General features: G+C 39.1%; 1 protein-coding gene and 2 long non-coding RNA genes across 3 annotated transcripts; 1 reads left to right on the top strand and 2 right to left on the bottom strand.

Annotated features, from left to right (window-relative positions):
- Positions 1 to 28,678: 28,678 nt before the first annotated feature.
- On the bottom strand, positions 28,679 to 40,848 carry LOC120540511. Its single transcript, XM_039771352.1, is given in 5 exon segments — positions 28,679 to 29,606; positions 29,608 to 31,391; positions 33,369 to 33,583; positions 35,715 to 35,772; positions 40,813 to 40,848. Coding segments are annotated over 5 exon segments (3,021 nt in total).
- Positions 40,849 to 49,688: 8,840 nt separating this feature from the next.
- LOC120541546 lies at positions 49,689 to 57,032 on the bottom strand. The gene is made up of 3 exons (XR_005636028.1): positions 56,089 to 57,032; positions 54,512 to 54,595; positions 49,689 to 50,229 (listed from the first exon to the last, which is right to left on the bottom strand). It is a non-coding gene; the product is annotated as an uncharacterized LOC120541546 (long non-coding RNA).
- Positions 57,033 to 57,154: 122 nt separating this feature from the next.
- On the top strand, positions 57,155 to 69,679 carry LOC120541547. The gene is made up of 3 exons (XR_005636029.1): positions 57,155 to 57,439; positions 69,207 to 69,286; positions 69,592 to 69,679. It is a non-coding gene; the product is annotated as an uncharacterized LOC120541547 (long non-coding RNA).
- The last annotated feature ends 2,410 nt before the right edge of the window (positions 69,680 to 72,089 follow it).

Here is a 72,089-nt window from a genome sequence, read left to right as displayed (position 1 = left end):
CAAAAAGTTCAACTTTTGTCTCATCAGTCCACAAGGTATTTTCCCAAATGTCTTGGCAATCATTGAGATGTTTCTTGGCAAAATTGAGACGAGCCCTAATGTTCTTTTTGCTTAACAGTGCTTTGCGTCTTGGAAATCTTCCATGCAGGCCGTTTTTGCCCAGTCTCTTTCTTATGGTGGAGTCGTGAACACTGACCTTAATTGAGGCAAGTGAGGCCTGCAGTTCTTTAGACGTTGTCCTGGGGTCTTTTGTGACCTCTCGGATGAGTCGTCTCTGCGCTCTTGGGGTAATTTTGGTTGGCCGGCCACTCCTGGGAAGGTTGACCACTGTTCCATGTTTTTGCCATTTGTGGATAATGGCTCTCACTGTGGTTCGCTGGACCCAAAGCTTTAGAAATGGCTTTATAACCTTTACCAGACTGATAGATCTCAATTACTTCTGTTCTCATTTGTTCCTGAATTTCTTTGGATCTTGGCATGATGTCTAGCTTTTGAGGTGCTTTTGGTCTACTTCTCTGTGTCAGGCAGCTCCTATTGAAGTGATTTCTTGATTGAAACAGGTGTGGCAGTAATCAGGCCTGGGGGTGGCTACGGAAATTGAACTCAGGTGTGATACACCACAGTTAGGTTAGTTTTTAACAAGGGGGCAATTACTTTTTCACACAGGGCCATGTAGGTTTGGATTTTTTTTCTTCCTAAATAATAAAAACCATCATTTAAAAACTGCATTTTGTGTTTACTTGTGTTATATTTGACTAATGGTTAAATGTGTTTGATGATCAGAAACATTTTGTGTGACAAACATGCAAAAGAATAAGAAATCAGGAAGGGGGCAAATAGTTTTTCACACCACTGTATATATGGAAGCAAAGGTCTGTGATACAGTTTGCATATTTGTAGCTAGTAATCCACAAAGGGAGAAAATAGCGTTTTATTCCTATGCTTTGGACAACCTACCAGGTATCATTGTCAGAGATAAATGAATAGACATACAGGAATCAAAGCAATATATAGCAAATGAGGGGGTGGGGTGCATAGGGTGGTGGATGAATAAGGTGGGGCTCGGAAGTTGTTTGTCATAAAGTCCCCTTTATTATTTAGATGTTCTTCCTTTTAAGACTGCATATGCTAGGTTCAAGTCCAAGTTACTGGCAATTCAGCCAGCTCTCTGGCACTTTTAGTATTAGCCCTGAATTTTACTTGCACCATATACAGATAAATGTATGTCAGGTTGAACTTGTGTGTGCGTATATCAGATATTGTGAGTCCTTCCTTCTGACAGCTTTGCAATGTTTTTGTATGCATGTAGTGAGTATATATATTATATATATATACTGTAGTTACATAGTTTACTGTCAAATAATGCAAAGAGTATGCAACACGTGTTTTGCCCTTATTTAGGCTCATCAGGCTTACACACTCCATTGCAGGGATTGAACCTCAGATGTCAGCGGCGAAGCCTCTTTACGCTGTGCCACAGCGTGTGGTTCATTTATTTGACAGCCTGGAGATGGGAGTAATTACATTTATAGCATTCGTAGTCTGAGTCCCAATCTGACTGTATGGGTGGTTGCCTCCCAGGTAACGCATGTGGTTGGATCTCCAGACTGTCAAATAAACAAACCACACGCCATGGTGCAGCAAGGGGTGCAGTGGAGTGTGTACGCCTGATGAGCCCAAATAAGTGTTGCATACTCTTTGCATTATTTGACAGTAAACTATGTAACATTCTATGATCTGCTTCTCGCAACTGAGAGGGCCTGTGGCGGATGTGTGCCAACTGGCAGACCAACCACATTCGTTACCTGATAGGTAAACCACCCATAAAATCAGATCGGGTCTCAGACTACAAATGCTATGAATATATATATATATATATATATATATATATATATATATATATATATATATATATATATATATATATATATATATATATATATATATATATATATATATAGATAGATAGATAGATAGATAGATAGATAGATAGATAGATAGATAGATAGATAGATAGATAGATAGATAGATAGATAGATAGATAGATAGATAGATAGATACTAGCTGTCCCCTGCGGCTCCACCCATGCAGCAGTGAAACAGGACAAACTTTAAAAGTCAATTAAAAAAAATGTAATTCTGGTCAAGCAGAAGGTAGGTATGCTCCAACATCAAATGTTGGCACTGTATTTGATTGTCCTCAGCTCTGATGGGAAAGCGTCCCCCACATGGGGAGAAAAGCACGTGGCCATGATATCTCTGGCAGTGAGGAGGTACCCTCGAAAACACACATAGCTCTGATCTCTCATTCAAAAACGTCAAGCATTACACCTTAACAAACTTTAGATGATAATGTCTGTTGAACAAACAGGTATAGCTAGCTAAGCGGAGGCAAGGTACGCTCCAACACATGGTGAGTGGTAGACTAACACCGCCCCCCTCCCCTCATCCTGCAGCCTCTCTCTCGGATTTGTGCAAATAAATCAGTACTGCAAGCGGACTATGATACTTACCATGATGAGAGAAGTCGCAAAATCAACTGGAATGTTCAAGCAAATTATACAAAAAACCTGATCTAAATCTGTTAAGTAGTTCTGTAGTTCTCTCATGAAAAGTGGACAGACATACAGACAGATGTTGGATTTTAAATATATATATATATATATAATACAATTTATACAATCTATAGCAAGATAAGCCCACCTCTTCAAGCGCTTGATGATCCACAGGTACTAATGCCCTTTTTTCCTTTCACTGAAAGACTGAAGGATGAGTCCCTAGACAAACTGTGGTGCCAGTTCTCTAGGGGTTCTGCCTCTTCTTCCCCAGGAGCTATTTAAAGAACATCAGAAGACAACATTCAATAAATAATCCATCCATCTATTAACCGACCCGATATATCCTAACTGTAGGATCACGGGGGTCTGCTGGAGCTAATCCCAGCCAACACAGGGTACAAGGCAGGAAACAAACCCCAGATAAAGCGCCAGCCCACCACACACCCACACACCAAGAACAATTTAGAATTGCCAATGCACTTAACCTGCATGTCTTTGGACTGTGGGAGGAAACTGGAGCACCCGGAGAAAACCCACGCAGACATGGGGAGAACATGCAAGCTCCAAACAGGGAGGACCCGGGAAGAAAACCCAAGTCTCCTTACTGCGAGGCAGCAGTGCTACCCACTGCCCCACTGTGCCACCCTTCAATCAATAATCCACATCCAATAAGAATGGAAAACAATTATGTACAATACATATTTTTAAGTATTTGTTTAAATCATTTGTTTACAAAACCACTGAATTTAATTTAATAAATTTATGTAAAAGATGGATGAAAAATATTGAAAACATTCCTGCAATTGAAATACAAGGGAAGAAAAAGAAATCTGCCCAACTGCAGGGGATCCTGACATGCATTGCTGTAAAAGCCAGTACAGGACACAAGACCTTTTGTGTTAGTCTTGTTTTGTTTCCCCATAGACTTTTTGAAACTGCAGAAACTTCTTTCAATGAAATTAGCTAAAATACTAATATAAACTGACTAAAACCTCCTTAAATGTATTTACCCTTCTTTTTTAAGTGATTTAAAGAGAAGAACTCAGAACAGTCAGACATTGTTCTTTCTTAAAAGAGTTTTGTACAATTGGTGACTTGTGGTCATCCTTTATAGCTCTAGTATCATTGCAGAAATAAAATACGTGAGTTTGGGAAATTTAGTGCTCATTTAGATTATTTTATAAAATATATTGAAAATATTAAGGGAACATGTTCTCACAGAAGTGACCGCAGAAGTATTTGGGGCTTAAACGTTGCAGGAGGCCATTGAACTTAGAGATGCCAGAGAGCTGGACAAGAGTTCAAATGGTGGGAGTCAGAGATGCCAGCTGGTGCTGGAGGGGAGCAACAGGAATGTGCTGCTATTGGGTTCAGAAGGGTGCTGCTGGCACCTTGTCAGTTAGTCTGGGCCTGGAAGGCCAGTGGGTTTAAGGGTGTGCACCTTTACTTTGAGTTCTCCCTTTCATTATCCATTCTTATGCTTGCTATTTTTCTAATAAGCCACCTTATTTTAGTAACTTAGTTTATTGCCTGTTTTGTTTTGCCATTTCAAGGGCATATCACAAGAGCCTGCTGATGCTATTCACCCATTTTTCTTTTGGCTTAGGTGGACCATCCGGGGTTCCCATTAATCCCATTTTGCCTTTCTATTAGATTCCTTCATAAGCATCTATCCTTATTATTAAGAGCATGCAATAGGTATGAACGGCCTTTGGATGACATGGTCCAATATTTTCATGTCTACAATTTTGACCTTTTTTATCACAGATTTTGTTTTTTTAGCTTTCCTTTTTTTATGCTTACATTTTAGTATTTTTCAGAATGCACCCAAATGTCTACATCATAGCTGACTACTGAGCATGAGGACTACAGATCATTGACATGCTTGGTTAAAACACATGGAAACACTCATAAGAAGGTGAAATATAAACAATGTTTTATGTAAATAAGCAGTATATGTCCTAATAAGATTACATTTATTTCCTTATACTAAATTTAAAATTAAAATCTAAAATCTGAACCTAGTCAGACTAATTTTTTGCTATTTTTCATTAATCAGATCTAAACTAATAGTTTGATCTTATTTAAATAATATGAAAGAAAATGTCTACCCTGCTCTGGTTTTGTTCCTTTTTCTTTTTAAGGGTTGCATGTTGCAGAAGGGACCACTTTTGCAGCACAATTGAACAGAAAGCCTTCAGCCATGTGTATCAAAAGATTACCAAAAAAAAAAGAAAGAAAAAAGCTGAAAGCTTCTGATCACGGTGTCCATTCCCTTATTAAAAAAGAAAAAAAAAACAGCCTCAGAAGCTCATTTTCAAACTGGACTAAATATAAGTTTTTAATATCTTCCTCTAGAAATAACAAAGAGAAAATAGACCACCACCACTTTGTGGGCATAATATAATACCCTACTTTCATTGAAAAAGAAGCACGGATCAGAAACAACATTTCCCACCATCTACAGAATACTAAGCTACACAGTTTGCTTTGCCTTTTCTGATATAATGAACCCTAGCTTTGGTAAAAACTGTAATTCTTATAAAACATGTCACTAAACATGCAGCAGTTTTAATGACACTTCATATTTATTTGCACATATGCACAACACGTATAAATAATAATAAGACACAATATTCTTAGACTCTAGGATTTCAGGGGGTCTGTAGCCTAATCGGGCAGCGCTGGGAGCAATTCATGAAACAGCCCAGGATGCCAGCCATGGCAGGGCTCACTCCATACACACGCTCACAGGGCAATTTGATCAACCAATCAGTCTAACCAGCACATCTTTGGGGAAGTGCAGTGAAAAGGGTCTACCCCAAGGAATGCCCATGGACACATGCAAGGAACATATAAATGCTATGCAGACACTGATCAAGCATGGGATTTGACCTCAGGACATTAGATTAGTGAGGCAGCGGTGTTACCCACTGTGCCAAAATGTGCGCTCTGGCAACTGCTGTGAGAGGTTTTACAGTCGAGACAACAAACTTTGCTCCACAGTGACTTACAAGGACAGGATTCAGCTCATGTGTACCTACAATGCTTCCTGAGTTTCTAAGTACATTCTTAAAAAAAAGGAGCCAGAGTGGTTCTTCAGAGCAATTCCAAAGGGGAACCATTTTTGGTTCCAAAAAGACCCATCCATATGAAGGTTCCAGAAAGAACCTTTATTTATTTATTTAGGTCAATAACGGGCTCCATAAAGTAAATAACTATGAACAGATGGTAGCAGAGTTGTGAAGTAGCATTGGGTCCTGATTTTAAAAGGACTCTCAATGCATACTTATAGTGATGCAGGCTAATTTTGGGTTTTCTTAATTTGTTAATGTCCTGCTATGAGGCCTTCCGTACATTAAAGATTTCAGGTTTCTTTCCACAAATTAAGAAGCACAAAGAACCAACTTCATATTCAAAGTACCCTCCCCTGAATGAAATGGTATTTTCTTCAATGAGGAACCACACAACCCAGTAAAAAAAACCATTAAGTGCCAAAGATCCATTCTTTTTAAGAGTGTATACTGCAATTTTTCTCCAGGTTTTGTTCCACAAGGTTTCAGAACCTGGGAGCCTAACTAAGGTCAGGACACATCAGGTGAGCTGCCATGTGTTTTATAAAAAGCTACGCGAAGTTATGAATTTCCATACATTCTGGTTTCTCGTGGTGTTGGGGTTGTACAATATGTTTGTTAGACAAGTTAGAATGTCAGTACTCCTGACAAGCTGGTGTGCTGATTTGCTCAGAATTACACAGCAAACCAACGGTGGGGAATGAACTGGGAGCCTTAAAACCTTTAAAGCTTCTGTGCCACCCACATATATATGCCAGGATCATTATTAAGCATGCAATAAAAGAAATTGAAGCTGTCAACAGAGTTGAATTGCTTAGTGTTATAAATATTTATCAATATCACATTTATTACGTTTAATATTGCATGATGCAAATAATGTAACCTTTTAGACTGCATTGTTTTCAATGTTCATTATGTATTAAAATTCATTTAGTTTACAAATTCATCAGATTTTAAGGTACAGTTTTTGGATATTAGGTAGAATTAACTGCGTATATAGTGTTAACTAAGTAAATGTTAGCAACAGCTACACATGTCTATCAATCTGATAAAGCTCAAAAAAGAAAAGAAAATCAGCATCCGTTTCTTAAATTCCAGGGTATTCTCTACGTGATTTATGTTTTCACTGAACTGCATTTTTTACCGGCTGATGCCCTGCATCCAGTGTTAATTACTGCTTTCTGCATAAAAGCGGACTCCGTTAATAGGTGGATTAATTTGATCAAAGTAAGACTCTTTGCGATGATGATGAAGATGATGATGATGACGATGATTATTTCTTTCTGCCTAAATAAACACATAAGTGTTGTTTGAGTGACTCCTTCCAAGTGTAAAGTCCCGGCGCATTTCCTAATATTTGCAAACGCCGTTCAAAGAAATGTCTCAGTGAGTAAATATTTGGGAAGATTTGCGGTGGTTCTGGCAGGCTGGGCAGCATTTGTGGCAGATTCTGGACTCTTTGTTTCCATCTTGTGAAGCGGCATATCTCCCGATCTCTTCCAGCTCGCTGTCTTTTTCTTTTCTTTAACTTTATATTCGCCAACAGCGCCGGGTTAGACGGCGCTTACCTAGGTTAACAGTTCACGGAGTACACTACAGCGACAGATATATATATAGTTGCAGACTTGTACAGCGAACACATTTCCAGTTACCTATTTTGTATTATGTTATAACCAAAAGAATAAGGATTATTTCTTTGTAATCACTAGTTACAAAAAGCTCGTTTGACTTTTATCTCACGAGCTGTGCTATTTTGAAGTAATGGACTACCCTTCCGGGGTAGGCTCCGGCCATGTGCTCAGCGCTACCAGAGGAGGCTCTGGCACTAACTAACCTGAACATCAATCACTGCGTACAGAGAACGCTTTCGTGTCATAGCCTACGATAACCGAACACGCATGTATTTTTGACAGTGGGAATGGATGTAATCGGTCAAAAAATGGATGGAAAAGTCAACGCTGATACTTTAAGACAAAAAGATTAACGACTGCGGCACAGCGTCTGCAAAAGAGAGACCAGTTCTTTAAAGGTTTCTTTAATATATATTTAAATTACCTGTACAAAGGCAACCTTTTGAGAAGCAATGAACTCAAATATACAAGTCTGCACCTATCACTTTTACCGTGTCAGCGTAAAGTTGGAGTGGGGAGTGGGGGCAAAGGCTCAGACGGACGCTCGCACCTCAGCGCTGCACTCAGAAATGAGACAGCAGGTGAGAATATTAAAGCGGAGCCGCCAAACCTGTCGTCGTCTTTAGACGAGTTACGGATTCAAAATCTCCATGCAAACATATACGGTCGTTAAAGAATCCCCTTAAACACTCACATATGCCCAGATGAAATAAATGCGCGTTTTCTTCCCTTCTAGCAGATCACCGATAAGTCGCGTTATTCTCTTCGCACACAGCCAAGTTTACTTTTCTTCAAGTGAAACGGGTAATGATATTTAGATAAAATATTTACTTCGATTATTTAACCCGTGTAAACAGATTCTTTGTGATCCTGTACAAAAGCTTTTGATTTGATGGAGTCCTTTGCCATTTGATCATTAAACTCTTGACATTCGCTGCTATTTCTGAGTTAGCGTAAGCTGCACTTATTTGGGGTGTTCATAAGAAATATGATTTACTTCATGAGGAATAAGAACATGATAACAGTTGCGTCAGATACTTAAAATGAAAAGGGCTGGCGCTCTGCCCGGGGTTTGTTTCCTGCCTTGCGCCCTGTGTTGGCTGGGATTGGCTCCAGCAGACCCCCGTGACCCTGTAATTAGGATATAGCGGGTTGGATAACGGATGGATGGATATGTTCTTCAATTGAAATGCTTCAAGTTTAAATATTCTCGATTATAATATACATTTGTCATTTTTCACACTCTGATAGCGGTCCATAGCTATCAGAGCTAGCCGTGTTAGTTCTCTCTCCGTGACTATGATTTCCACCCACGTTACCAAGATGGGACGCTAGATGCCTAGTAAAGGATCAAAAATCAAAAATTACATTATATTAGTAATCACTGACTTGAAATAGTCTGAAACAATACCCCACATACCTAGGTTTGAATTCTGTCTTTTTTAATCTTCTGGGAGTGGCTCTTAGAGGGATTGGACCACCGGTAAATAATCAAATATGAAAAATATTAGCGTATTTTTGATCAGCAACCTCAAAATACCATTAAACTACATTTCTATATTACCATTCCCTAGTTTTTGCAAAGTTTTTTGAAAAGGAGTAACCTTGATTCCTCGTATCCCATTATGGGGCGAGCCCCTGGCGTCATGTGGTGTGCAGGACTTTAAGTCCTCCTGATCATTATTGCTGAAGGTTCCTATTGGTTTTCTCTTTATCATAAGCCTGTAAGTTCTTGTACAAACTGTGGGTAAAACGTGATCTAAAAACGAGAGTGACATAAATAGGTGAAAACCCCAAAAAGCGTGACGTCCTGCATAACTAGACATGAAGGTAAATCAAGTAGCATATCATATGTAGGTGTTTTTTTTTTTGGTATCAGTGATGTCTGGAGGTGCCACACAAAATAATGTATGATTTCAAAGCATTCATAAGTAATTCTTATGAACACAAAATAAATAAATTTGTAAGTATGTTAAAGGATTACAACTTGCCCGAAGAAGGGGCCTGAGTTGCCTTGAAAGCTTGCATATTGTAATCTTTTTAGTTAGCCAATAAAAGGTGTCATTTTCCTTGACTTTTCACTACAGTCATAATGGGTAACATGGTACAACATCCTAGTACTATAAGTATGTTAAACTAATTCAATTCAATTTATTCTTGTTAAATACACTTCCATTTACCTTACCTTTGTTTCTTCAATCTAATATTTGGAAATACTTTAAGACAGATTGGTAAATATTAGTGAATGTCTCCCTAAGTCACAGCAGCTTGTTCTGATCCTTTATTCAGGTCAAATTAACAGTCACATGGCTGGCATTGTAATAAAAAATATGAACGACACCACTAGAATGGACAAAGCTGCCCCCTCAAGCAGTGTAGTGTAGTGGTTAAGGCTTTGGACCTCCAACTCTGAGGTTGTGGGTTCAAATCTCACCACTGACACTGTATGACAATGCACAAGTCACATGACCTGCCTGTCCACCAACTGGAAATACAAAAGAAATAAAACCAGTTCTATTCTAAATAATGTAAGTCAATTTGGATAAAAGTGTTAGTCACATAAATAAATCAGGCCATTGGCCTACATGACCCTGTGATGGATAAATGATGGACAGCTGGATTTCTGCAGTTGGAGGTCTAGCACAAATCTAGGCTAATTAATAGTCATACAGTATATTAACATAGCATACTGTACCACATTTTGGAACATGGAAGAAAATCACAGTGGCTGGAAGCTAAGTGGAATCACAATGGCCCAACAGGCTAATGGCTATTATTTTTGTTTTTAATTTTTTCCTTTTCCTTAATTGTTATTCTTATATTTATAAGTGCTCTCCATTTCTCACATTGGATCATTGTTGCCATTTTTCATTCTAGATTGTGTGCTAGTCATCACAGGCCATGCTAATGCACAATACCAATAAAGAGTCACCATTCACATTACCCTTTACATTCTGAGATGTGTGCACAGAAGTTATTGCAATTCTTGTCTTTTCTTAGCCTGCCTTTTATATTAAGACTTCACCTCACCTTGAGTTTGTTCCTTCCTTGTATATAGTACTGCTGTCATGGGTTTTGACTCCCTGGACCTTAATCGACAGACAGATAGATAGATAGATAGATAGATAGATAGATAGATAGATAGATAGATAGATAGATAGATAGATAGATAGATAGATAGATAGATAGATAGATAGATAGATAGATAGATAGATAGATAGATAGATAGATAGATAGATAGATAAACTTTGTTTTTGTTTGTACAGAACCTCATTAAATAAATACATACATACATAAATACAGTACACTGTGGCCAGAACACACATTACAATGACTAAAAAGAAAGAAAACCTCTGACTTGGCAGTCCTAGTCACAGTGAGGCATTATTCAGGTGTACTGCTGTTGGTATAAAGGAGCCCCCATAGTGTTTCCTGACAATTTCTGCTAAATAATGAATTGGCTGAAAGTCATCAGTGTTTGCGTATTGGAGAGAGGATGTGCAGCATTGTTCATAATGGCTCTCAGCTTTTGTTTCAATTCACTTCTTCATCACTGTCTCCTTGGGTTCTAGAGTGTGTCCAGTAACTGAACCTACCCTTTAATTCGCTTTTTAAATTGCTGATCCTCTCCTGTAGTGATGTTACCAGTCCAGCACCCTAGACGTATGTAAATCACACGGGTAATCACAGTTATAGAAGAGGTGAAGGATGTCAATACCAACATTAAAGGGATGAAGCCCATTTTCAATTGCAGCTAGACCTAATATATAAAGTATATTCAATTTAATGATCAAAAACTGAGTCATTCTATTGGAGTTCCAAATAATGAGCACAAGGTTCTTGAAAGCTATGATTTACATCCAGCACAAAAATGAAAAAAATGCTGGCACCATATGGTTTCAAAAATAGTTTTTTTCTGTATTTTTCAGTACTGGTATACCACACAACCCTAGTACAGAGTGAACAGAAAAGGAGACAGGACTGTTCACATCCACATCAGGGCCACAGTCCTTGAGGCACACAAACTGTGGTCTGGCCGACAGATAGTCCTTTCTCCAGGACACTATAGGCTCATCCACCTGCATATATCTGAGTTTACCCCTAAACCGGGATGGCTGGATGGCACTGAAGAAATGAAAAAGCGTAATCATCACTGAGCTGCCAGCTTAGGTTCTATATGAGATGAATGGATTGACAAAGTAAACTTCTCCCATTCCTAGAACTCTTTCTATTGTAACGCTGTAAATTGTGCTTTACATGCAGACAGTAAGAAATAAAAGTCTGGCTTCTGCTCAGCATTTTCATTCAACACTTTTGCTTCTTCAGTGATTTATTTCTACATTTAGCACTAGCTTTCCTCATAGGTATTATGGCTCAATTGTGTGCAAAAGCAGAAATATTTCAATACGTAATTCAAGCTATTCATCAATCTATTCATTTTTTAAACCTTCTTATGCCAACGGAAGGTTCCAGAGGAGCCTAAGCTTTTCTTTGGGCAACCCGGGCTGGGATGCACCTTCATCAGAGGATACATTTATTCATGTTGAGCCAATTCAGAATTGCCAATTAGCCTAACCTGCCATGTACAAGTAGAGAGCCCACCTGAACAATAAAAGAACTCCATATATATCTGTGCCCGGGTTACCGTAGTGCTAGCTACTACACCTTAATGTCACCCCAAACACTTAACACTATTGAAAATAACAAGAAGAATTTTGGTCCAGGATTGTAAACGAAGAAGCACGGATGGCCCAAATTTCCGAGAACACTCAGTTAAGTAAGCTGGAGCGGGGCCGTCAAGCTGAAATAGGACACAAGTGCTTTTTACAGCTGTGGCGCCAAATTGTTAATGCCATTTCTAATTCTATCTGCAATTTACATAAATAACAATTAAGTCTAATGAACAGTATCAATAACTCGGCGCCGCTGCCTGCAATGCCTCAACATTCACATTTTCACAGGCTCCCTCTTTTGCTGTGGATCCCTTTTAATTAATCACAACACAAATTAGCAAGTGTACATAGTTAAAAAAAAAAAAAAGATAAAATGGGATGTCAGCAATCGCTGTTTATTTTTACTACTTCAGCTGCATTAAGCCTGGCAGAGGTCTGCCGTCTGCCTCGCAAATGGGCCTTTCAGGCCTGTAGCCTGCTGACACAATGGCTCATCTCCTGCACCTAAAGATTTGATTCCTCATTGCTAGTGATCAGCTTTACACAACACTTGCCTGTCAGTGTCACTCAATAACAAGCCTCCCCCCGCCTTTGGCTTGAGCAACTTCTTGACCTGCTTTCCCTTTTGAGAGGCAGGGGTCCTGTCTGCCTGGCTGCAGGCAGTGCTACACTGATCTGCAGGATCAAGGCCGCAGAGATAATATGCTTCATGACCAGCGTGAATATCTTGATTCTATTATTTTGGTGTTTAGTGCTTGTTTATGTGCAGCTTGACAGTGCCCCGAAGGTCAGGTATTGAAATAATGCAGTGTGTCTCCTTCGATGTTCTTCAAACATGACCTCTACCAAGCCTCGCTGCTCCTTTGCGTCTCTGTTTCTGCATAACCATTCTTTAAGGCCCATTGGATTCAAGCCAGATTGAATACGAAAGAATGTCTGCCTCTTGAACGGGAAGACTCCATTATAACTCAAATTATACTGAAAAATGGCCAATAGGAAATACAGGTGGCACTTGTATGCTAGTTATGTATGTGGGCTAAGGCTGAGATGTGGTCGGGTTTATCTTAGTCTGGGAGAAAAGAACCCTAACAGGGTTTAGAATTGTCATGGCGAGAAGGCGCCACAGAGTTCCATGCCTTACTAACGTCAAGGAAACCAAGCACAACAGACTTCTAAAGGTTTAGTACTTTAACTTAAGAAAGAAATACACTTCTTGAAGGCCTACAATGACATATTTTTTTCTCTTCCTCATAAGAGTCTGAAGTCTGTGTGTTCTTCTCATTTCCATGTTGATTTTCTTGGAGTATTCAAAGTTCCTCTCAAATCCCAAGAAAAAATGTCTTAGGTTAATCATAAAATCTACATTTTTTTGGTATGAGTTTTTTGTGGACATACATAGAAGAGTTCCCAGCAATAGAGTATCCATCAAATCCCATAATAACATCTGCACTGTGTTCAGTGCTGATTAGATGGGTTTCACTTCATCACCAATCTTGTAAACGTGGGGCTCATAGCATATGCTGAAGAATGGACAAACAGTGAATGTTCAGCAGTACCCTGTCCTTAAACAGGATGATCAGTCCACCAAACAAAACAGAAATGTCATTTTTAATGGTAGATTATGGGGTAGAAATCGCTTAGTGCTCTGCCCCTCTTCATTTTACATCCTCAGACCCTGGGCCTTGGAGCCCGAAAGTACTAGCTTACCCAATTGAGTTAAAGGAAACCCTCTGTTCAGCTGAGCAAGTGGGCTTCTGACTTCTGACTGCATCTGCAACTCTCTCTGTCTCTTTTCAGTCTCATTGCTCCTCACTATCACATATTTAACATTCCACATATTGTGTTCTTAATATAGACACACCAAAAGGACTAACATGACTGTAGCACAATGCCTAAAATCAATGATCTCATCAGTAATAAATCACTAAATCTATTAAAGTTTTTTGGATACCCCACAGCCCAATAGCAACAGGTAGAACCTGCTGAAGGAAAAAATGATATGGGTGAATACATAAGGCACATCTCCATGACTAAGGCATACAAATGTGGAACCAATATATGTCATAGGCAATTTAGACAACTGCCTAGTTTGAGTCTTTCAGCCTGTGGCACCTACAATCTAAAAGAAACCAGTGTCCGTTTTATAATTAAATGTTGACAGAGAATCTAGAAGCTAGTGAAGCATTAGGATGATAGCTGCATTAAGTGAAAGAGGCACGTGCCATGAAGTGGGGCCTTTCGCTTGAAGGAGATGTATGGAGGGTGGAGTGTGACTGTTTTGTCTAAGGAGTCACATAATTCATACCTGAGGAGGTCATTCTCAAAGATACAAAGCGGTCCTCACCCACATCTTGAAGTATGCAGATGTTCTGTTCCTTATGCAACAACTGCAACATGATGCTGAAGAAATAATTCAAGACCATGGCATTGAAACAACACTGATCTTTTGATGTGCTGCAAACATTTCAAAGTATGTCACACCATCAGCGACAACAGGCTTGTGGTGCTGAAAGCTGAAGTGGTGCTCACTCTGTCACACACACACACACACACTAGACTGGCTACAATAGCAGTTGTTGTACAAAAAATGTACAAAGTTTGCTTCGCCAGTCTAATTTAAGGGAGGCAATGAAACTCAATGGATTGTTAGAATTTCTCACAAACCCACACCATCTGAGTAGAGATGACTTCATCACCAGCTATAAAAAAACAAAATGTGAAATTAATACATCAGCCTGCAGAGGATAGTGAGGACAGTTGAGAAGATCATCGGAATCTGTCTTCATTCTGTCATGGACATGTACACCACAAGCTGCATCCACGAAATCACCAGCATTGTGGATGACCAGATGTACCCCTCACATAAACTATTCACTCTCCTACCGTCTGGAAAAAGGTACCGAAGCATTTGGGCCTTTACTACCAGAATGTGTAATAGTTTCTTCCCTCAAGCCATAAGACTCGTAAACACTCAGGGACTAGACTGATAACACATACACACCTTCCCACTCAACTAGACCATGTCTTTATTTTTATTATTATATTTATTATCATACTGTTACTTTCTTCATACTTCTAGTGTCATGTTTACATCTGTTCCTTCTGTTAAGATATTGTCACATTTTGGCATAACCTGGTCATTTTTGTACCTTTAGATATCATAAATGTGTACTTGTTGGCACCACACTGTCTTCATTTGTCCCACTGCCTGTCTTTGCACTGTTCTGCAGTGTTTGCACAAACTTACACACAAGCACTTTATGTTAAATGTTTCTGTAGTTGTGTGTTCTGTGAAGCACCGTGGTCCCAGAGGAAAGTTGTTTTCATTTCACTGTGTGCTGTGCTAACTGTATAGGGTTGACATGACAAATTAAAAGCTACTACTACTACTACTAATCCATCAAACCACAGTTCCTTTTATAAAATTTGTGCTGCTACCTCACAGCTTCGGTGTTCTTGGTTCTAATCCCCAGAAAATGGTTTTCCTCCCACTTCCAAAAGATGCAAGTTTGAGGTTAATTGGCTTTTCAGTGTGCCTTATGAGGCGCTGGCACCTTATCCAAGGTTGGTTCTCATCCATCCTCCTTTGCCGCTGGGATAGGCATTGAACAGGCTGGGCAAGTTAGAAAATATATGAATTCTATTTTGTTAGGTTTTCTCTCTTTTTTGTTCCTGTTTTCTTTTTTATCTTTCTGATGTTTTTTTCTAGTTTGCCTATGAAGTCATTTGTTGATTGTTTGCAATGTTATTTTCTTGATATTAAATTAGTAAAGAAAAGTTTAAAAACATATACAGATATATAAATATGACTAGATGGTTGGAAGGGTATCATTGACATGTTGGATTAAAGAAGCATGGCGGGTGGTAAGCACATTGCCAAAGCTTTTCAGAACCATGTGCTTGTTATGAGAGGTATGCAGTGTGGGGAGTACTGTTTACTGCACAGTGGGTGCACAGCATTGGAATAAGGTCATCTCTAAATAATGTTTAACTACTAGTAGGTCTCGTTTTCTTTTCCATTTCCATTTTTTCAAAGATTCCTGGAGCCAAGCAAAACATTTCATTGTTAGCTGGTTGTTGCTCAGTAATTGGAACTTGTGCCAGTCCGAGAACACCTCAATGGGTGTCCAGCAATGCCACGTCAAATGATTGGTTTGCCACCTTTGTTATCATATAAATGACAAGGATATGGATATGTTATCCAGAATATTTCCAGGGGGTAATTTAGCTGAGCTAACTCTTCCAAATATCTTGTCAAGCCCGCCTACCTATGCTGGTCGGTGTGATGTTACTTGTTGGATTTTTGAACCTCTATCACATCATGTCAACCCACCAGTATTTCAAAAGTCCCCACTTTCCATTTTGGTCTAAAGCAAAGGCTGAACACAAAGCAAATCTAAAAACAGCTGGAAGAGAAAGGCACTTTGCATTACCTAAAACAGTGTCACATAGATATAAACTAAAGTAACAGTATAAAAGGCAACAAAAATAATTAGCACTACAGTAATCCTCCATATCTATTTTATGGGTAAGTAAGTACTGTATGTGTCTCTTGTGCTTTATGTAATCAATGTTCAAGAATGTCCTCCTTTAGTGTTTTTGCATGTAATCAAAAAACTCATACAGCTTGCCCGTCTCTTTCTTTCTGGTCTCTGCTTCTTCTTTCTAGTCTTAGTACATAAGTTGTAAAGCTACTGTGTCTTCAGTGAGCCAACCTTTACCAACCAACAGAATGGCAGCTACCTGCTAGCCTCCCAATCAATGAGTCACAAGTCAAGGATTTTTTGATAATGTATTAAAATCACTAGATTTATGTTTCATTATTATATTTGTATACATACACTGTGGGCCCATTTCTAAGCACTTTAAAATAGTAATTAAAAGAAAGGTCAGAGGATGTGACCAGATCATTGTGTGGCTGATCCACTTGGTTCACCAATAAGCATGACGAGTGATGCACACATTGGCCAGTTTGATTTAAAAAAACATTAAGTGATACTTAACAAAATGAATCAACATAGGAGTGAGGTAGAAATGGGGGTGATCGATTTACAATGCAGTGCCTTTCAAAGGACACTAAATGCCTGTCAGTGCAAATTCAACACATTTCAAAAGCCATCACACTAAGCCAATTTTTTGTTTTAATATTCAGAAGTAAAAATGGTTTCCAACAGGGTTTTTATTGATTTACTTCAGACTCAGGAATATTTAAACTGGCAGTACTGGACAGATGTTTTTACCCCACAGGACAGGGAGAATTGTGAAAGCTGCAGATCTTCCTCCTTATGATGGCATCACTACACTTCCTGAGTGTAGTCCATTGTGCACAGGTAGGTAGTACCACCTTCCAGACACTCACAACTCTCACTTGTGAAGAGTGATACTCATGTAATATGATTTTAGTGCACTGACATTTCAAAATGTTGTAAAACAACTGAAATGGAACAGTAAAAGAAACAAACTTTAGCAATTAAGGTAATGAACTGAAAGCTTTGTTGCATTCACTGATGTCCAAAATCTAATGGAATTATGTTAAGGAAAATGGCAAATATCATCCCATTATATAAAAAGGGTGACAGGGCAGATCCAAGCAACTATAGGCCAGTAAGCTTAACATGCATCACAAGAAACATAATGGAAGGAATTATTAAGGATAAGATTGAGCAACACATGGCAAGGACAGGAGTTATTCTGAACAGTCAGCATGGGTTCAGAAGAGGGAGGTCGTGTTTTACTAACATGTTGGAATTCTATGAGGTTGCAACAAAAGGATATGATCAAAGTGGAGCTTATGATATTATTTATCTGGACTTTCAGAAAGTATTTGATAAGGTGCCACATGAGAAGTTGGGCATCAAGTTAAAAGAAGTGGGAGTTCAGGGTGATGTTTTTAGATGGGTGCATAATTGGCTCAGACACAGGAAGCAGAGGGTGATGGTGCGAGGAACCTCATCAGAACTGGCCGATGTTAAGAGTGGTGTTCCACAGGGGTCAGTGCTAGGGCCGCTGCTATTTTTAATATATATATAAATGATTTAGATAGGAATATAAGTAACAAGCTGGTTAAGTTTGCAGATGATACCAAGATAGGTGGATTAGCAGATAATTTGGAATCCATTATATCATTACAGAAGGACTTGGATAGCATACAGGCTTGGGCAGATTTGTGGCAGATGAAATTTAATGTCAGTAAATGTAAAGTATTACACATAGGAAGTAAAAATATTAGGCATCAACTTCCCAACAGTGTTCAGAAGCCATTAAGAAGGCTAACAGAATGTTAGGTTATATAGCATGATCTGTGGAGTACAAGTCCAAGGAGGTTATGCTCAACCTTTATAATGCACTGGTGAGGCCTCATCTTGAGTACTGTGTGCAGTTTTGGTCTCCAGGCTACAAAAAGGACATAGCAGCGCTAGAAAAGGTCCAGAGAAGAGTGACTAGGCTGATCCCTGGTCTACAGGGGTTGAATTATGAGGAAAGATTAAAAGAGCTGAGCCTTTACAGTTTAAGCAAAAGAAGATTAAGAGGTGACATGACTGAAGTGTTTAAAATTATGAAGGGAATTAGTACAGTGGATCAAGACTGTTATTTTAAAATGAGCTCATCAAGAACACGGGGACACAGTTGGAAACTTGTTAAGGGTAAATTTAGCACAAACATTAGGAAGTTTTTCTTTACACAAAGAACAATAGACACTTGGAATAAGCTACCAAGTAGTGTGGTAGACAGTAAGACATTAGGGACTTTCAAAACTCGACTTGATGTTTTCTTGGAGGAAACAAGTGGATAGGACTGGCGAGCTTTGTTCGGCTGAATGGCTTGTTCTCATCTAGAGTGTTATAATGTTCTAATGTATCTTATCCAGATTAGCCAGCAGTCAGACATTTGTTTTTCATTTAATAGAATTAGCAATCTACATTCGAAACTACTTTGCACTTTCCAGTCATGTCATGGGGACTTTCTAGTAGATGGAAAGCAAGACATAAACCAGGACTAACTATATCACTATAAAGAAAAGGTTTTCACTGCCTTTGTTAGTGCTGCCTGCACAATGGAAGTCTATCACAGGGCAGAGGTGCCCACAGAGTGCATATTTATCGTTATAAGTCAACCTAACAGCTTATCTTTAGACTGGATAAGTAGGCATTAATGAAAACATCAGAAAGTATGCAATCTCCACAAGGAAAGGTCCTCGAGTGCAACATATGAGCTGACAATGATGATGTGCACTTGTGGCAGTTTGCCACCTTGGTAAGTAGTGAATAACATAATGAGTCAGTGCTGTGAGCAGTTGCTAAACTGAAATCAGGACACATTGTCTGTATAAAACCTGAAGCAATTAGAGGGGGGCTCTTAATCACAAACTGATGGATGTCCCTACTCCTGATACAGTATCTCGGCACTTCAAGTTTGACTATCAAGATTGCTGTCTGTGGGAAGAACATGATCCTTGTACAATGAGTACCTGTGAAGCTACCTAAAGGCCCATAATGTGGACAGAGTTTATTGTTAAGTTTATCATTAGCTCTACAATAGATCCAAGATGTTGGTCTGGGATGTGAGGATTACTTTTCCATTATATTGGATCATTTATGGCAATATATACTATGTTGGGGCTGTGGACTGCTAGAGCAGGTGAAGGAGACAGCATGTACTGTATTTGTGTGTGCTTCAGTAAACTGCATATATGTTGCCTTGATACTTGCATGGCTATTTTTAACATGACATGTTTAAAGATGTATTAGGATTCAGAAATCCTGTGCTTTTTAAACTTTACAAATGTAGGTAGATTTTAGTAGGAGAGTAGAGAAACAGAAGCGATTGTTACAACTACTAATTTTTAATGAATAATTAATTATCTGCAGTTAGTGACTCTGAGTTTCACAGATTATTTTGATTTTGTCAGATGTGAGGCAAGTTCTTTCTCATCATGCACTTGTACACCTTTTGCAATATATTGTATATTTGTGTTATAATATCAGCTTTAAAGTCACAATTTTAAAGAGCTTTTGCAATGTCAACAATATTTATTTAGCTACCTCACCCAACATGTGGTTAATATGAATTTTTCATCTTTCATGGCTGCTGGACTGACATAACAATAAAAATTAAGGCCATCTGTATTACATTATAATTATAATTGGGGAAAAAGGGATTCTGAAGTCATTGTTTATGAGTTTGTGTATGTTAACCATTGGCTACTGCCTCCTGCTCACAGCACTCAGCTGGCATCATACTATATGTGGTGATGAATGTAGTCGGGTCGGTCCAAACACATAATGTGTTATCCACTGGCTAGGCTTTTTTTTGACTAATCTCTAATGTTTTTGAGCAATCGTAAGTGATTTTATCTGTGTTCTTTGTTTATAAATTGTGCTTTCTCTTTGATCACGTCATTTTGTGTGCTCAGAGAATACTATTTTTTTCAAGGGCTGAGTTTTCAACTCTCACATTCATTTGAAGGCTGCAGTTACCACTTTCGTATTGTGAGCAGTTGTAAGTTATAAGTTATACAAGTTATATATATATATACAAGTTATAAACATGTAATGCTTTACAGATGCACGGCTTACAAAAATAAATAAATACATACATACATAAATAAATAAAGAGCAATATAAAAAATCACATGTAGAACAAATGTATACACAGCTCCCATAATATTTAGGCTGAGTTTGAATGTCAGTCAGTCATTCATTCTCCAACCCACTATATTCTAACACAGGGTCACGGGGGTCTACTGGAGCCAATCCCAGCCAGCACAGGATGCAAGGCAGGAAGAAATTCCCAGGCAAGGCACAAGCCCACCACAGGGCACACAGACACACCCACACACCAAGAACGCACTAGGGACAATTTAGGATCGCCAGTGCACCTGTATTTGGACTGTGGGAGGTAACCACACGGGGAGAACAAGCGAAGCCAGGTCTCCTTACTGTGAGGCAGTGGCACTACCACTGTGCCACCCTTCAATCAATAATCCACATCCAATAAGAACGGAACACAATTATGTATAATACATATTTTTAAGTATTTGTTTAAATATGTGTTGTTGTTGTTTTGCTAGAAAACCATTGAATTTAATTTAATAAATTTGAATGTATTTGAACGAACACTTGTTATTAGTATGAGCATTCAAATCTTAATTTTTGTCTAATTTTACAACCCTACTGCAGACTCATTTATTCAATATTGAAAGTCAAAACTGAAATTGAAAATTTAAAACAAAATTGAGCATTACCTGCATGATACCTCTCAAATTACATTGCAACACCCCAAGATGTCAGACACCCAATCTGAAAAGCTCTGCTCTAGTTAATAGGGGTAGATATCGGATGGTGAAGGTTCAGTGATCATGATGTGTAGTGATATTAAATTAAAAAGCTATTACGCCACTGGCACTGGAACTCTTACAAGCTGGCAATCGTAAATGCTGTACTTACATAGTACCTATCACTCAGCCTTTATCAAATATACCAATTTTCACAGTGAACCATACAAAAATGAAGTCTGCAATAAAAGTTACTTTATATAGTGTCCAATTGGAACAAATAGCAGCCCAAGGCACTTTAAAGTACATATGCACATTTCTGGTGTTTGTAACTATTTCTTGACAGCTAAAATAAAAGCAGGTCAAGTGGTCTATACAGGATCTACCTTTGAGTCAGGGATGGAGGATACCAGGAAACACTGGGTGCCTTTGAACATTACAAAAATAAAAATGACTCTCCCTGCATCACTTAGCTATTACCTCTTCCTATGTAAAATATCATATTTGAGGTCATGCTTGACCCCAAGTTCATTATTATTTCAGCTGTGTAATACACATGATTTTCCCAACTTAAAGTTTAGGAAGTGTTCCAATCTCTGCAATGTTCCTAAGAAGTGAATTTCTTGTTTATTTTTAAATATACAGAAAGACATTTTCCTAAGAACGTCAACTCCAGTATTTTCTGACAACCATATAACAAAGCTGAACAAGAAGATTTGGAACCTTCTGCAACTGTTGGTACATCACATCTCTTAAGATTCTCTGATATCTTTCTGATTCCAAGCCATTCTATTAAGCCATGAGGGAAAAAGTTTCTATTGCCTTCAAGGGATTTACAAAAAAAAATAGTACATTTCACTCCAACATCAGTTTTATCTCAAGACATGAGAATTAAAAAGAAAAAGAAAGAAAAGACACTTAATCTTTTAATCTCGACAGAAGACAATGGCTAAGGGGAGATTTTAATTGAGTTATACATAAACCTTAAAAGGACTGGACCGAGCCGACCCCATCAAGAACTTCAAAACTTGAATGCCGGATGCCAGACTCTGGGTCACTACTTGATGCTGAGCAAAGGGAGGCTGAAAAAGGGAGTCAGAAGGATGATTCGATCAAAAACAATAAAACAGCAACTGAGCAGCATCCTTATCATTTTATTAATGAATACCAGCCGCATCTTCAAAAAGGCTTTGGGAATTGAACACAAAAGAGAACTGAACTGACCCATTCTGTCTGGTAGTATTTATAAGGAAGATGCATCCACTTTAATCCAGGGTGAGTCGTACACTGTATTGTAAGTCACTGGTATAAAACAAAGCTAAATCCTGGAGAAGATGCTATGTTATCATGTATTGTTCTGTGTTGGCAGAATGATTTTGAATGGCTTGTGAAACCTGAACCTGCTTTATTTCCTCTCAAATAGTGCTTACCTATATTGTATTGCTGTCTAAGGCCACAAGGGGGCAGCAACCTTACAAAAGATTGTTGACTTTATATGGAAGTCTAGCTAAGTAACTCATGAGGCCACTTTATTCCTATAATAGTGGCACTGGTCTGACAGGCAGAAGGCTTGATTTTTTAACACAGTTTAAGTCCATATTTTCCACTTCCCAAAACCAGAATAAGCAAATTAAATAATGAATAAACTGACAACTGATGGCTAAATATTGGCCTGGAGCAAATGTGGATGCATAGATGAGAGTGCCCAGTGGTGGACTTGTATCCCAGCAAGGAATTTTCCTGCCTTGTACATCTCAAGAGTGTTTTGAGTCCTCCCTAACCAGATCATGGAATGAGTAGGAATGAATGACTGGGTGAATGGAGATAATACCACAATTAATTTTTTCGTATTTATTTTAATCATCCAGGTGATTTCATGTCTTAGATCAGAACTTCAGTCTGATGAGTCATTTAAATGTATTTTAATTGGAGAAATTCCATAAATTATTGATTTAAGAAATACTACCTTGTTCACTTGCTCAACTATTTTCTGTTTGCTTATGTTTTAACAAAGCCTGTTTTTGTGGTTCTAGAAAGGACTTTGACATGGACATTGTTCTGTGCAATTATTAAATACTAACTGTCTTACAGATTCATACACAAAAAGCAATTCTTAGATTCTCTCCACATGCCCAAACCACCATAATTTGTTTCTTTTCAGCACAGTATTTTTCACCTCCACACCAAGTCTTTCTCTTTCTAGATGAATTACAGTATGAGCTGGAATTCCTAATTGGTACTTAAGTAGGCCCACTTGTCCTTCACATGTAATGCGACATTCAGTGACTCAGTCACATGACCCCTCACATGCACAGAGTATACAGAAAGTCTTATAGTAAATCCAGCATGAGCAGACAGATTGTGCTCGTCTGCACTTAGGCATTAAAATGGGTTACACTAAAAATTTAAGGAGCTACAAAAACACTTTGCTAGTCAATACCAGAAATTGTCAGGAACAGAAATAATGAACGGATTTTAATTATTCAACAATCAACAATTTCTCCTGTGTACTGAGATTGGACCATTACTCAAAATCAGCATATAGTGGTCCTGTGACCAGAAACTGACCATTTGAAGACTAACGAAATATGTGAAGAATAATAATCATCCAGCCAACCGCCTATTACAAAACGAGGAATATCAGAATACATGGCTTGGCCCTTTCATGGACGGCATATGACAGCTAAAAACCAAAGCAATTCCAGTACTCTGAGTATCAGTACTCTTCAATATATGTGTTTAAAAACAAATATATGTACAGTATATATATATATATATATATATATATATATATATATATATATATATATATATATATATATATATATATAAACACCCTTGATTTTGTAATATTTTGTAACACTTTTTATTAGAACAGTTCTTCATTTCTTTCTCTCTCAACACCCTCCTTCTAACTTCATCTTCTCTCCTCATCTCTTCCTATATGCAGCAAATTCTCATATACACTCACCAGCCACTTTATTAGATACTCCTTGGTACTACTGGATTAGACCCCCTTTTGCCTTCAGAATTGCTGTAATTGTTCATGGCACAGATTCAAGAAGGTGCTAGAAACTTTCCTCAGGAATTTTGGTCCATATTGACATGATAGCATCACTCAGTTGCTGCAGATTTGTCAGCTGCAAATCCATGATGTGAGTCTCCCATTCCATCACATCCAAAAGGTGCTCTATTGGATTGAAATCTGGTGACTATGGAGGGCCTTTGAGAACAGTGAACTCTTTGTCATGTTCAAGAAACAAGTTTGAGATGATCTGAGCTTTGTGAAATTGTGAGTTAATCTGCTGGAACTTGCCATCAGAATATGAGTGCACTGTGGTCATAAAGGGATGGACATGGTCAGCAACAATACTCAGGAAGGCTGTGGCATTTAAAAGATGATCAGTTCATACTAAGGGGCCAAAGTGCAGCAAGAAAATATCCCCCACACCATCACACCCCACCACAAGCTTCAGCTGCATGTTCTCAGCTGACAAGGGTGGCACCTAGTGTGGTCTCCTACTGCTGTACCCCATCTGCTTCAAGGTTTGATGGATTGTGCATTCAGAGTTGCTCTTCTGCCTACCTCGGTTGTAACGAGTGGCTATTCGAGTTACTGTTGCCTTTCTATTAGTTTTAACCAGTCTGGTCATTCTCCTCTGACCTCTGGCATCAACAAGGCATTCTCTCTCAGAGAACCGCCACTCCCTGGGTATTTCCCATTTTTGGATCATTCTCCATAGACCCTAGAGACAGTTGTGCATGAAAATCCCAGTAGATCCCCAGCAGTTTCTGAAATACTCAGACCAGCCTGTCTGGCACCAACAACCATGCCATGTTCAAAATCACTTGTCACCTTTCTTCCTTATTCAGAAGATCATTTTGAAATTCACCAAGTTGACTTGACAGTGTCTACAAGCCAAAATGCATTGAGTGGCTGCCATGTGATTGGCTGATTACATATCTGTGTTAGCAAGAATTTGGACAGGTCTACTTAATAAAGTGATCGGTGAGTGTATATACCCTCATCAAACCGCAGTCAATATCCCTAAATGACAAAGTTTAAACAGGATTTTAGAAATTTTAGCAAATGTATTAAAAAAACAAACAAAAAAAAGAACTAAATATCACACTGACACATTTCATGGATCCATTGTGCTTCAATAGATGAGTGGTTGAAAGTCACAGATTGGATCCACTGAAATAACTGAACAATGTCTGAATGACACCATATAGATGGAAATTGTTACTGGTTGGATGTGCCATTTTATGACAGCTACATGCCCATTAATGAAGTGCTTTTTTAGCAGCCAAGACAAAAGGAAAAGAAAGCTGAGGAATGGCAGTGAATTTGATTTAATGCTTTGGCCTCATAAATCACAAGATCTCGATCTAATCGATTACCTATGGTGTGAGATGGAATGAGCTATATGGTGTACAGATTTATCATAATGTAGTTTGTAGCAATGGTTCATCATTATGAACAATGGGTTCAACATTAGCAGCAATCCTGTGTTATACTGTGTTTATTCCATGATCATGCTAATAGGTAGATTTAACCAGAAAGATGGTCCCTCAGTGTAAATGAAAGGGACTGTCACACTTCTTTAGTAAAATAAACGGTTGATTTTATTAGTAAACCTGTTAGGTAAGCACACGAAAGAAGGATGTGATGGAAAAATCAGGTTGGGCCAGATTAACTTCATTACTGTTTCCAGATGTCTCCAATGGGTCATCCCTCTAGCAGAAGTAAATCCCATACACAAAAAAACAAACAAAAGAAAAACAGAAAACAGTTTCCTGTGGGAGAACATTCAAGAAAAGCAAATTAAATTAACGAAGCAGTACATTCCAAGTGCCTCTGGAGCAGGTGGGAATGCGATCAAACAAAAGGAAGGGCAGGAAACAGGTCGAGTTGAATTACTGAGTTAATGTAGCATCATGGTGGGAGTATGCATGAAGGCTGTGGATGGGAAACATCTATTCTTACTGACATGAGGTTAGTGAGTCAGTGGGGTAGTGCAGATGAGAGGGATTAGAGCCAGCTGGAAAAGGCAGGTGCCTTTAACTTGAGAGACCAGAGAGCTGCCTTTAGCACTTTGACAAGAAGGAGGAACATTTGGAATGTTGTGGTGAGACCCCTGCTCTGCATCCACTCTACTTTCACACTTATAACTACACTGGGAGTGCCAGTGTGAAAGCCTGGCAGCTTTGCTAAACAAACAGAATTTCCGTTTTTTGCAGACTAATCACTTGTCATTTATAAAAAAAATATACACTTAATAAAAAAAAAAGCAATTTCATCACTCAGCCTTCATTTTGCAATCACAAATATATCCAGTGCAAATCTCTGAAGATCATGATCTCCTCAATACAGCAAACTTCAACACTGTCATGGTATTTCTGAACACTTTCACTGCTAATTTCCCACACCAGAGCACTCAGCTTCTGATTTTGCAATGAATGCATAAATTAACTCAATTATGATTTAATATCTAAATTCCCACTGGGAATGTTCTGCACAACTTTGCACGGATTTCCTGTTGACGTATCAATTTTTCCACCATAGTCCAAAAACATTAAATTCTAGAACAATTTACTGTACCCCAAGCGGTCTAATTCAGGGTCATACTGAGATAGAGCCTGTACTGGCAGCATTGACCATATGGCAGGAGCAAACTCTGGACTGAGCACCAGCCCACTACAAAATACAAACATGTATAGGTTAACTTCATGCATATTTCCTGCAATGGTTTCTTTGCTCACTTACAAGTTTTTTTCATATTACTCAAAGGCAGCTTATACACTGATGGTCACACTGCAAGAACAAGACTGGTATTGCCCTGGAAGCCGTGTGTTTTCTGGTCCAATACCTTAACCACTTGGCCATGCTGCCTAATCATTAAAGTTGTATGGAGAGTCAGAGGCAACCCTGGCAAAAACCATACATGGACAGGGCACCAGCCCATTGCGGAGATCAACTATAATAGTTTGAGTTCATTTATGTCAATTCAATGGTAGGTTGCTTCCTTATCAGAAATAACTCTTGCTGCTCCTTACTTTGAATGTGAAAAAGCAGCTTCAGATTACTCACTTTAGCTAGCTAAGAAGATGATATCTACACCAGAAGCATGGAGTACAAGGCAGAAGATCATCTTGAATAAGATGCCAGTCCATAACAGGACACACTCCCACACATGCTCCCATTCATTCACACTGGGCCATTTCAGAGTCCCAACACTAAAATTACATGTTACACTTTGGTATGTGTAGGTACCTGCAGAAAATGGCCACAGGGATAACACACAAATTTCACAAAGCATGATTTAGCTGAAGATCCCCAGCAGATGTGAAGAAGCAGAACAAACAACTGCACCACTACAAGAAACACTTTTCTTGCTACTACTGTACTACTACTGTAATAAATGTACCATTATTATGTAACCCAGAAGTGCTTCAAAATGTGGCATTCTCAATCTAGTTGATGTCTGTGTGGAGTTTGCACATTCTGAACAAGTTCAGGATTTCACCAGTTATTTTCGATTCCTTCTAAATTCTAATGATGTGCATGTTTAAACTGAACTAGTATGTGTGTAGTGAAATGTTCTAGTGTCCCCTCTATCTTATGATTGGTTTCTCACTTTAACCTGAGGCTGACAACCCACAACCTTCTAACGGAAGACATTTGTTTAAAAATTGGTGAATAGATGGATGTGTTAATGAGCTGAAATGGATTTCCACTAATCCATCCATTCATTTCAGCTGGCATAGGAGCTGGATCCCTGTGATACATTAATGTAAGACAAATACACTGACCCCTCAATTATAGTACTGGGCATAGCCCTTCATTCATTCTAACATACTGAACCCTATTAATTCGGGGATTCCTTCCCAAACCATGCTTTTCTTTATTCAAGTCCTTCATTAGCACACAACACAACTGTTCAGTGGGGCCCAGTGGCCAAGACATTGGACTGTAAACGACAAGACTGCTAATTCATTCAGATTCTCTGACTCACTGTTTAACCCTGAACAACCTATAAGTAAGTCACTCAATCTACACCAACTGCATATGCAACTTGGTATTAAAATCTCTTTATTTACAAATCCTTTGCTTTTGGTTGTTTGCTTTGTCAGTTTTGTTTCTAGTTGTAATGCTGGCACACATAATCAACTGCAAGTTATAAGACACCTGCTCAAGTTATCCAAATGTATATAAAACATAGCATTTACTGCACCAAACAATTAGAATGTACTGATCATCTTCAAGATTTAACATGTTAGCCACTAATAATTGCAGCACACATTTATTTACAGCACTTGAAGTGCTGGACTTTGCTTATTCTAGCTTACAGGGTCACCTACATCTTAGTACTTAGATACATCTTTGGATGCGCTGGGACACATCATCAGTGATGTTTCCTGAGATCATCAGGTGTTTCGGGTCTCACAACATCAGACACCCTCTCTCAGGTGACCCAGCCGGGGTTGATCACGCCCCAACATGTGTCCCAGCAGCACTGGCCCACTTTTGCGGACCTCTTGATCAAAATCCACCTCAAGGTTCTTTCTGCGGCTTCTGTGATGGACTTAATGGCTCTCCTCTTTGCAGCTTCTGTGATTCCAAGCCTGGCAAAGATCTTACACAGGGATCGAGCGGCAAAGCCTCTGCACCCTACTTCTATGGGCTCACAGCAAGCCTTCCAGCCCTTCCTTCGGCAGTCCTCAATGAGCTCCTGGTACTTGAGCCGCTTACGCTCATTTGCTTCTTCCATGCGGTCCTCCCATGGGACTGTCAGTTCCAACAAAAGGACTTGCTTGGACGATGCAGATGTTAAAACTATATCGTGTCTCAATGAGGTTGATGTTGCAAATTCCGGGAACTTGAGCTGCCTGCCCAGGTCAACCCGCAGCTCCCAGTCTGCTGAAGATGAAAGGAGGCTGGTTGATTTTTGCTTTGCTTGCGCCTGCTCACCAGCCCTTATGAAGGCAATTCTTCTCTGGCTGCCAACATATTTGCTGTTGGCCACTGCATGTGAAATGGTCTCTGCTATACACTTTAGGACCTGATCGTGTCGAAAACGGTATCGGCCCTCTCCAAGGGCAGATGGGCAGTTACTCAGAATATGCTCCAGGGATCCTCGTCCAGGACAGAGTGGACACGTTGGAACTTCACTCTTGCCCCGAACATGCAGGTTCATTGGGCTGGGGAGCACGTCGTACACAGCTTGGACCAGGAACTTAATACACTGTGGCTCTGCCTTCCAGATGTCGTTCCAGGTGATCTTCCTCTCCAGCGCTCCTTCCCACCTCGTCCATGCCCCTTGCTGTCGCATGCTCACCGCCCTGCTGGTCCTCACCTCCTCAACACCTGCTCGGACTTCCTCTAAGACCAGAACCCTGAGCCTTGTTGTACTGTGGCTTTGGGATTGCTCCCAGTCCTGCTCGCCCCGTTGCCACTGTGCCCGCAAGTGCCTTGTGTCTCAGCCGAGACTCTACCAACTCCAGTCCCTCTTGTGCTCTCCACTTCCTTCCTGTTCGCACTTCAATACCTGCTGCTGTTACTCTAGAATCTCCAGAGCCTTGGTAGACTAGGGCCTCTCTTATACAAGAAACCCTGAACTCCTCCTCCAGGCTGCTGATAGGAAGCTGAAGTTTATTACTCCTGCCATATAGTGCTACACTCGTTAGACTGTGAGGCAGGCCAAGCCATCTTCGAAGATGACAGCTGATCTTCCTCTCCAGGGCCTCTACTGTAGACATCGACACTTCGTACACCAACAGCGGCCAAAGAATCCGTGGCAAGATGCCATGCTGGTATATCCATGCCTTAAATCTGCCAGGTAAACCAGACTTATCTACTGCCGACAACCAAGCTTCCAGCTTCTTGATCGTTGTCTGGACTGACGCAGTATCTCTGAGGCTACAGTTCAAAACCTTACCTAGGCTAGTGACTGGTTTCTCATTAATTGATGGTATTGTTACGCCATCCACTGAGAAGCGAAACTTGTCCACCACTTTCCCTCTCTTCAGTACCATAGACCTGGATTTTGTTGGCTTGAAGCTCATCCTAGCCCAAGAAATGAGCTTAACCAGGCCCTGAAGAATCCACCTGCACGCAGGCACTGAGGTAGTGGTGACTGTCAAGTCATCCATAAAGGCTCTGATCGAGGGCTGCCGGAACTCAGACTTAGACAGGGGGCCTCTGCACTCCGTTTCAGCAGCCTTGACCAACATATTCATCACGAGAGCAAAAAGGATCACAGAAATTGTACAGCCAGTAATTATCCCTTTCTCAAGCCGATGCCAGTTTGATGTAATGCTCCCTGAAGTAACTCTCAGCCTGAAGTTACTGTAATAATCCAGAATGAGATCCTTGATCTTACAGGGTACATGGTGCCGATCTAGAGTCGTCTCAACCAGCTTGTGAGGGATTGACCCATATGCATTGGCAAGGTCCAGCCAAAGCACAGCTAAATCTCCATTTCCCTCACGTGCTTCCCTTATCAATTGTGTGACGACTCCAGTATGTTCCAGGCACCCTGCCACTCCAGGAATGCCGCCCTTTTGTACCGATGTGTCAATATAACCATTCTTCAGTAGGAAGTCTGTCATCCTTCTAGCTAAAATGCTAAAGAAGATTTTGGCCTCCACACTGAGGAGTGAGATGGATCGGAAGTGCTCCAGTGTTGTTGAATTCTCCTCCTTAGGGATCCAGACACCCTCAGCCTCCCTCCACTGCTCTGCGATGATCCCTCTTCGCCAAATCACTCTGAGAATCTTCCAGAGGATTCAAAGGAGTCCTGGGCAGTGCTTGTACACCTTATATGGTACTTGACTGGGACCTGGAGCAGAACTCGCTCTGGCTGCTGTTACCACCTCTTGAACTTCTTGCCAGGTGGGTTCTGAAGTATTGAACTCAACTATTGGTGCTGGTACCTTCAAGAGGGCTGTCTGTGGCCCTAACTCTTGCTCTCTGTCTGGATCACTCAAGGTGTTATGCAGGAAGAGATCTACCTCTTCCTTAGGGCAATCCAAACGTCCACTGCGCTTCTCTCCCAGCAGTCTTTTTGTAAAGCCAAAGGGGTCAGCTACAAATGAGGTTCGCTTCCTGGCTCTTTCAACTTTCCGCCTCCTATGCCATTCTGCTCTACGCATCGTCATGAGCTTCTTCCTAATAATCTGCCAATTACTCACATTTGCTGGCCATTACACATTCTAATATATGGGGTCACCTACATCATGAATTATATTAAATATCCTAACATACAGGATCACTTATGAATTGTAAATATGCAGGTTCTTAGTTATCCTAACATTCTGCATTATTGACATCTTCCAATGTACTGACCACTAGTTATTCTACCATACATGTCAAGTACACCATACACTGTACTGGCCCCTACCTATTTTATAATGTAGGGTTTTCTTGACATTCTTTAGTACAGAATCACTCATTTATTTAGCCCTCACAGTCACTTAACTATTCTAGAATAATGATCTCTGCTCAGACGTTCACTAAAGATCAAGCTCACGAATAAGATATGTAAATGTTTTAAGAGTAAAATGATAAAATGCAGGGACATAGGCTCATTTTGCTTTAGGATGACTCATCTGTACATAGTAACTCATGAATCTTATCTTTATTTGACAGCAGAACTGACACATTGTAAACATTCTGGCATTTTGATGTGCAGATATTTAAGCAATCAGGGCTTTTACTGTATGATAATATCCCAAAAGGGGAAGGTCAAACTTTCAAAAACCCTACCAATTTAATAATTAATCAAATTAATTCATTTTTTTCCAAAATAAAGAATTAAAAAATAAAGGTTAGACAAGTACTAAATAAAATTAATACTAAATACTTTGAAAAATAATTAAAGGATTAAACAGACCAATAATCTCTCTATATATATAAAATCCAATGTCTGTCTGTCTGCTTTTCACGGGAGAACTACTTAACGGATTTAGATCGAGTTTTTTTCTATAATTTGCTTGAACATTCCGGTTGATTTTGCAACTTCTCTCATTGCAGTTTATTTTGTTATTTTTTTGTTGAATACTTTCCTTTGTTCTTCTTTGTTAACATGTTGGTTAAATTCTGTTGTTATTTTACTAAAATGTGTTTAGAATTTTAAACTATGGTATTATTGGTATGTATGTTAGTTCTGTCAGTCACTTTCCTTGTTTTCTTCTATATATTAAACTCAAGGGGGTGGGGATTTAAAGTAATCAAAAAATTTCAGATACCAAAAATACAAGCTGAAGATTAAAAAAAATTCTAAACCTTGTGAAAAATGTTGAGCAAATCAACTGAAAACGTGTTTAACTAATGTGACAGTGGTTTGCTGAGGCATCTATAGTATGGGCCCATTTATTTCTCTAAGATGACTGCAGCTCTACTAGCTACAACTCCTGAGGACAATTGGCCAAATAAACCCCCACACGGCTCTAAATAAAATTGAAAATAATTAAGTAACAACTGGAAGAGTACATTGGGGTAAAACTACGAAGGAGGCAATGGTAGAGTCGGGAATGAGGCCCCAATAAGACCATGAAATTCAGTTGTTACAGAACACCAGAGTTCTGCTGTTGTTCAAACATAGTATATACAATTTCAGGTTGTCCTAATAATTGTAGAAGAAGTAACACATTCCTTAACTCTCTTTTGCGGAAATCACTATACTCTCATAGTTGGGTTTTTGTATAGACCCTTCTAGATCAGTGATGACAACGTAGGGTGAAGCTTCAATATTGATGTATTGTGGAAAAATCAGCCCTAGACACACACAGGCACAGAGACACAAGTGCAAAATACACCCTTTTATTTTCTTTTACCGCACAATGCCCTTAATTACCACTACAGCTCTGTTTCTTTTTCTTCTTATCTTTCTTCATTCTCTCTTCCTTACCACCTACACACAAGCTCTGTCCTCCACCTCCCTGACTCCGGCTCCCGGAATGGAGTGAAGCAGCCTCTTTTATAGTGCACCTGGAAGTGCTACAGGTGCACTCTCATCTTGTTCTGGGAGCACTCCCGAGTGTGGAGGAGGTGCTGTAAGAGTACCTGGAAGTACTCCACATGTTCCCAGATCCTCTTCAGGCACCACTTCCAGGTATGGCGGACGTTCTGAAGTCCAAAGATCTGGGACTGACCTTGGGCCCAAATAGGGTTGAGCTTCCAAGCTCCAAGCCCGTGGCTCCAGTGCAATCCAGGGAGGCTGCCCTCTCGCGTCCTGGGGGAGATATTACTGTGGATATGTCTTCTCCCCAGGTCCTTCCATCATCGAGATGTCCCAGCTGGGCAAGGGTCCCAAGCTGTCCACCACAGTATCTTTCACTAATGCAGTTGTTGTTGCTCAGTAAACACCCTGTCAAAGTTTTCAAATGGTTGTGGATGTTAATTTAGGGTAATTACCAACGATGAGGGAACTCATGGGTATGATGGCTTTATTTAAAAGAGCAGATAGTAATCACCTCAACTCTAATTATCGATAAATGCACTTAATAGCTATAAATTGCTGAATTGTACTATTAAATAAAATACTACTGCAGAGTTAATCTGAACCATTTCCACTAGCATCTAACAATGACCCACTTGTCCCATGTACAAGACATCTTCCAAGTCTTGATCAGGTCACACTCACCACTGGTATCTAAGCTCCAATCAAACTTGTGATACAATGAAAGAAAAAGCCAAGTTTGTGAAATTCGCAGGTGGAATTTGATTTGCATCTCTGGAAATGTAACTTTCTCATGAGAAACTTCAGGTCTAGTTTTTCAGTTGGGCCCTCTGGAAAAGAACAAGTTGATGGATTTGTGTTAATTAAAAAAATGATTTTCCAACCTTGCTTCAAATTATAAAAAAGTGGTCATAACATTACCACAGAAAAAAGATCTCCACTTAGCAGAAACATCATGCTTAAATAATTAAGCAAGTACAAGAAAAACACTGATCACGTTATTCTCAACATTCATAAGCAGGGCATGGCACAGATGTTAGTGGCCTCTCTAAAGACAAAAGGAATTATTGAGTTAAAAATTCTCTGTCAACTTTATATCATTAGTTGAAGTAAGCTTAAGCACCCAGTAGCCTTGCTCCTCACAAGCAAATTGCATGGTGGCAGGTCCTATTCCCGATAAAAAAGAGCAGCAGATGAGTGTGCATCACTGCACACCAGTCCTGAGCAGGTGACAAGCACACAATAGACTTGTCCCTGACATACACCAACATGACCGAGTGTGGAAAAATAAGGTAAAAAAAGTACACAGACATAACTAGATAAACAAGTGCAGGCTTGATGTCTCATGTTTGCATCACTTGTTCAGTATTTAAGGACTCTGCTCATTATGAGCCTGAAATGAAGAAAAACTTTACAAAAATCTTGCAGTCAATCTTTATGCACCATTGAAAGAGTAAGAGAGACTGACAGACAGAGATAGAGCTCTCTATTGCCCTCTTTGAACATCTGAAGTAAATTCATGCTAACAGGCATTGATCACAATTTGCAAATTAAAAAAAGAGAATGAAACCCCATGAGAAAAATCATTAAAACGTCGAACGTTTGCTGCCACCCCCCCTTTTCTTTTCTTTTTCAAGTTATTCATCGGAATCCCACGCTATCCAGGGGGCAGCAGAGCCGCAGCCAAACAGCCCCCCCGGACAAGCACAGAATAACGTATTCCATCGCCTCAGGCTAAGAAGTGAGCGGGTCGCAGGCATGGCATACTGATAGCGGGTTGGAAAAGTTCTAATTGGAGTTCTGGCGAGTGCGGGGTAGAAGAGGGATTGAGCCAGGTGCTTTGTTTTCTGTGTCTCGCTGTCTCTTTCGTTTTCTCTCACACTCACTTGGAAACCAAAATAAAATGCAGCTCCTTGCTAATTGGTCTCTAGCTGCTGAATCCCACTTCTGCATAATCTGCCTCTATGCTTTTATTCATTTTTTTCATCCATGTCTTCATGTTTTAGATATTTTTTAAGTCTTATAGCAAACAAACATTAGCGACCGAAGCCTTCCTGACACCCTTAAGCCTAAGTAACAGCTAAAAACAAAGAACTGCCTATTAATTCTTGTTTTCGTGTTTGCTTCCTTTCTTTCTTTTTACTATTACCACAAGCTTTTAATTAGATGATTCAACAAAGTTATGTAATTGCAGCAGAGTCTAATGCCAGTGACATGGCAGAGTCAAGGCACTTCAGCTTTTCTGTCAACAAACTGCTGCAACAAAATCTCTGTATGTCTTAACTAATATAACAATTTTCATAAAGTCATATGTGAGAATTCTAAGCTCTCCTATATGAGCAGTTCTCAGAAAATGTAGGGAAGAAACACAAGGACAGCCTTATCTGGATGAGGACAGAAATGTGACTGAACCAGGGAGGTGGGGTATGAATTGAAAAGTGCATGGCTGAATACGAGGGAAAATCATAAGTACAAGACAAGCTGTACACAGGAAATGGCTAACTAATTCAGTACAACCTTAAAAACTGACAAAGTGTACGTGATGATTTACTGTTGTCTAAATCATGGCAGTTTGATGGAGGGACATAGACATCACCCTGTAAATCGTTGAAAAGGACACAACAAAATCATAAACAATAATATAGTACAAAATAAGAAAAAAAATGAGAAAACAACCAATCAAGCCAGCCCATGAGATCATTCAAATATTGAGAGATCCACATAATCCCACCCCAATATGGATCTATAAAGCCAAGCCTGTTCTGAAGGAAACACCTATTTTACTTCTTTTAAAGCCACAAGTGAGGGGTTTTGTAATGGGAAGATCCCTTTGGACAATAGCTACCTTGGTGAAAAACCTCACTAATTCAGAAAAAGAAATCAATTAGGGGCTTGAGCACATACAGTATCCCCTTTCACATGTGCATGGAAAGGCATTTCCAGCTCAGGATCTAGAATAACCCCCAGGTTTCTTGGTTAGTATAGTTGTGAACAATGGCAGAAGAACTACTGGGTAAAACACAGTAAATGTCTTGACATTGTAACATTCTATGCAATGATATTATGTTATTTAAGTATAAACTAGCTGTACAACATTCACATCACTAGCTGGATTGTTTCATGGAGACTTACTTGTTTTCTAAGAATAGCTCTTCGTAGAGTTTCTGAAAATTAAACAGATTCTGAAATAACGAATCTTCTCTTTACCCAAACCAAACCACTGAGCCCAGCTACCACCAGATGTAGCCATGCACCATCTGTCAGGCACTTTTTTATACCAGAGAAGGTAGGGACCTCACTCAGATGGCAGTGAAGTAAGTGGTGGTGCAACACTCTCATCTTATATATCTGAGCTTTGTGAAGCTATTGGAAAACTAAAAACACAGTTGTATGTATCTTTGGATTACTATATGCACTTGCTGCTTCTGTAGTTTCGTTTATTGTTTATGTCTCAAAAGTATCTTTGTCATTTGAGACTATTGTAAAAACAAAAGAAAACACAAAAAATGGAGGAAACATTAAGCTTTTGCTCCCTTCTCTGTGTTAACTGAATCTACTTACAAAATTGTAAGATTGCCCTGGTATTTGTGAACAAGCAAATTGCAGTAAACTCCAGTTAGGGCTAACCTGAACTTCCTTTGGTCATATGAGTGAATGGATATTATCAGTAAAGAGAACTGATTAGATTAAATTATAATGGCTAATTAAAAGGGGCAGTGCCTACAGTTAGAGGTTCGAATAAGGAGAGACAAAGAATGTGAATGATTTGAGTTAATTGTACCATTTTTACAATCACTTTGGCACTAGTTTCAGAAGAGAGAGAATGGGGGAAACTACATGGTGGTGAGTTGTGAATGTGACTGAAACTATGCCTACACCACTTGAGCATGGTGGAACCTGATATTGCCCCACACAATAACATAGGTCACGCCAACAGTTCTACATGCCACAGTTAGCTCATCAAGGAATGTTTAAAAAAAACTCTGCATTGTATGAGACAGTACAGGGTCTTCGTCCCACCACACTCTCCTCTGATTTAGCCATACACATGGTGATTTTGACCCCATGTTGTCCGGGTACTTTGAAGGTTGCCTACTGACCAATGAAATTATGACCTCTCCTCCTTGTCCGGGCCGATCTCATTCACAATAATGAATTTATGATGGTTTTTATCAGTATCCAGGCCCATCACCTTCTATGTAAAAAGACATGTTACAGTATAATGATGGGGATTATCTTCAGTTGCTTCACTCTGTCTGCCTTTCTCTCAAAAGGCACACGGTATAACTGTTTTAGTAACATTTAGTGCCTTTTTCAGCAGGCATGCAGCAGTTGGCAAACTTATGGCTTCCATATTGTTGAAGGAGACTTCATTGTCCAGAATGTGCTGTCTGATTTCTGTAAGACAAATGTCATTTCTGGCCCGGATCAAATTGACCACAGCCCAGTCTTGTTTGTCAGTTAGGAATCTGCCTCTCCCTCCAGTATTTGGTTTAGTCTTAATTCTGTAGGAAAAATTATAGGAGAAACATAACTTCATACTGTAAAACACGTTTACATAGTCGCATAACCTACTCTGTGCTACACATTGGCATGCTATACAGTGACAAGAGTGGCCTGTGTTACTTTAATGTTCACTGTGGTGCATGCTGAAGACTTATTGGTTCTCATTGCAGAAGGTTCTGATAATTGAGGCCAGAGTTGATCTTCTGGGGTTTGGCTGAATCATTCTAGCTGCATCAGTCATTGTCATATCCATGGTTATAACATGGTCTCATGGGATACTCTTTGCTGTTTTTGCCATTTTCTAGGTCTGTGGCCTTGTCTTCAACCACGTTCCCTGACACCTCTCAAACGCGGCCCATGGCCACATCTCTGGTGAGCCCTAAGCTCCAAGACGAGGCCCACAACCACCTCTTAGATGTGGTGCTTGTCTCCTGCTATTCCTGTGAACACTGTGTCTTCCTCCCTCTCCTTGACAACCTGCCTGCTCCATGTTAGAATATCGCAATGTTGCTGTGGATTCCATTCATTCTCATACCTCAAGGTGAAATCAATCATCAGCAACAAATTGGTGTCAGTGGATCATATTATCCTGATACTTCCATGATTTGAGCATGGAATAAATGGTTCTTCATTTTCTATTAAACTATGCTTTAAGAGGAATGCAACAGCATTATCATTTAGAGCAGTTGTATCAACTGATATTACTTCACTGAAATGAAATGAACAGTTATCATAAATGCAATGTGTGAATTACATTTTGAAATGGTAATGCTTTGATGTGAGCTTTTGTCATTTTGAATTGGTGATTTCAGTTCAATGAACAGATGATCTTTGTTTTGGGTCTAGAGTTTTGAAAAATTACATCAAGGTTCTGAAACTAGTGCCAAAGCAATTGTAAAAAAAAACTATAAGAATGGGATCTCTGTTGATGTGGGATGGTAAATCTTTAATGGTCTTTAAGAATGAAGGAGTGATTCTCAGGGTAGAAGCCTAGATTGAGAAATGTTACGTGTGGTTAAAAAGGCAGTGTGTGATTTGAGACATAATACGGCTGATGGTGCCTGACTAAAGTCTTTGTCACATTACGTGACTTTTCCATTCATTTTCAGTCGAAACCCTCACTTGCATCGTCTTAGTGATCGGAGGCAGTTGGCTGCATGCTACCGTGAAGCCAATCACGTAATGTAACATGCCTAGAGACTCACTACAAATAGTCTACTTACTTAATAAATAGTCAGATAAATAGTCTGACTTACTCTTTTTGATTTTGTATTTAGTCGTAGGGGTGGGCTTTGTGTACACAAGAGCTAACAATCAATGAAGGCTTGTCTGGAAAAACAATTCATATGATGAGGAATAAGAAACATGGGGTTTGGACCTCACAAACAAAAGAGAAGCTCATCTGCTTGATGTCTTATGTTTTTTACGTACCATGACAGAATGGAAAAAGAAAACCCCATGACATGCAAAGTGACATCAGCTAAGGCAGTGTTTTTAAGAGCTGAACCAATCTTAAAATAAGATCTGATAAACAAGCAAGTCATCAATATATTAGAACAGCTCAATGTAGGATCTAATTTCATTTCTAATGCCTTTTTTTCCTTAAAGATGTTCAAGGAGGGGAAAGAGAGTACCCTAAAATGATCACATATTTTCTCTAATGTTGAAAGGAATATATCTCTGATTCAACCACACTTCCTAATTCACAACATTACAAAACATTTTCAAACCTGCTAGTCCAATTTAAGGTCACTGGGGGCCTGTGGCTAACCTAGCAACACTGGGTGCAAGGCAGGAAACAATCCTGGACAGAACAAATCTACCACAGGGCAATTTGGAGTAGACAATCAACCTAACAAGCATGTCTTTTTGGATGTGCGAGGAAACAATGCCGCCAAGAGGAAAGCCAGTGCAGGCACAAAGAGGAAGATTCTATGCAGACAATGACAGAGTAGAATTTGACCCCGGGATGTGAGAACTGAGTAATGTGTTTGCCCCTCCCCCGGTCAAACCATTTAAGCTCTCACTACACCGCTGAAGGTGTATAGTCATTGACAACAACTTAAAGATCTGAAGAATCTGAGATAACTACTTGTGAATTGTGGTAAAAAGCTAACATCCACATAATAACAAACAGTAATGTGTGTGCATTTATTAGCATAATAGAGTTGAAGTGTGCCCCATTTGTGGAAGATACAATGAGCCAACTGCCCCATAGTCGATGGAGACTGCAGTTTCCTGGACAATGGAAATGTTCCTGTAGCTCAGCTGGCAGGTCAATTGTCTTATTGCTGTATGAGGAGGGCTGGTGCGCCCGTAGCTGTGGGCAACTGTGGACACTGGCAGGAACAGTTCTCCTCTGCTGTAAGGATTCAATAATTAACATCTTGTGTTATTTTTTAACTTTACTTAATTAACTATTTTTATTGTTGACATGACAATGTTCATCATTTTATGTGCTGATTTCTATGACTCTTTGTGCTGTGTGCTGTTTGAAATATTATGTCATGATAGGTGGTTATTTAGGATTGAGCCATGAGTTAAAAAGTATTCACTCTTCATTTAAAAGTAAGGAAAAACTCCAGTTAAGAAATTAGTTTTGAAATCACAAAGTATTTCTAAAAAATAATTTCAGGCATTTGCTTAATCATCATCTATAGTTTTGACTTCAGTTTTATTGCTTGAACAATTTTGCAGGCTTTAGGATTTGTACCCAAATTTGTATCACATTGACTACTGTTTTCATTTTGCTCTTAAACTTCTGGTGCCCATATTTCACTTCTGTTGCAATCATTCAGCTACTGATTGAATAGTCAATATATCTGTAAACTATGATTTCTGCAAGGGAACTCTGCATCAGAGGCAAAATGATGTGACCCACCCCTGAGTCAAAAGTGACAGAAACTTCTTAGGCTGCAGGACATTTCCTTGGCTAAGCAGTCTGGTATTTTCTTTTGGGCTCCACAAAAGAGTGGAGGACTACAGGTTTGTATCTGAAGGGAGGTTCCAAGAGCAGATGATCGATTACAGTGGGCCTGGGGTCGCTACCCCTAACTTGATGAGCAATGGAAGTCAAGATTAGTGGAATGTGCCTTTAGTCCAGCATATGAAGATGCTTTTCATGTCCTCACCTTCATATCCTCATCCTTCATATCCTCGTCCTTCATACCCTCCTCACCCTGTCATTAGACAATTCTTTCTCTCCATTACGTATTGCATGGTTGGGAAGTGTGTATCATGTGGATTACCAAAAGAGCACTTTATGGCATGAGTGAGTGAGCACTTTTTGCTGTGGTGCCTCAACAAGAATGCTAGCAATGTACTCATAAATCAAACATATTGCATTTATTAGGACACAGAAGCCAATCAATATCTTGGTGCAAGTACATGTTGACTCCTTACTATTTTCTTGCTTTTTCTACTTCTCTAAAGGATATGAGAGAAGAAAGCAACATTATGGCAAATTCCTGGAGAGTATGTGGGCTTGTGAGAAAGTGGCCAAGCAAGGCAAGTGTGGGCCGCAGCAAGCTGCTCACGTCTTGTGTCTGCAGGCCCTTCCAGCTTGTCTTTCTCTCATGGCAGAGACGCAGACACATCAGTCACCAGCTAATTGGGCCCTTGTGTGTAATATTATGGCAGGGTAATTAAAACAAACAAAATCCACTGCCTCCCTAACTGGAGGCTGAATTGCTCCCAGTAAAAGACCTGGCTAATTACTGCAAATCTTTTAAGCGCTCGCGTGTGTGTGTCATGTTTTGTGTGTGTGCGGAATCCCTTCTTCTTTAAATTGGAAATGAAAGGTGAGTCTGTCTGCGAGCTGGAGGACTTGTTAGAAGTTAGTAATTAGTACGTCTTGTTAATAGGCCTCCCTGTGATGTTACTGCACCGCGTCCCTGCAGACAGCAACACACACCTGCGTTTTTGAAAGGTGGCCCCTGTCTTGTTTCTCCTGTGGATTGACACATTTAAGTCGCTGAAAGGTCCCTTGCCATAAGCAGAGAATTTGAAATTCAATTTATTTCTTTTCTTTTTTGCCTTTACAAAATAAATAGAACACCAGACAAATTAACATTTCAGAGCAGCTCATTTATTCCATTAAAAGCGGAGAGCCTACTGCATGCAGCTTTGTGCCGAGCAAACTCTTTTGTCTGCTGGCGTGCAGATGTTGAGAATGAAACGGCCAGAGTCAGAGTAGGACTCCATCGATTTGGCAATATGTGTATGCAGGGGCCAGGGAAGGACAGAGCAAATCAGTATGAAGCATAATGGGGGAAACAATTAGGCAGAGATTAAACATAATCTGATAATTTGACATGCACTTAGAGACATACAGTAGACAAAGAAGAAAAGGAACAAGAAATCCTTTAAATAACTGATGAGAAAATCAAATTAAAGATGAAACACAAAGGACAGACAGATAGATAGATAGATAGATAGATAGATAGATAGATAGATAGATAGATAGATAGATATGCTCTGATGCTGTATTGCTAAACCAGATTTAGAATTAATACTAATCTTGGCAAGTCACTAATTCAGGATTGGTTTGTGTTTTGAACTAATGTTACCAGCATAGGTTCTGGCCTCCCATATCCCTGAAAGGGATTAAACAGGTTAAATATTGGATGAATGGCCAAATTCAAGATAAATATGTTAAAGAAAAAATTTTGATGTCTTCACACACCTCTATTTATTAAATAAATAAAACAATATTGTATGAATTTTGACATTTCATAAATGTGGTTTTCTCCTGGGTTTGGAATGTGACAGAGTTGTAGAAATTGTTATAATTCAAAGGAGACCGAGCAGATGGATTTTTTTCTACAACAAGAGAAAATGCATATTCACAGTATGTCATTACTGTATAATATTCGGGTGGCATAGTAATTCAGTGTTTAGCACTTGGTCTAGGAACCTGGACTGAATTTCAAGTCAAGAATCTGTCTGTGTGCAACCTGGACACTCTCCCTCTGCCTTCAAGGTTTTCCATGGTCCTCTGAAAAACTGCCACATTACAATAATCAATTAGTTAGGAAAATTGACAGCTTCACACTGAAGAATAAGAGGGTATGAAATCAGTACATTATGCTATGTAAGCACAGTTCTGTAGAGCTTTACAGTATATTATAACAGAATGAAAGAAATCAAACATTTTGTTGAATATTGTGCATGGCAGTTTAGGTTGCTCCTGATTACAAATCACAATCCATAAATTCTAAGCCTCTTCTCCCCAAAAACTGGTACACCCACCTGATTTAGTCAGTCATTCTTCCAGCAGAACTGTCATGTCTGGTGATCTTCACATTAATAACCTTTTCATAATGTTCCTCATATTCTAGGTTGTACAGATCAAGGGTCCCCAACTCTGGTCCTGAAGGACCACAGTGGCTGCAGGTTTTCATTCTAACCCTTTTCTTACTCAGTGACCTGTTTTTGCTGCTAATTAACTTCTGGTCAGTTATACATAAAATTTTAAAAATACTCTTAGAAAAGAGAAAATCAACAATTTTGGAAATGTATGCGATTGCACAATGAGAGCTGCAACAGGCCATGGAATTAAAGAACAAGTTTAATTAATGACGGTACCTAATTAAGCAACTGGTTGGAGTGAAATTGATTGGAGTTTGAGGCCCTGACTTAGCAGGTCTTCTGTTGGCTCACTCACTTCACATTTCATTTTTGTTTGGGTGTCATTTAAGGAAAGAAATGAAGCAATTCAGAAGAACGATGAAAGTCAGGGGAACAAATCTATTAAAACAAGTCAATTAAATGAATGGAAAAGGAGTTAATTAGCAACAAAAACTGGTCACCGATTAAGAAAAAGGTTAGAATGAAAACCTGAATCCACTGTGGTCATCCATGACTGGAGTTGGGGACCCCTGGTATAGATGATATTTCTTACACCACTTTGGGCATAGTAATCCAGTTGAGGTCATGAGGCAGACTATTTTACAACCCATCTTTCAGGCTTTTCTCTATTTGGGATTAGCAGAACAGATATAAATATAGGAATGATAGTGTAACTGCTGCAAAGCTTTTTTAGGTTAATAAATCTTCTCTGTTTGTCACTAGAAGTTCATAGATCACACTATTCAGCACCTGTCATTACATTCTGTTTGTCACAGGATTTTTTTAGAATTTCAACCAACATTCCCCCATGGGAATGCCTAAGTGTAACATTTTAAGACATATACATTGGCACAAATGCTGCTAAAAAGAGTGCTTGAGTAAGACGGTCAGAATGCACTGGCATTTCTTGAGCATAATTCTACACTTTAATGTACCTCAGGGAAGGCCAAACCTTAGGATTCTAATTGCCAACATCTTTCTTACTCTCTGTTAAAGACTTTGTTGGAGTATGCTTCATCCAAATTCTTTTCTGTGAATCTTCATGGGTGGCATAGCTACATAAAAATTTCTGGATTAAAAGAAGCACACATGCCTTTCTACAAACTCAAGGTAGTGATTCTGACATCTGTCTCATTGAGTATATATTGGAACAACTTCAAATGTTATAGTTAAGCAAATAGAGCACTTAATCAAAAGAGGCAACCATACACTTTGAATGGTATGAACGGATAAAACCCACAATGTAATTTTGACTGCAACAGAAGACAGGTCATCTTTAGCCTGTGCAGCGAGAAGGTCAGATGTAGTGACATTGAAGCAGAGCTTGCTGCTATGCAAAGAGGCACCCTTGCAGTTAGAGTCAAACTGTAACATTCCTCTTTAACTAATCTGTTCTGCAATCAGAAAGGCCGAAGTTCAATTCCTGTAGCTACCATCTCACAGCATGAGCTTTGGATAGGGCAATGTCTTATTACAGACAGTGTTCCAGATTGTACGAGTCACAAAGCTGAATGACAGCTTCACTAAATGTTATGTACAACAGTAAGGTTCTGGAATAGTGAAAATGCTGTAGAGCAGGCATGTCAAACACGTGGCCCGCAACAGAAATCTGTGCGGCCCGCATGAAAGATCCTAGTTAGCACTAAAATTGTACAAAATGATTACTATCGTTTGTGATTGAATCATTCTGCATCTTCGGCATTACTTATTGACTTTTCTTACTTCTGCCTTCTGACAAAAGCACGTTTTTCCATGGCACCGGAAACGTCATCTGCTAGTATAGTTGCAGCCGCGAAGTGGCAACTGAAGTGCTAGGCTGCGGTCTCGGCCCACTACCAAGCCACAAGAGAATTGCCATCCACGGAGACTCACTCAGTGAAGGGCCACAGCAAAAAGGCTGCCTCCTTCACTGAGGACACTTTTCAGAATGCTAGGCGGGCGGGGCCTTGAGAAAGAGGAGAGACCGCAGTGAGACAGTATTACAACAAAGTATTTTTATGTTTCTGAAAGTTACCCCATATGACACGAGTCCACAGAAATCTCGTTGCTACAAAGTACATTCAGCAGCAGATACTTTCATTACAACGAAGTGACCTTGAAATGCTTGAATGAATCATCCACAGAGCAGTTAGTTCTGTGGTCGCAGCTCAGTTGTGGACATTTGCACAACGATCCCCAAACAGAAACAGATGGTTTTTGGTTATAAGTGATACCTTTTCCTTATTGCTCGTCAACATTTGAAAAACATCCATTAGAATTTAACTCATTATCACCCTTCTATAGAAATGGCATACTTGTTATATGCAAAAAAGAAGAAAAATCTCGGGTTGCAAACATATGCGAATTGCTGCATTTGAAGACGCCGAGAAAGTAGTTTTTATGTGGTTGCAGTGATGCTTGTTCAAGAAACATTCATATTAATGCGGCACTCATTCAAGAATATATGAGGTTTTTAAACTCTCTTGGGACCCGGACAGACAATCTCACACGCGGCAATAGCGTTTCAGGACGCACTTTGGCGTGACGCTCCCGTTAGGTGGGGGGGATCCCAGATCCCAAAAGAGTTCAGAAACCTCACAATATGAAGAAGAAAAGGATGATTTGGCATCTGATTCATAACTGTGCTGACCAAAACATGCTTTGATAATATTCACGTTGAATTCCTCCCACCCAATTGCACGGCAGTGCTTCAGCCATTGGATCTGAGCATCATTCGCACCCTGAAAATGTATCATTGCAAGGAAATGCTGAGAAAAATTCTCGTCAGCATAACTTGTAGACAGGAGAAGTTTAAAATAACTCTATTAAAAGACGTTATTGAAGCTGCTTCCATTTCCAACATCCTATCTTTGTGATGCACGTTTTCTGCAGTGACAGCAGCCAAAACGAGATTACGGAGTAGACTGAACATAAGCAACACACTTCGAGTGTCACTGTCTTCCATCGTTCCCAGATGGGATTTTCTGGTTGTAGGAATACAAGCTCAGGGCTCTCACTGATTTTGCATTATGATAAGCTGTGTAATTTCTATTACTAAATTATAACTTAATAATAATAGAAATGTAATGTAAATTGTGTATAAAACTGCCCCACAAACTCCAACCTCCAACAACCCACCGTCGCTGGAAATATTTGCTTCTAGTTGTCAAAGAGGTTGCGGACCACTGGGCTACACTACAGGCTGGGCTGCTGCGACTGGCCACTGGGCAAAACTGACCATCACGAGTAGTAATAGCTTGCATATTTTCAAGTTTTTTTGCTCCAGTTTTATGTAATTTTATGCTAGTATTGTAACGAACAGTTAGCGCAGACTACAGCTGAAGATCTGAAGTGGACGCGAGAAGTTGGTGAATTGTTTATTAACAGATTTTTGTGATTTTGAGTTTGTATAATTAGTGTAGGTCAGGTGGCTTTTTGCATATCGGCTTATTTTACAATATAAACTTGGAAGTAAACTTAGTAAAGTAAAATTTGATTTTTGGAGGATTAGTTTTCCAACTTGTATTACTTAGCAATGAATTCAGTGAGCTTTTTCACGATTTCAGTTCACACGAAGAGGACTTTGTGCTGTTTACTTCACCATACTCTTACAACGTTGAGTGCGCCTGAGAATATACCAATGGAATTTATTGAAGTGCAGTCAGATTCTATTCTGATGGCAAAATACAACGAAGTTGGTGTGCCAGGCTTGTATGCTTACCTGCCACCCTCGTATGTGCAGATCCATAAGTTGGCAACGAGAGTATTGTCTATGTTTGGAAGCACTTACCTTTGTGAGCAGTTGTTTTCGTTAATGAAAGCTACCAAAACCCCACATCACTCAAGACTTACTGCCGAGCACCTTTTATCCCTCATTAAAGTTGCAGCTGCACAAGATTTCAAGCCTGATATTGAACTAGTTACTAACAAGAGATACCAAGTTTTGGGACAAAAGAAATAAATCTCACACTGTAAGACTCCTATATAAGCAATGAATATAATATAATGAATATAATATAATAATATAAGGACCTAGCTAAGAGGCTAAGACTCTAATTGTACTCTGTTCTACAGAGATTAAATGGAAATAAATTGCTTTTCTTTAAACTTTAAGTAATACATTTTTTAAAGTTTTCAATATTGGAAAGAAAGCTACAGCAACTTTGTATAATAGTATAATAGTATTTGTTACAGTGCGGCCCACTGACGCATCGTATGGCAGTCGAAGCGGCCCACCAATGGTAGTGAGTTTGACATGCCTGCTGTAGACAGATACATTTTATAAAATGTCTTAGTCTGACTTTCAATCTCTACCAGAATCTATTTTGAATAATTAGGAACATGTTTAGATCCTGCTATGAACTACATTAAAGAAAATGCTTAAAATGTCTCTCATCATTCAATTGTAAAAACTTCCAAAAAATTAAATTCAGAAACCAGCAACATTTAATGATTTAAATTTACAAAATGTTATCAAACCTTAAATCTTTAAAATTTCAGTATTTTAGGATAATGTCTGCTGCAAGCAATATAAAAGCAAAAAATAAAATTTCAAAAGATACAATTGTTGACATTTTATCTGAAGTCAATTAAAACGTCAAACCATGGTACATTCAAATTTTTAACAAAGTGATATGAGAATTGCATTTTTTAAAGTTTAACAGAAACAAGTGTTGACTTTTACAGGCATGTGATCATTCGCTTGGAATTTTGCAATGTGTTGCATAGAAAAAAAATGTGAAGCTAGGGTGGCTTTATGATTTTATGACTTTTAATATGTTTGTCTGCCATTTTTCAAATGCCTTTTTTGTTTTTTCTTTCCTTTGTTTTGTGTGTGCAAAAGTCATTTACTTAATTATTTTTTCATTTAAATTTATTTTAAGGGTTATAAAAATGTATCAAGTCATAATGTACCTTCCTATTGCTTTTAACTCCATTTTGTGGTTTTATTGCTGTGATTCAGTTGCCAACTGGTGGGGGGCGTTGTCTCATGTGGCATCATTAGTGCAACTCTATAAAAGCTTGCATCTCAGATCTCACCGGCTCCAAGATTCTGTTAGTTGGTTTTATCAACTAACCTGTTGGTTAGATTTGTTCTATTTGGTATTATTAATTTTAGTACCAACCCTTACTTGTATTTATCATTTTCCTGGTTCATGTTTCCTTTCTGCTTCTGCCTAGTTTTATGCCTGGCAGAACATGGAACAATGTTTGTATGCCTTGGTGGTGAAGTGGTTACTACCGCTCCTTCACACTGCTGTATCTCAGGTTCATATCTCATGCCTAGTTGCTAATGATGTGGACATACATGTTTTCTCCAAGTCTTTGTGGATTTTCTCTGTGCATTAACAGCTTTCCTCCCAAATACTGTCATGAATGCTTGGTTAGTTTGTGATCTTAAATATATGCTGAGTGGGTTTGTGTGTGAGTTGGCCCTGCAACGGAATAACACCTCACTTAGCCAATGACTGATTCCTGCCAAATACCTGTAATATTTAATTAATATTTTTTTTTCTGAGCTGAATATATTTTTCTCAGAACTCTGTTTAACTTTCACTGATGTGTTGAATGCCATTGGACCTTATGAAATTATTGTTTTAATGTTGTTTTGAAGAGTTTACATTTGATTCAACATTGCCACAACATCATTTTTTTATATAATGGTCACTACCACTTTGCAGAAACACTGCTATAACATACTGACCTGTTACTATTGGGTGTAGTCACGTGATGATTTCATCTGCATGACCATATAAAGGCTACCACTGTGAACAACACATTGTTCAAGAATGCGGATTTCACTTATAAAGTCTGTTATTGTGTTTTTAGAGATCCTTTGTATAACAAAACTATTGCAATGATTTTTTATTTGCTGTCTTTTGATAATCATTTTGGGTTTGGTGAAAGATAAGCTTTAAACATCTGTACTTCTTCTTTAGCTACCCTTTTGACATTGCTTCTCTATCTCCGAGCCAATATAAATTTTCAACAACTGAAATAGTTTCCAGGAAAGGCAATGGCCTCCCATAATTAATAGGTGGATAACCCAAAAAAATTGGATCCAACACTGTATTTAAATGCAGCACACTTGCATTACTTTGTATCCATTGGGATAAACATATTACTCCACTTTTTCCAGCTACATATTTCATTTTTCTGCTAGCTAACTGGTTGGTTTTGCCTGTATTCCAAATACTCCAATCTATCACAGATTTCTGGTTTTCTGCATTAGATGGTGTCTTTGATTTCCACCATATTCAAGCCCTGATTGAACAGCACTGACAAACATGTCAGCCATACAGAATTAAAAAAGCTTCAGGTTTACATGTTTTAAAATAGAAGAATCAGATGTGCTTTAGACTCTCAATGTGAAGAGACTAATAAAAATCCCAGACCTGATGTTATTATGCCAGTAGTGTTAAGAGAAAAGAAAGATATTTATTTATTAATGTTTATTACACAACATTCCACAGACAGTGCAAACTGGAAAAGTACTGAAGACAGGAAGGTTACAAATGTGAATCCAGTCCACAAGAATACAGACAAAACAGTAATTACAAACCAAAAAGTCTTACTTACAGTATATACCACACAAACTTGAGGAAATTATATTCAGAAATAAGAACAAGAGTACTTGTACAAAAATGTTATACTTCAAAATGAATGTGTTAGAGTTTTGAATGTGAACCTGAAGTAACTGAGAAAAGTAAAATATGCCCAAAAGTGAATTGATTCCTCTATAATATAAACATCTAGGCAATAATAACTGAGAAAGGCACACTTAAAATTGTTTATATTCTGTAACCATAAAGCTTATTTTATTGGCCGCGTTTACCATGCAGCAACACACGCTCCTGCTTCACTCACCGAGGGTCAGAGGCAACCCCTATGCCAGTCTTTCCAGCAACAGGTATGCATCAGAAGCACAATCTCAGTTAGCATTTTTCTACCAAACATGCAAACTGTACTAGTAATCTGTTATGCAAGATACAGGTGTCAGCTTAAGGGCTCAGCAAATGCTGTGTCCGCAGTCTGTGCCCCCAGGCTTGGTTGTCAGCGCTGCCGTCGCCACACATGGAGCTCCTTTTATACCGGCTACTGCAAGTAGCAATGACAACTGTCATTCTTGTCTCACAGCAGTCTGCATGAGTTTTGTATGTTCTCCCCATGTATTTACGGATGCCCTTTTCACCATGCTGCTACTCAGTGTGAATCTTGCTCTGTAGGAAAAGTAAAACAAAAACACAGAATGCAATAAGCAAAAAGTAAGCTCCATTTAGGAAAAAATAATCACATGAGGTGAGAGCACATCTGTCTGTTATTACAAGCCATGGCAGAACATAACTGTTGAAAGAATAGAATTGTAGAGACAAATGTAGAATAATAAGCAGAATATACTTGGTACTGGGAGTTTGTTGGGTTGTCATAAGTCCACCCATGATGACAGCTGTGAGCAGACAAGTGAAAAGGAAAAATGTTCATACATAAAGAAAATAATTCCAATAATCTGTGATAAAATATTTATTGCTAGATTCCTTTCATTATAAAAAGTATGCCTCATAAACATGAAAGGCATATTTTCCTAAACTAAAACCTCTGCTACTTCCTAGTGGACATATTTGATTAGTTTTGTGGCTTTGTCATTTACCTCTAGACCTGTGTATCCATTAGTCCTATTGTAAGCTGCATGAACAGACAACACATTTTTAAAATTAAAAAAAAACACAACACGTTAGAACACAATTCTATGTGGCAATCTACCATGATTGTATACCTAAAAATCAGCAAACTTGTGGAAACAAATCAATTAGTTAATAGAGTACAGAAAAGTGAGAAATACAATACTTGGTTGGGTGAAACTGATAGTAGGTTGGTCACCAGGTGGAAAATATGATAGCCATGCATACTGTCTTCTGGGGCCTCATGCATAACGCCATGCGGAGAATTCACACTATAACATGGTGTACGGACAAAAGCGGAAATGTACGTACGCACAAAAAAATCCAAATGCATAAACCTGTGCGAACGCCAACTTCCATGTTCTTTCACTACATAAATCCCGGTCAGCGTGAAAAGTAACACACGTGCATGTGTCTGCTGTCCTGCCCCATCTCCTCCCAGAATTATGCCTCTTTGAATATGCAAATCAATATAAATAGCCTTTAAGCTCAGCATTCTGTGAAAAGGCAATGGCAAAAGCACAGAGAAAATTTAAGAATTTCAGCGAATACCAAGTGGAGAAAGGAAAAAAACGTACTACTTGTTTGTTTAAACAGTGGTATAAACAACAAAAGAAAGTTGATCGAGTGACATAGAGTGTCGGAGAAACTCGAAAGCTCAAGTTCACAAAGTCGCACAGTGCCCAAAATAAAAAAGTTGTCAGACATCAAAGTCGCCATGAAAAGGCGAGTCGTAGTCCACCGTCTGAGTGTCACATGAAAGCTTATTAAGGTACAGAGAAAAAAAAAAAATAGGCACACAGTAGGGAAAAAAAATCACAAAATGTCAACTTTAATCTCGAAATTTCCACTTTAATCACATAGTTTATTTTGTCATTAAAGTAGAACATCATAAACTTCATCATAAAATCGTTTAATCTACTAGTTTCTCAAATCCCATCGTAACTAAAGTAGCACGTTAAATGCTTTCTTTTGCATTTGATCTTCTGTGTGCTCAATGTGTGTGAATCACTATGTGCTTCTTAAACGGGCTTTCTCTTCCTCTGACAGAACACAGAATCAATTACATTTGTTATATTACAGATCTCTGAATAATTAAAATACTCAGATGTATACTTGATATAATTTTCATGATGATAGGAGTTAAAGCATGTTATTAAACATGGGAACATGGCGTCGCAGTGATTGTTCATGCTTCACGCAAGATACTCGCTGCGCTGTGTGCGACCTTCGATGAAATAATTTATTGCTGCAGTACTGTCTCTTTCAAACATACTAACCTCCAATTCCTGTCCTTCCTTTTCTTTCTCCAAGTATCCAATCGCCACACAATCAGTTCTGTAACAGACGCTAAGCCATCTGTAAGCTTAGAACGCCAATTCTTCAAAACTTTTAAAGAATTTGAAATATCTTCATAGTACATGTTTAATTATTCCATCCATCTATCCTTCCCTTGTCGCGCCAGACCCAGCAAGAATACAACGCGAGGCAGGAACAATCCATGAACGGAGAGCCAGCTCCTCACTAGCGCTGCGGCACCGTGGCCTCATATGTTTAATTATTAACAATATACTGTAGTCTATTTACATTAAGTTATAAAGTTTTATCTGTATAATATAATAAACATAATTTGCTGCATTTCATCTTAAAAATGATATTGTCATCATATGTAAATACGCACTTTATAAAGTGGCTCAGGTTGTGCAATATTATAACTATCACAAGTTTATAGTGAGGTAATTATACTTATAAGTAGAAAGCGTTCTACAAGGAGCAACTGATGTACTAATTGAGTGTGTTATTAGTTCTTGGGATGAAACTCTTTCTGAACCGCGAGGAAAGGCTCTGAAGCATTTGCCGTATGACAGTAGTTCAATAGACAGCATGGCTGAGGCAGCGTGTGCTAGATGCTATATACAAATAATTCACTTTTCAGTCAGCTGCTGCTGTGATTCCCCACTCTGATACAGTGATACAAATACTCCAAGTGGTGCAATGAGAGTAATATGGAAAAGGATGATCCGCTGTGGCAACCCTTAACAGGAGCAGCTGAAAGAAGCAGAAGAAAAAGGTGCAGTGAGAGTAACAACACTAAAGCAGCTATGGTATTTAGAATAGTTTCACCATTCAGTGGACCATAATATTGTTACAGGTTAATTACAATCAGATGCATTAAACTAATAAATAGTATGCGGTTAAATTCAGTGTATTTATAAAGACGCGTCAGGGATGTGGATCTAAAAAAGAAAAGGAAACCACGCTGGAACAGTAGCACTACTTTGACACTGGGTGCCGCCAGTTTGCAAAACCGAGCGGAGAACTTGCATACGCCAGGTTTTGAGCTACCGTGAAAATGTGCATGGCTTTACGCCAAGTTTAGGTTTTATACATCGGGATTTGAACGTGGAAACGTTCGTACGTAACATTTTTGTGCGTACATACCGTTTATACATGAGGCCCCTGGTCCCTGATAATATTCTAAATGTGTTTTTCTTTGACCAACAATGCCCTACATCCAACTTTATTTTGATACCCACATATATATTGTAAGAAAGAGCACCCATATACTGTAATTCAAAGAAAACGTGAGTTATAAAAGCATTAAAAGACTAGAAAAACATTGTTGCAGACATGAGTCTCCGAACAGACAACTCAAGATGGCAGAACTCCCATTGATAAGGACTTCCGGCAGCAGGAAGAGGCGGGTCCAGGGAGGTGGACACCGGAAGTGCCTTCATGGGTGTTCAAGCTGTCAATCTGCTGGTTTGTTGAGGGAGGAAGATATAAAGTGGTTGTCAATACTGCCTTCTTGTGTTCCAGCAGGAAATTACCATTATCTGAGCCTTTAAACTGTTCCCAATGCGTACGCATGTGACAATATCAATAACAGTGTCACCAAGAGTATCGATCATGCTGGTGTTCTGTACACCAAAATATTGTGGATGTTAAGTTGCTTTGCAGTTGACTATGTTAGAGCAAGTAGGGTAATTATTTGATTTTTTTTCCAGGTCTATTATCTTCATATGTAATTACTTCTTGTTTTCTACAATGTGTTTATTTTGATGTTAGTAACTGTCAACCAATCAGTGTCTTGTGTAATGCTTTAGCACTCATGATGGAATTTTATTAAGAAAATGGGATTAGCCTCCAATATCCATTTGCTAACTTCATTATTTTCTTTTCAACATGTTAAGTTTTGTAGGTTGTGTATCATGCTGGCACAGTGATTAGAGCTGATGCCCCCCATCTCTGGTTTCTGGGTTCAGTTCCTTGGATGTCTGTATGCAGCCTCTTGATGCTATACATTTATGCATACTCCCAGCGTGGCACTACAAGCTCCTATGCCCTATATGGCATTAATTCTACCTGCATTTCCTAATTCTTCACTAACTGCTTCAAACCTGTGATTTAACCAAGAAGTAAATCATAATGACCAGCATGGCACCATCATTAGCACTACTGTCACACCATTATGTTAAAATCCCAGCCTGGTCACTGTGCTCTCTGTGTGTTGAAATGGGTCTTCTCCAAATGTTTCTCTCACATTCCAAAGACACACAACTTAAGCAGACGGGTAATTCTAAATTAACTGGATGTGATGGAGTGTTCTTATATTGTAATATGAGGGTCTAAACATATCAGAGATAGATAGATAGATACTGTACTTTGTCCTAACTGAAAATTTAGCGATTTCTTAGGGTGTGCAAAATCTGTGCCATGTTTGCTCTTTCTCTCTGTGCCTAGATGTGTTGTTTCCTCACACATCCCGTGATGTTAGGTGAGTTGCTGTCTCTCTGTTACCTTAGTGCATCTGGATGCTTACCCTGTGGTGGAATGGCATTCTGTCCACGTTTGATTCCTGTTGTATATCTGAAATAGCCAGGGAAGTCTCCAGCTCTACACACCCCTGCAAAGGATAAAACTAGTTTAGAAAATGGATGGCATTTTCTTGATTTCAAAATAAATTTTTGCTCTTGTTTACTGTGTTGTTTTCTGTTACAGTAAGTTTAGAGATGTGTCTTTTTTTAGACTTTATCAATTTTTTTCGGGAATATTATTGTTTCTTTTAACTTACTTATGTATTTTCTGTACAAGGAAGCCACCATATCCATTGTTAGAGATTCCAGTTAAGTCTTGATTATTTGTGAGATGTGAGACTATGGAATCTTTCTAAATAAAAAAATGTAAACATTACCCCATTCTCAGAATGCTAGTCATGTGCAGTAAATTGTATTTTTATATATTATATTTAGTTGTTTACTTTTCATAATTGGGACATGGCAGGTGCTGCCCAGACAAAAGTTGGCATGCACCCTCTGAAGAACTGAAATATCTCTGGGAACAAAAGTTTTCGCTACCAATTCAATACCTTGTTAGGTAAAGTGGTGACCATACATTTCAGTGAGCTAATTTGCTGACTGGTGCTGGTCAGTGTATTGCACTCAGTAATCTTCAGACAGAACTGAACAGAAAAAGGGTGTACGATGAAAGAGTCACTATTTGAGAAATTCCAACTGGGTGAATGTTAGTTAGAAATGATAACCACTGGCAGCCATACATGCCAAAACAGTCTAAATGTGTCTAGATGATGGTATCACAACATAAGCAAATCGCAGTACTGGCTGAAGTGGGAAAAAAAAGAAGAGATGGCAGTACACCTTGTTGGTTCCCCTTGGAGGTTCAACAAAGCACTGACATATTCATGCTGCCATTAGAAATGCAAAAGCTCAGTTAAAGGACAGATGTTTTTCTTAAATACAGTTTAGGATTAGGACAAAGTGCCAGTATGCACCGGTACACATACATTAACTGCAAGGACCCCAGAAAGCATAATGGGGAAGTGCCAGTCACATATATTGAATATCGTCACATAATGTTTCCCAGAAGTGATTTACTTTGAATTTTTTACAATGTGATTGGCTAGTTAGCTGATTTCCTCAAGGTACTATAATGAGTCAGATGCAGGGATTGAACTTGTAGCCTTAAGACTTTAATTCCAGATCCTTAGCCAATCGTCCAGAGTGCCTAATAAAGAGCTAGAAAATCATCAGGGCCATCTTTTCATCAAGATTTTCAGAATGATGTTCTGAATATAATTGTGCCTGGTTCAAGGCCAAATCTCAGCTTGCTTAGCGTAAAAGTTATTCCCTTTTCTGAACAATGGACAATCTTTATTTCTGCTCTCTGAGAACTGCAACAGATGCAATGAATGGACTCTCCCCTTATTTCAAGGCTGAAGAGTCCAATCCTGCATGAATAACATTTAATATAGGGGCTTATTTGCTGTGTATGCTGGAAACTATCCTGGTAGCATCATAATTTAGCCAATAACCAACCCGGAATTGGCACCACTCAATCACTGGACTCACAGACACACCCACACTGGGCCAATTAACTTACCGATATTGACGTTATATTGCTAAGTTAACAGCATGTCAGTACACGGCGATATAGGGAAGAAACAAGATTTCAATATAGTGTCAAGAATATAATGTAGGCTGCGCAGTAAAAAAAAAAAAAACTGCCTCAGTAATAAACATCCACAGCCGCATAACCCAGTGAATTAACAAGTTCTGATTCCACGTCATTAGTCTGAATAACAGCCCGAAATGAGATGGACAACACAGAGCGCGCACCAAACAAGGCTCCGCAGGCTGCCAGGGTCTGACACAACTGAGAGTAAAGTTATTATGGTCTCGGGCGCTTTTTCGTGAGCATCGTCAAGCAGCGGATCAAAACGCAGAAGGCTTCAAATTGTCATGTTGCGGATTTCTTCTTTCCTCTTCGTTGCCCAGTAATTTTACTTTGTAATTCCGCCCTCGTCATACATATTTATTCCTGTACGCTGTGCCGTCGTAAGTGTCCTAATTGTATTCTGCATTAAAAAGAAGGGAAAATAGGACATCAATATTGATAAGTCCGTAATCACCGAAGCCTGGCAGCAGGGATTCATCACTTTCTCCGGAGAACAAAATCGAGCAAACAGGCGGCTCTTTCTGGATGTTCGATTCTCTGGAGTGATCACCCGTCACTCAGACTGATGGCCTGATCACACGTAACGAGCCAGGTGATGGCAACAACATTGGCGTGGTCCCACTCGAATCCCTTCTGTTAGCCGGTCCTTGCTAAAGGTTTTTCACCGATCTGTGACCGAACGAGTCATGTCTATTTATTTAGAGAAGTTTATTATATTTTGTTTCCGTCTATTTGCGGTTTGCCACAGCAATTATTCCTAGCTGCCCATTGCGCCCAGATGTTTGGATAACATTAATTATTCATAAACAGCTATCAAGGATGGCCTAATTGTAAACATTAACAAACGTGTAGTGCCGGTCGTAACCAAATCGAACCGTTTCGAGCCAATGACGCAGCGCGTCCACCGGTACTGCACGCATAGGCTGGCAGGCACGCACGCACGCACGCACACACCAGAGTCGTGTTCAACCCTTAATAGCCGCGGCCGCTCTAGCGCTAATAACCAACAACCAGTATTTCGGTCTTGCCGCTTGTCCCCCGTTAAAACAACAAGTACATACAATCGAAAGGGGGACGTGTAAAAAAAAAAAAAGTTTAAAGCTTCACTGATGAAGGCGGTCTACAGACCTCATCGCGCCAAACTCCTGGTTGCTTTTGCGCGGGCTCCATTTCAGTCGGCGCGTCATGCATGTGGTTTTCTCCCAGGTCCGAAGAATTCATATTTATTCGCCCAGCTTTGAGTTCTTTATTTCAGTCGGCTGGCGCCGTCCAACAGGTAATGTTTGGATTTGTTATACATTATATTATAGTCAAAACGTTTCTCTTTTGCCATTGTGACAACACGCGATCTGTGAAGTAAAACTAACTTGTCTTACCAGGAAGGTCAAGCTCAGTACTGTATGACGCAGTGGCTATAAAATTTTGTTCCTGACACTTTCTCCATTAATAACCAATAATAAAAAAAAACGTTGGCGTGATTTTAATTGTTGCATTTTTTTTAACAACCAGCAAAGCAGTAATCAAATTCAAAGCAAGCCAACAGATGACCAGGCTAATTTAGATCTCATTTGTACCTGTGTCTTTCATACAGTATTTGTTTCAAATAAAATTCCTTAAAAGATAAAAAATGAAGGTCCACAAAGCATTTGGAAGGTGATCTAAGAGAAAAAAATCTATAATTTCTGGAAATGAGACTGATGTGGTGAATGATGCACGTCCTAAAATTAAATAACAGGTTTCATTAACACTTGAATAAAAAATTGTTTGCAGTGAAAATGGTGGCCCTCAAGGACTGTTTTAGTCAGATCTTAGTATGTATCTACTTTAATTAAAGGTCAAGTGTTTGTGTGTCTGTGTGTGTCCATCTGGATGCTATCAAAAACGTTTGCCTTGCTTTTACAAATCCTGTACCAAATGGCATGTGACAGAGACATAGCAAACATACAAACACGCTGCACTGCAAACATTAAGGCCGAGGTCTGTGCTGATTTCTTAGATTTCAGCCTGTCTTAGACTAGTAGCACAGTACCATGACTGACTTTAGGGTTTAGCGCTGTTGCAGTGTGTCCCAGAGCTCTGGACTAGCAACAGTGCAAGTCTAAGTAAAATTGCAAGTGTTTTTCTGGGAGTCAGAGAAGGGGAACAAAGTTCTGTACTAATTTACATCACGTTGTGAGCTGGTTTAAAAGACAGTACAGTAGGTAATGTTAAAAAATTAATTCTGCACTCATCAAACAAACTTTTGATGGACATGGAAAAGCACTGTCATTAAAAATATGGAGACTGTATATTATATCTGGACTTAAGCATAGTGTAATACTGAATCAAATATTTTGAATTCAATACAACAGAAAAAGGCAAGTGATGCATGGAAATAATTACATTGCAGAATATAAGAAATAGAAAAATACAGATCAACCTACATTTAACCAGTTTTGTTCAGTAAAACGAGGCAAAGTCTGTGTCCTTAATTAAAAAACTGCTTGGCAGCCAATTCGGGAAGTGTGTAATGAAAGATGCTGCCGGGTTCTTCCATGCTGTATTCTGTTGGAGTCATGGAGGTATCAAATCTAACTGTATTTTTCATATGCATATAGTGCAACTTGTAGTGAAATGTTTAGTTCTAGAAGCTCAAGAAATATATCTATATAGTGGACCCTTGACTTACAAACTCAATTCGTTCGCAAGGGCTGGATGTAACTCAAGTTGGTTGTAAGTTAAGACTATTTTTCCTATAAGAAATAATGGAAATACCCATAATGCGCTCCGAACCTCCCACAGCAACACTTACTTAACCTTTTCATAATAAAAAAGGGTTGTATAATGTGCATAATTTACCAAAACACCAATAATTTTTCTAATGTACTAACCAAAAAGTTTTAAAAAGTGCCTACCCTACTAGAAACAACAATTTCATACTGTACTCACCATTTAATTTGACATCTTTGGGCTGCAGGAAGGGAGGAGGAGAAAAATGAAATGTAAGGTGGTTATTGTTTAGAAGGAGCCTCCTTATGCAAATCTTTTCTTTGTAAAATTGTCGAGATGGTGGATTTCGACATGCTGTACATATTACTGAGATCGGTCACGAACGCCACTCTCATATTTCCGCACAATTTCCTTCTTCGTTCCGATTGTGATCACTGTTTCTGAAGTTAATAATGACAGTAGTCGAGCACTCAGTTTAAAGCTGGCCGTGTTGCGAACTGCTGTAATAATACACTCCAAAGCAAGCCGGTGCTGACTCAGCCTGATGACATCATCATGTGCCGCTCCAGCCCGCTAGCTAACATCCCTTAACAATCGCTTTCTTTACCTTCATTACCTTCTCCTTCTTCCTTAGCAATTATGCGTCTTGCTTGCCATGGTCTTAGTGAATTATACTGTATATATAGATAAATCACTGCACTGACCGAAATTACGTCCACAAACACATGTATCTGGGCTCCGACTGACACTTATGAACGCTCTCGGCTGTTTGTTTACAATCGCAAAAGCGGATACACGTGACCGCATTTGGGTCGTAACGCAAGATGTTGGTCAAAAATCAAAACAAAAATTTTGGTCGTAAATCAAGTTGTTAGCATGTCAGGCCGGTCGTATGTCAAGGGTCGACTGTACTAATAAAAGGCATAGCCCTCACTCACTCATCACTAATTCTCCAACTTCCCGTGTAGGTGGAAGGCTGAAATTTGGCAGGCTCATTGCTTACAGCTTACTTACAAAAGTTAGGCAAGTTTCATTTCGAAATTCTACGTGTAACGGTCATAATTGGAACCTACTTTCGTCTATATAAACAGCTATAGTCTGCAGATCGGTTGCCGTGTGAGGCGGAGTTGTGCCTGCCCATATAAGGCCTTCCGTCAGCAGCTATCCAATAGACACGCTGCTGCAAAATATTCGCGGGTCAAGGACTGTGCTAACAATTGAGAAGGCAGCAAAAGAAAATGAAGTGAGTGACGCATACAAGCATATTCATAAGTGCAGCTACTGCGGAAACAAAGCAAGTTTAAATTAAGTTCATAGACAGGTTGCCGCTGGCGTTTGTCTTGCCTAAGACGAATACGATATTCGCGAGATACAAGTTTAAAGACAGGACACGGTATAAACGAGACTTTTCATCACTTTTTAACGGAGTTAAAATTGCTAGTGAAGGACTGTGCTTATGCAAACTAAGATGAGATGGTCAGGGATAGAATAGTGTTTGGCACAAACTCAGCAAAAGTGCGACAGAAACTTTTAAGTGGCGGGTATGAGCTGACATTACATAAAGCCGCGGACATTGCGAGATCACATGAGATAGCACAAGCACAGCTGAGAAGCTTTGATGCATGTACTCCAAGCGGCTCACGTGAACTGACTTTGCAGGACTGGGAAAGGTAAACCCATGCATGCAGTGTGTGATGTCTCAGACACACTACTTCTCCGCTGCGAAGCGCAGATATTTTGATAGTATATCATAAAAACAACAACCTCCCTGCCCCCAAAACACACATTAGAAATTTTGTCTTTGCGAGTGTCCTTCAGATCTGATATGAAATCTCTCACAATATGTATTATGTAGAGCTTATACTCTACTGAGATATTTGCACTGTGATGAGATATTCTCTACGAATATTGTCCAGCCTATGTCTAAGCATTTCATACACTTTGCTGATTAATTTGGGTGTTTGAAAAAGCTGTGCGCATAATGAATGATAGGTGTCAACTCTTGTGTTACTGCATTATCAACTGTGATGAATGGTCGGGGCCCTTTACTGGCCGGGACGCCTCCATTATCGAAGAACCAGCAGAGCAAACATGCAGAGGGCACTACCTCCCCTGGAGTGCTAGATGGCAGCCCCTTGGGGCAGTAGTGCCTTGGATTCCCACAGGGGTTCATTTGAGTTGGAGTTCGGCACAGCCCTTTGGGATCCATGGGTGTCGCCAGGAGCTGCGGAGCTCTATTATGTTGGGCTGCTTACACACCCAGGAGTACTTCTGGATCATGCTGATGGACCATCTGGAGTGCCCCCAGGTGTAGCAGTAAAGTATCTGTCTCAGTTCATTCAAAGAGCCAGAGTCTAGAGGAAGAGGGATAAAGCTTGCTGGAGGAGGAGTGGAGGTGGAGAGAAAGAAGAGAAAGCAAAGAAAAGAAGTGCTGTGTGCTGCTTTATTTGTGCAGTGTATTGTGCTCTTTATTGGGAAGAGTTTCCCACAGCTAAATAAAAGCCTGTATTGTGCTGGAACTTGTGCCTGGTGTCTGTCTGTGTTGGGTTTGGGGAGCTGGACGCCCCCTGGTGTCCCCATTACATAATTGGAAAATGAGATACATACAAAATAGTAATGTTTCATATATGTTTCTACTCAAGTGTACCTCTTGTCATCATTACATTCGATATACTTTCCATAGATCTCAGGGCCTTTTCATACACTCAATGTGAATAACATTTACAGTAATGACACCAACACTCACATTGACCTAATATAGCTTAATGACTGCAATTTTTTTATTAAGTTTAGATGAGGGTGATCTTTTTTCCTGTGCTCTGTCCCTTTAAATTAAGAGAAATATGTAGCTGCATGTTGTTAATTGAGATAGGATGAAACATTAATTGACAGGGCTTCACAATTAACAGGCAATCAGACTGACAGCTGAGCAAGCCAAGGAGAAACTTGAGATCAAAACAAGACTAGCTGCAGATTAGTTAAACTTGGGATTGAACTACTTGTGCTATTCAGTGACACAGCACTTAGACATGATGGGCAGCTCCTCTTAGTATCATACTATGTGGTCTAGTCTTGATCTTCTGCAAACATGGTACTTTGCTTGTATGGTTCAGTGTACTATCTCAAATACACTACTACTGACCCTGTTAGACCCTGAGTTAGTTGGTCATCTGTTGGTTTTCTTTGTGTCTTTTTATTGCTTAGTTGCTTGTTAAGGCAAAAAATAATAATAATTAAGCAAGTCAACCATAAGTAAGCCAAAGTCATTTTGATAAATTAGCAGCAGTAATTGGCTACTAATTAAAGAAGTAGCAAGAACACAAATCTGTAGCTACTACAGCCCTCCAGGATCTGAATTTGACACCTCTTGTCTAAACCGAGGAAGTTCAAGTTCAGTCCTGAATGGTAAGTGGCTTTGGGTTTTTGCTCCAAAGCAACTGCCTAATTAGAAGCCAATACCTGACAGTAACAGGATTTATTTAATTGTATGGCTGGTTTCTGTATTATTCTGTTACATTAGATCATTCCTGTATTGAACATTTTCTTTTTCTGGGGGTGTCAACCAAATGATTTGTGAATGGGAGCATGTTAGTAATTCTCTGTCCTTCACTTTTTTACTTCTTTAATTTCTTTTTAAATATTTTTTTAAACAAATACAGTACCTCATGATGAATGCAGAAGGCATGCAAATGAGAGCAAATTTTTATTGTTAACTGCTGCTTTTTTGTTATTTCCTTCTTTTTGTTAATTGCCAACTTGTTAATGAAACATGGAGTAATTCAGAACTGAAACTGGTGCTGTTTAAGGCAAAAAAGCAGAATAATATTTGGGAGTCTTAAAGGAATACTCCACCCAAATATGTATATTTTTATGTTACTTATAACATGTAGTTTGCAGTGTTAGCTTTTAATCTCATGCAGAGCAGGGATATGAAAAGTTAATGATATAATCCAAGCCAACGGTGACCAGTTCTGTATAATAGCAAAAGATGTGAACATGTAAATGTATAAAATCAAAAAAATCTCATATTACTCATGTCGCATAATCCACCTGTAAATTATAGAGTTGTTTCCTCAAACAGTGCAAACCCATGTTTTTTTTTTCAAAAATATTCTTAAAAATGTATTTCCATAAAAAAAACAGTGCACATCATAAACAAGAAATGCAGGTCACATGTGAGAGCCCTTTTGAATTGACTCTTTGGCCAAGACTGTTATCTTCAAGCAAAACAAACTTTGAATCACCAGTTAACCTAAAATCTATTCAGGATACCGGAAGAACTTCGGGTGCCTCATGAAAACCCACATACTATTGACCTTGGGGGTTAGTGTGCCAACTCCATACAGATAGTGGTCAGGCAGGGTCCCTGGAACAGTGAGGCACTATTACTAACCACTGTACCACCCTGATAATTAAGAGTCATTTCTTAATCAAAGCATATGTTTGAGAGCAACCAATTAGTGATGCGGTAACAGATTCAGAGCCAAAAATTTACAGTTTCTGCTCTGTGCAAAAAATGACCTCTGCGTTAGTAGTGCAAGTTAGTGTGTTTTAGTCATCAGAATTTGAAATCAACAATTCAATTTTAGCCAACAATTTTAGGAGGACGAATTCAGTAATTTGCCCAAGCTTTATCACTTCATATCTGAACCTGCTATGCAGTTAGTCGAGAAGTTTTTCTTAGCATAGGAATGGGTCTGTAAGTAATGGAAATAAGCCATAAGACTGAATCCACTGTCAGAGATGAGTGGTGATTGTTTGGATGTTGTTGTCTTCACATCTGAGTCAAGATTTACATGTAAAGGAACTATCCACTTTTAGCAAATTGATATGTAGTATTTTAGCTGCCAAACTCCTGAAATTAGTAAGCCTCACTTTTAAAGGCGATTCATTTCAAATAAAGAGCACTTATTAGGTACAAAATCAATAAGGATGAGTCTACAAAAAAATAAAAGCTGTGTATGTTCTTCATAGTCACAGGGGTTGGGAATGTGGGAGTGCTGTCTTTTCTTGTAGTGCTTTTCCCCACAAATCATTCTGTTAATGTAAATCCTGTTGCTTTGAAAATGATTAGTTTATCCCCGTGTTACCATCAGACTCTAATTTTCCTAAGGATGTTACTCTATGTAGGGCCCTCTTGGTCACTGCTGTGTTCATTTATAGATCAGTATTCCTGCTCAAATGAGAAAATATCATATGCACTCAAAGATAATCCAAGAAGACAAAATGTACAAAAATATGACAGATTTGTGAAAGGGATTGTTGAGCATGAGAGTGTGAACACAAACTATAATTAAAAGGCTAATCCAATAAACATCATATGCCCTAAAAGACCTAGCTGAACATTTAAAAGACCTTACCTTTACCTGGAGTGCATGCTCCCATCTAACAAGCCCAGGTAACAGGTTGTCTTCCCCAATGATTCATGGGAGTTCAATTATGTTTAAGTGGGATTTTACTCTGCCCCCTAGCATTTTGGTAACCTCCTAACTCACTGGCAGGAGCTTCCTCACTCACTGGCTATTTAAATTCAGGACTTGTACAGCCCAGTACTGGTGCTTTAGTTTTTTAATTTGCTAAAAGTAATTTTTGTTATCCTTTGTGTATTTTGCTTAATACATTTTTTGATATTTTTTATTTATTTGTTTTGTTTAATTGGCAATACATTGGAACGATGGTAGCACTGTTGCCTTACAGTAAGGATTGTGAATGTTCTCTCTGTGTCTGTGTGAGTTTCCTCCACAGGTGCTCCAGTTTCCTCCCACATTCCAAAGATTTACAGGTTAGGTGAACTGGAAATACTAAATTGGTTTTGTGTCTTCACTCTGTAATGAACTGGCACCCTGTCTAAGAATTGTTCCTACCTTGCACCAAATGCTTGCTGGGATAGGTCCCAGCTTCCCCTTGAGCCTCCTCTGGAACAGTGGATTTGAAAGATAGATGGATCTTTTCTGTTTACTTATGTCAACATTTCAATTCTAGTTGATGGTAAAGGCACTATCTTCTACCATGTGACTTAAGAAGTGCTAATGATGATGATATCATCAAACTACCAATATAAAAGTTAGCAGAGCAGTATAGCAGGCACGGTAGTAAATAAAGAAAAAAGTACTCTAGTTATTCGTGATTAGTTAAGTAGTCAAAAAGTTCTTATTGCTTCTTTTCCACTTTATTCTTTGGATTGTGTATTGGGCTTCAACATTTTAGGCATTTACGATGTTCTGGTTTTGACTTTGGCACTTTAAAAGTTAAGAGTCTGTCTCCTTGTTTCCAGTGACCTCCCTGCATTAGTCAACAGAGTGTAACTGCAGACTGCAGTACCTATGAGGTCAGTCATGTAATGTCCAAACATCAGAAAATGCCTTCAACGACAGTCACGAAACACCCATCGCATTAGAGTATGATTAACATTAGGGCCCCGTTACACTATGGTTAAGATTAGGGTTGTGGGAGAGTTATTAAACTCAAAGGGTGTTTCGTGACTGACGTTGTGGGCATTACCTGACCTATGTCATAGGTATTGCATGCTGCAGTTAGACCCTTCTCACATTAATGGCAAGTAGTGCATTGTTCTGCCATTCCCAGCAGATACCCCAGTTTGCAAAAATCAAATAAGTAGTAAACTAGTATCAATAATTTAACAAACTGTTAAAATGTTTTAGCAAACTGAACTTAGTCAAAATTATAATTATTTTCCAGTTTCCATAATAAGCCCAATGCAGTTTCTTATCTAGAAAAAGGTTTGTTTTTTGAGCTTGAGAAACTTTCTTTGTGCCTGGTACCACTAATATGTTTCTGGGTTGCTTGGGCAGGCCCTTTGAACCCACAGTGTTTTGTTGTACCTTTGAACATGTTCTTGTGTGTAGCATGAACTATTCAGTTCCATCTTGGAACTTGCAGGATAGAACCATTTGAAGAAACCATTGTTTGAACTTTTAATGATGCATTTTAAAGGCTGTTTTGGCTTGTTCATCTCACCACATCGGAATAGTCCTCATCAGCATTATCATGAATCACATTGATTACTTTAGCACAGAACAATTTAGAACAAAAACTGGAAATTAAACATTTGGGAGCAATATCATTCTGATGAATTATATTGTATGTTCCTGGAATGAAATAGTGAACTGGTTGAGTGTTGACTGTTTTCTATTATCTGTACAGTGTGTTATTTACTGAATAAATATTCATTTGCATTTCTACTTTAAGTGCTCAATATTCAATGTATGTTGAAATACTGTCCAAAGATGGTTGTACTGAATGATAAAAAAATATGTTCATGTATCTGCAATTGGTGTGATTTTTTTCTGGCATTATTTGATGAAAGTTTAACATCATTGATGCTGGTAGGATAATATATTTTGAAACACAGCATCTGTACTTTGTTGTAATCTATCACATTGATTGGCAACCTGCCAACAGTGCTCCTTCCATTTTGCTCCAATGATCTTTTATCTACCTTGTCCATTGCCGGCATATTCATACCACTTAGCTGCTGTTAGAGGCAATGACATCTGCACTCCGTTTTCTCAACTCAGTTAGTTGATTCGAGCCAGGATGCTTCCCAAGACTTACTGTAGGTCACATATTCACTCCAATGTATTTAAGCAGAGGTGTAGCTGTCATAAGAGTTTTAAGTAGTGTTCTTTAAGTGCTTGATCATATCTCTCACTTGCTTGTGCTTTACACACACATTGCATGACTCCTTCTATGTCCTTCTCCTCAGAATGGCACTGCTGTTTCTCCTAGTCTGCAGACACTGAGCCCCACCCAAATATTCATGCTAAAAATGCCACTGCTCGTTTCATGTTTTAATCTATGCCCGTGTATTTTTTGGTCTGCTAGTTCTATCTTTTCAGTAGCAGCACATCATGATGTTTAGCTAAATTAAGTTTGCATGGATAGCTGAAATCTTATACAGCAATATAATGTGTTAGTTGCTTGTTAAGTGGGTGGGTGAATCATGTATACGTAATCAGGACACCATTAACCTTAACAAATAAGATGTGTACCAGGTAGAATGTCTTTCTCCAATACAAGTTCTAAAAAATAAAAAAAATTCCAATTAAATATAAATGCAAAGGTCATCTGGACAGTATGGAAGAGCTGTTTATTAATGGCTGAACTAACATAAACACATTTTCATTTTCCAAAAGACTGATCTGTGTTGTGTAACATATAACTTGCATAGTTTCAGTTCTGCTCTTGAATATTCTTCACAGAAAATAACTGTGACTTTATGGTAAGTTTACTTTTACCATGGCTTCAAGTTGTTTTCATGCTACTTTCTTGAAAATCCCTCCTTCAGTGCAGCATATCCTTATAACAGCTGTAGGTATGTCTGCTTCTACTGAAAAAAACTCCTGTTAGTTAAAGATGTAAACTAGATTTGCAGCATTCATCGTGACTGTTTCTAGCCTTCTTCACAGTGACCTGGTGTGCTGCTACCATTGCTTTCTTAAGTTACTCCTTCTGGCAGAGGGTGGAAGACATAGTGTTACTCGGTCTTTTCATTCTACCACAGCTATGTGCAGCACTCAACCATGGAGCATGGTTGCTGATAGGAGCACACAAGCACTGATCTCCACACACACAATACATTACATTCATGATATTACAGCTCTCTGAACAGTTTAAATGCTAAGATGTATACTTTATACATGCTTTAATTAATTTCATCATGAAATGTATTTAATATGAAGGCACAGTGGCAGAGTGGTAGCAATGAGCTGACGCCCCACCCAGGGATTGTTCCAGCCTCTCGCAAGATGCTTGCTGGAATGTGCACAACCTTTGATGAAATTATTTTTTGCAGCAGTACTATCTCTTTCCAATATACCAAACCCCAATTCCTGCCCTTCCTTTTCTTTCTCCAAGTAACCAATTGCCACACAATAAGCTCTGTAATAAATGTCAAACCATCTGTTAGAACGCAGATTCTTCAAAACATGTAAGGTACTTTGAAAAATCTTATTACATCCATCTATCCATCCAGGGTTGTGCCAGTCCGAGAAAGCATAGAGCTGGAAGGGGTGCCAGCTTATCACTACCGCTATGCCACCTTGTCCACACATTTAATTATTAACAGTATACATTATTTAAACAAAGTTGAAAATGTATCTGTATAATGTAATAGACATATTTTAATGCATTTCATCTTAAAAATGATATCAAGAGCTCCAAGAAGATAGCTCTTAGAAATTAAAATTGACTTAGAAGCCAGTCATCATCATCTGTAAATACCCACTCTCTTCTGTTGAAATGAATTCCTTTATTGTTATTTTATGGTACAGTGAGATTCAATATGTAAATCCTCCATAAACTTATTTTCAATAAAATGATAAAAACAATGAAAATTATGCAATATGAAAGCAGAAGTACAGTATACATGTACATGTACATATAGTGAAGATAGTGCAAATGGTTCATAAAGTGGCTCAGGTTATGCAATATTATAACTGTAGTGCAAGGTTACAATGAGGTATTTGTACTAATAAGTACAAACAGTTCTACAAGGAGCACTTGATGGACTGATTGAGTGCTTTTATAGCTCTTGGGATGAAACTGTTTCTGAACTTTGAGGTCCCTGCTGGAAGGACTCTGAAGTGTTTGCTGGATGGGAAAAGTTCAAATAGACTATGCGCATGACTGAGGCATCGTGTGCTATAAATGTTCTCCAGGGCTAGAAGCTGTATCCCGATAATCCTCTGCACTCTCAACACAATTCACCATAGAGCTTTCCAATCAGCTGCTGTACAGTTGTGATTTCACACTCAAATACAGTGGGTTAAAAAACTCTGAGTGGTGCACTGAGAGTAACAACGCTAAAGCAGCTATAGTATTTGGAATAATTTGGCCATTCCATGGACCATTATATCATTACACGTTGATTACAATCAGATGCCTTAAATTTATAAATGATATGCGATTAATTTCATTGTCTTTGATAAAGCAACGTCAGGGATGTGAATCTAAAAAAGAAAGGGAAACCACACAGGAACAGTAGCACTGCTTTGATGCTGGGTGCTGCCACTTTGCAAAACTGAGCAGAAAACATGTGTATGCAATTTGTTGTGCTGCCATGAGAATGTGCGTGGATTTACGGCAAGTGTAGTTTTTATTCATCGCGATGAAAGGGTGGAAACGGACGTATGCAACATTTTTGTGTGTACGTTCCGTTTATACCTGAGGCCCCAGGTCCTCACAAGTGTTCTTAAGAGGCATCATAGTCTGCTCCTACTCCTTCTGAGACACAGCGTAAGAGCACAGGGGAAAACCCATGGCTGAGACAGAAGAGCTTAAGATACCACAAAACATCTTTTTCTTTTTTTCAGGGGTAGACCGGAGGCCTGCATACGGAGGCCATGCCCAGGAAGGTCAATGAAGACACCTGCTACAGAATCGGTCCCATAAGGTATGTAGAAGGAGCAGACAGTACCACTTTTCTGGTCACATTATCCAAGACAACTACATAGAAGGATGCACAAGAAAAGAGCTAGACAGTACTGGTTTGGCCATTAATAAGCCAGGAACTCCACTGGGTAATGAATGTGCAATTTGTCTTCTGTGGGACCAGAAAAGACCATAAAGATAAAGTAGAGGGGTACCTTTTTTAACGTTTCACGTGTCAGGAAAAGTGAAATTGATGGTTAAGCTTAGTAGGCTAAATGTTCTGCCTTCTTCTGTTTTCCTAATTTTTGTTTCATCTTTCTTTCCCAGGCTTAATAAAATCCTCAAATCATTCTTTCTCATGGCTTGGTTGTGGCATCCTTTCTCATCCTTGTAGTCTCAGCATCCTGCAGTGGTAACACAGGTAACTATTTTCTCTGTTTGCAAATCATTTCTCTGTTGAGAACAGTATTGGCCAGGTTTCTTTAAAAAGGCACAACTAACAATGGTAGTCCTCAACTGTTCTTCTTTCTATTAAGCATTTGGGTATAAAGTGGTCTGAAAAAGAGACACTAGGATTAGAATGAGATTCAAAGTTCATGAGGTAATTTTTCTTTTTCTAATGCAGCACAATTCATCAAACTTTTCAAAATGTGTGCCATTCTTTGAATTTTAAAGAGAACCTCCAAATGTTTCAGGCAGCCTGTTGCTTTAAATGGATCAGATGTATTTTAAAAATGATTAATTTTAGGCCGTTACTCCAGGCATGCCATCCTACTGAAAAGTACACACCAAGGGAAAAAGCAGCAAATGTAACAGATGCATTTTAAAAGGGAGCTTTTGAACTCTCTCAAGGATCTCATTACTCATCTGACCCGGGGAAAAGCATGGAAGGGAGGGGAGCTATCCTCGAGAAAAGACCCGCGGCTCTAATTAGGTGTACTTTCACTTGTGGGAACTCTCTGCACATTGCGCCAGCTCTCATCTGAGTCATCTATCTGGGATTTACTCAACTCGAGGAAATAATAAGGGTCTAAGTGATACGAGCAAGGAAAATAGGAGAATGCTATCTGCTCAATACCTCAACCAGCATCCTTAGGGAGGTCTGCCTAGATGTAGAGTGGTAATGCAACCACAGAATGTGTGAAACTTAACAAACAAGGCTGGGCCAGTCATTCCGAGTCTGGCTACAGTCATATTAAAAAGTCATTTTCATTTTTTTTCCTTTAGTGTGGTGAAAAGCTGTACACCTGTAAAATGAGAATGCAGACTTGAGGTTTTATTGTTTTTCCTTCTGTATTCTTCACACTTGCAGGTTTGATGCCCGCTTCGGGGCTGCACATCAGAGACAGCCTACTGAAAACAGGTTGCGGGGGTCCTTGCACACAGCCTGCCCGTGGTACTGCCTGAAGGAGTACCATGGAAACAAGCAGTTTGACAGGCTCTGGGGGACCTGCTGCCGCTCCAGGCACTTCCATTTGACAGGCTGATAAAGACATCAGCAACATGTAGCCAAAAAAAAAAACACACCAAACTGTTATTAACCGCTTTGTGGTTGGAGCAGCCCTGCCAAACGGCATCCAGTGGAGAGCTGCTTTCCAGCTGGTGCAGGTCAAGTGGGTGCATTTCCTTCATCTTCTGCTGGATCAAGTCAAGTGGAATTGTTTGAAACTCTTTTTTTCTCTTTGCTCTGTTTAATACAGAATTATCATACAAGTCTGAATGTAAAGAGAATTGTGTTGATAGACTGGTGGGTCAATGCAAAATGTGGCAAACACAAACGTATGAATATGAGGACACTTGAGATGAATAAATATGGTGTATATACAGTTGCTGGTCATAAAATTAGAATAGCATGACAAAGTTGATTTATTTCAGTAATTCCATTCAAAAAGTGAAACTTGTGTATTAGATTAATTCATTACACACAGACTGATGTATTTCAAATGTTTATTTCTTTTAATTTTGATGATTATAACTGACAACTGATGAAAGTCCCAAATTCAGTATCTTGGAAAATTAGAATATTGTGAAAAGGTTCAATATTGAAGACACCTGGTGCCACACTCTAATCAGCTAATTAACTCAAAACACCTGCAAAAGCCTTTAAATGGTCTCTCAGTCTAGTTCTGTAGGTTACACAATCATGGGGAAGACTGCTGACTTGACAGTTGTCCAAAAGACGACCATTGACACCTTGCACAAGGAGGGCAAGACACAAAAGGTCATTGCTAAAGAGGCTGGCTGTTCACAGAGCTCTGTGTCCAAGCACATTAATAGAGAGGTGAGGGGAAGGACAAGATGTGGTAGAAAAAAGTGTACAAGCAATAGGGATAACCACACCCTGGAGAGGATTGTGAAACAAAACCCATTGAAAATTGTGGGGGAGATTCACAAAGAATGGACTGCAGCTAGAGTCAGTGCTTCAAGAACCACCACGCACAGACGTATGCAAGACATGGGTTTCAGCTGTCGCATTACTTGTGTCAAGCCACTCTTGAACAAGAGACAGCGTCAGAAGCGTCTCGCCTGGGCTAAAGACAAAACTGCTGCTTAGTGGTCCAAAGTTACATTCTCTGATGAAAGTAAATTTTGCTTTTCCTTTGGAAATCAAGGTCCCAGAGTCTGGAGGAAGAGAGGACAGGCACAGAATCCATGTTGCTTGAGGTCCAGTGTAAAGTTTCCACAGTCAGTGATGGTTTTGGGATGCCATGTCATCTGCTGGTGTTGTTCCATTGTGTTCTCTGAGGTCCAAGGTCAACGCAGCCGTCTACCAGGATGTTTTAGAGCACTTCATGCTTCCTGCTGCTGACGAACTTTATGGAGAT

The sequence above is a fragment of the Polypterus senegalus genome, chromosome 12, assembly GCF_016835505.1.
Source record: "Polypterus senegalus isolate Bchr_013 chromosome 12, ASM1683550v1, whole genome shotgun sequence".
Taxonomy (NCBI): Eukaryota; Metazoa; Chordata; class Cladistia; order Polypteriformes; family Polypteridae; genus Polypterus; species Polypterus senegalus.
Note: the sequence above shows the minus strand (reverse complement) of the source record. Positions and strands in the feature narration are given on the sequence as shown.